This window comes from Astyanax mexicanus, chromosome 2 (genome assembly GCF_023375975.1).
Source record: "Astyanax mexicanus isolate ESR-SI-001 chromosome 2, AstMex3_surface, whole genome shotgun sequence".
Taxonomy (NCBI): Eukaryota; Metazoa; Chordata; class Actinopteri; order Characiformes; family Acestrorhamphidae; genus Astyanax; species Astyanax mexicanus.
The window spans coordinates 23,227,769-23,294,388 of NC_064409.1; the positions used below are offsets into that span (position 1 = coordinate 23,227,769).

Here is a 66,620-nt window from a genome sequence, read left to right on the forward strand (position 1 = left end):
AACATTACAAGTAACGTTCTTAAAATGTTCAATCTGTCAAGTTTTCTGAATGTTTTTAGAACATTTTTAAGTGTTCTGGTAACGTGGGTGCAATTTCACTTGTGTACATTTTTTAATTGTTAGATTTTGAAATGCTAGTTTTAACATTGTCGTAATGTTAGTAATCGTCTAGCTGGGAACGTTATAGCAGACTAACCTTCCAGGAACCTTTTTAAAGCAAATCTAAAAGTTCTTAAAATGAAAAATGTTTGTGTAATATGTTTATCCAGATCTCAATCACTTGCCAGTACAAAAAAAAGCAGAATCATACAGCTTAGCTTAGCATGCTGCTAAGTGCTAATTAACGAAACGGAAGGTGAAGAAAAGATGCCGAAGCAGCTGTGAAGAGGAGCTGTGTCGGTACGAAGTGTCAGACAGAGCTGGAAGGAAAACAGGAGGTATAGGCTTTGGAAATCCATTAGCCCCGTGCATGTGCTAATTGGAAACAGTAGCATCACGCTACGACACAGTGTGTTAGCATTAGCACATGGCACTAACGACTCCAGCTAGAAACAGCCTTCAACCCAGAGTGTCACAGCCAAGGCAGCATGAAAACAGCAGCTGTGGCCTCCCTGTGGAGGGGTTTAGCGGTGTTAGGCCTGGGCCTGGTTAGTTAGCGCTGATTGCAGGCGGCTTTTTTGGATGCTGGCTGAGCGCCTAGCGGAGCTTCTGGAGGCAGCTTGGGAAACTTCTTTGTGTCGTGTGCAGGTAGTGTCTGATGATTCATACTGAATCTTCTGAAGGATGGAAGTTTGAATGATTTAATTCCTGGCAGTGCTAGACCTGCAGCAATTTAGCACTAGCACATTAGCAACACATGAGTTATAAATTATACAACTTTACTTTAAGTTGCACCCATTGCTGACACAGATGTGCAAATACACTCATAAACACATAGCGTATCTAGTCCCTGTAGTAGAGAAGTATTGCCAATAGGATAGGACTATCTGGAACTGAAGTAAAAAAAATAATAATAATTAACCTACTAACACCTTGCTTAATTACTGGCATTATAAAGCCCTATAAATAACTGGCTGTTATAAAGCCCTCTGGAATAATGGTGGTTTTGTATCTGAATGCAATTAAATCCTCAAGGCAGTCGTTAAAGACTGTAGAGAGAGTTTTGTCACCTTGCATTTATTAAAATAGCTATTTGTCCACTGCCACACACTGTAATTACACTTTGGGCGCGTTTCCATGGCGATCCATGTAAACACAACAGCGAGTGGAAATGGAGGAGCTACTGAACCAATACCTCAGTGTAGGAAATACAAATTCGCCCCAAATCGAAATAAATAAGTCAGAGTCAGTGTCTCTCCTCTGCTTCAGTGTTTTTGTTTATAGCACTTAGACACCGCCATCGTGCTCCGTGTGCAAAACCTGATATCATGTGACAGCGTGATGTCATGTGATCAAGAAAGCCACAAAACTCACTGGTCCTCCTGTTTTTTTCAATTGCAGTTTGGATGCAGGAGTTTTATCACTGAGTAAAAGTATGAAATATTTACTTTTCCTGTCATTATGATGGTAAAGACACATTGACATAAGCGGAAATATATACATTACACATATTCATACACTATACATATCACAAATAACAGTTCTTCAACACTGATAGGTCAGGTTCAAGACACTAGTTAAGACATTGTTAAACATTATTACGTTTTAATACTTAAGAATGATGTCAATTGAGACATTAGTTTAACATTTTTTTGAATTATTATTAATAATAATTGTAACTAGTGTTAATTATTAATCAGTTGAGACATTCTGTCTTTCTCCTTTCCAACATGAATTATGTTCCAGTGATGGAAAAATACAATACCAGTCAAAAGTTTGGACAAAGATCATTCAGTGTGTTTTCCTTTTTTTAATCATTTTTTACATTGTAAATTTAAACACATTTTTTACTGTTAAGTATGTAATTCCATATGTGTCCCTTAATTGTTTTCTTAATGTCTTTAATGTCATTCTACAATGTAGAAAATGAATTAAATAAAGAAATAAAGAAAAAATACTAAATGAGAAGTTGGGTATCGACTGGTACTGTATAAGAATTTCAATCTGTAATGCACACAAAATAAGACTTTAATATTCTAATATAAAATGTAATATAAAATATATTAAAGGCCCATTGCATTTTTATTTTATATTTGACTGTTACAAAAACTCTCCCTAAACAATTAACGTCTCAATCTCATCTTTTAACATAACCTCTCAATTAGTGTTAAGTGCAACAGAACATGTTAAATAAGTTTATGTAAAATACATTATGTCCATTGTCTATTTTAAATGCAGGGTCTGAAGGGGTTAAGTACTATTAATTCCTGCACCCTTGTTGTAAAGAGTTATGCATTAGTCTTTGCATATGTATTAATTCCTGAGCACTTTTTAATGAAATGCGTTTTTTTAATAAAGGCTGTAGGGTATAGCAGTGCGTGAACTGTAAGACGGGCTGTGTGGACTGTGTGAATGGAGGATATCTGAAACGCTTCCTGGCTGTTCTTTTTTCCGGACCCCCCCTGCTCTCAGGCTCGGCCTCCAGCAGGACTTCATTGATTTAAGCTACACTTGAATTTCACACAGCATGCACAACCATGGGCTGGGTATAAGAGCTGTGTGCCTGATGTAGGGGAGAGGTATGATATCGGGCCGGTGCTGTGCATCAGTCTATGTATCATAAAATATCTCTCTGAACTCCAGATTGAAGAGCTAGTTTGATGTTAGCATCAAAAGCGTTTCTTATATACCTAGCTTTGGTGTTTTTTTCCATATACAGTACCAGTTAAAGAGCTTGGAAACACTCTAAATTATTCATTGTATTGTAGACTAATATTAAAGTCATTCAAACTGTGGAGAAAAACTTATGGAATTATTTAGGAAAAAAAGAAGTTTTAAACAAACCGGATTATGAACAATAGTGGGTGCAGGTGAATTATGGGAGTTGAAATGAGGTCTGATAATGGGAGCAGGTGAATTATGGGAGTTGGAGTGAGGTCTGATAGTGGGTGCAGGTGAATTATGGGAGTTGTAGTGAGGTCTGATAGTGGGTGCAGGTGAATTATGGGAGTTGGAGTGAGGTCTGATAGTAGTGGGAGCAGGTGAATTATGGGAGTTGGAGTGAGGTCTGATAATACTGGGTGCAGGTGAATTATGGGAGTTGGAGTGAGGTCTGATAGTAGGGGTGCAGGTGAATTATGGGAGTTGGAGTGAGGTATGACAGTGGGTGCAGGTGAATTATGGGAGTTGGAGTGAGGTCTGATAGTAGGGGTGCAGGTGAATTATGGGAGTTGGAGTGAGGTCTGATAGTAGTGGGTGCAGGTGAATTATGGGAGTTGGAGTGAGGTCTGATAGTAGTGGGAGCAGGTGAATTATGGGGGTTGGAGTGAGGTCTGATAGTAGTGGGAGCAGGTGAATTTTGGGAGTTGGAGTGAGGTCTGATAATAGTGGGTGCAGGTGAATTATGGGAGTTGGAGCAAGGTCTGATAGTGGGTGCAGGTGAATTATGGGAGTTGGAGTGAGGTCTGATAGTAGTGGGTGCAGGTGAATTATGGGAGTTGGAGTGAGGTATGACAGTGGGTGCAGGTGAATTATGGGAGTTGGAGTGAGGTCTGATAGTAGGGGTGCAGGTGAATTATGGGAGTTGGAGTGAGGTCTGATAGTAGTGGGTGCAGGTGAATTATGGGAGTTGGAGTGAGGTCTGATAGTAGTGGGAGCAGGTGAATTATGGGGGTTGGAGTGAGGTCTGATAGTAGTGGGAGCAGGTGAATTATGGGAGTTGGAGTGAGGTCTGATAGTGGGTGCAGGTGAATTATGGGAGTTGGAGCGAGGTCTGATAGTGGGTGCAGGTGAATTATGGGAGTTGGAGTGAGGTCTGATAGTAGTGGGTGCAGGTGAATTATGGGAGCTGGAGTGAGGTTTGATAGTGGGTGCAGGTGAATTATGGGAGTTGGAGTGAGGTCTGATAGTGGGTGCAGGTGAATTATGGGAGTTGGAGTGATGTCTGATAATGGGAGCAGGTGAATTATGGGAGTTGGAGTGAGGTCTGATAGTGGGTGCAGGTGAATTATGGGAGTTGTAGTGAGGTCTGATAGTGGGTGCAGGTGAATTATGGGAGTTGGAGTGAGGTCTGATAGTAGTGGGAGCAGGTGAATTATGGGAGTTGGAGTGAGGTCTGATAATACTGGGTGCAGGTGAATTATGGGAGTTGGAGTGAGGTCTGATAGTAGGGGTGCAGGTGAATTATGGGAGTTGGAGTGAGGTCTGATAGTAGTGGGTGCAGGTGAATTATGGGAGTTGGAGTGAGGTCTGATAGTAGTGGGAGCAGGTGAATTATGGGGGTTGGAGTGAGGTCTGATAGTAGTGGGAGCAGGTGAATTTTGGGAGTTGGAGTGAGGTCTGATAGTGGGTGCAGGTGAATTATGGGAGTTGTAGTGAGGTCTGATAGTGGGTGCAGGTGAATTATGGGAGTTGGAGCGAGGTCTGATAGTGGGTGCAGGTGAATTATGGGAGTTGGAGTGAGGTCTGATAGTAGTGGGTGCAGGTGAATTATGGGAGCTGGAGTGAGGTTTGATAGTGGGTGCAGGTGAATTATGGGAGTTGGAGTGAGGTCTGATAGTGGGTGCAGGTGAATTATGGGAGTTGGAGTGATGTCTGATAATAGTGCGTGCAGGTGAATTATGGGAGTTGGAGTGATGTCTGATAATAGTGGGTGCAGGTGAATTATGGGAGTTGGAGTGAGGTCTGATAATAGTGGGTGCAGGTGAATTATGGGAGTTGGAGTGAGGTCTGATAGTGAGAGCAGGTGAATTATGGGAGTTGGAGTGAGGTCTGATAGTAGTGGGAGCAGGTGAATTATGGGAGTTGGAGTGAGGTCTGATAGTGGGTGCACGTGAATTATGGGAGTTGGAGTGAGGTCTGATAGTGAGAGCAGGTGAATTATGGGAGTTGGAGTGAGGTCTGATAGTAGTGGGAGCAGGTGAATTATGGGAGTTGGAGTGAGGTCTGATAATACTGGGTGCAGGTGAATTATGGGAGTTGGAGTGAGGTCTGATAGTAGGGGTGCAGGTGAATTATGGGAGTTGGAGTGAGGTCTGATAGTAGTGGGTGCCGGTGAATTATGGGAGTTGGAGTGAGGTCTGATAGTAGTGGGAGCAGGTGAATTATGGGGGTTGGAGTGAGGTCTGATAGTAGTGGGAGCAGGTGAATTTTGGGAGTTGGAGTGAGGTCTGATAGTAGTGGGTGCAGGTGAATTATGGGAGCTGGAGTGAGGTTTGATAGTGGGTGCAGGTGAATTATGGGAGTTGGAGTGAGGTCTGATAGTGGGAGCAGGTGAATTATGGGAGTTGGAGTGATGTCTGATAATAGTGCGTGCAGGTGAATTATGGGAGTTGGAGTGATGTCTGATAATAGTGGGTGCAGGTGAATTATGGGAGTTGGAGTGAGGTCTGATAATAGTGGGTGCAGGTGAATTATGGGAGTTGGAGTGAGGTCTGATAGTGAGAGCAGGTGAATTATGGGAGTTGGAGTGAGGTCTGATAGTAGTGGGAGCAGGTGAATTATGGGAGTTGGAGTGAGGTCTGATAGTGGGTGCACGTGAATTATGGGAGTTGGAGTGAGGTCTGATAGTGAGAGCAGGTGAATTATGGGAGTTGGAGTGAGGTCTGATAGTAGTGGGAGCAGGTGAATTATGGGAATTGGAGTGAGGTCTGATAGTAGTGGGTGCAGGTGAATTATGGGAATTGGAGTGAGGTCTGATAGTGAGAGCAGGTGAATAATGGGAGTTGGAGTGAGGTCTGATAGTAGTGGGAGCAGGTGAATTATGGGAGTTGGAGTGAGGTCTGATAGTGGGTGCAGGTGAATTATGGGAGTTGGAGTGAGGTCAGATAGTGGGAGCAGGTGAATTATGGGAGTTGGAGTGAGGTCTGATAGTAGTGGGAGCAGGTGAATTTTGGGAGTTGGAGTGAGGTCTGATAATAGTGGGTGCAGGTGAATTATGGGAGCTGGAGTGAGGTCTGATAGTGGGTGCAGGTGAATTATGGGAGTTGGAGTGATGTCTGATAATAGTGGGTGCAGGTGAATTATGGGAGTTGGAGTGATGTCTGATAATAGTGGGTGCAGGTGAATTATGGGAGTTGGAGTGAGGTCTGATAATAGTGGGTGCAGGTGAATTATGGGAGTTGGAGTGAGGTCTGATAGTAGGGGTGCAGGTGAATTATGGGAGTTGGAGTGAGGTATGACAGTGGGTGCAGGTGAATTATGGGAGTTGGAGTGAGGTCTGATGGTGGGTGCAGGTGAATTATGGGAGTTGGAGTGAGGTCCGTGATGTGAGGTAAATCATGTCTAACAGTCTTACAGTGAATGAATGGCAATGTCATGGCCCAAGCGCTGGTAATTCTGAGCTAGGTAATTCAACCTAGAAAAGGCATTTCCATTTTGCCTGTTTTATTTACCCAAGAAAATGGACCCAAATTGGTATCAAAGGAACAAAGGAAGCAAACAGGATTGCCATGTTGCATCATAGCTAATGTTAAGACGCTAATGATGCAATGTTTGTTCTACTGGAGAGCAGTAATTAACTGCTACTATCTCCACTGCCCCACCGGCTCTTCCTGAGCACAGCGTTTAATTCAGACTGGAGCCGAAAGTAGAGAATGCTACCTTGCATCCAAAAAGGCCAACTTTGTCACCTTGCCTTGTTTTCTCGCAAACTTCAAGCATCTGCTGGTCCAGCATGTTAAGCGCTGTCCCAGTAGACAAAGGGACGAGCGGGGGAAAGTCAGAACAAGAAATTAGCAAAGGAGCTGAGGAGAAACTTCTGGGTGGTTCCCACAGAGATTTATCACCTTCCGGACGTTGTCGAGCAGCTTCAGCATTCTTTGGAAGCTAATGAGGATGGCAGGCTTGGGCTGGGCTGGGATCTGCTGTTTTATATATGGTGCTCATGTGTGCTTTTGTGCTTTTTAGCTAAAGTCAGGTATACTTGAGTCAGTATCAGAATGCTGTGCCTTGTGACCTTTTTGTGTGGCGTTGTGTAGTTACAGTGCATTTCAAGCGAGGTGTGTGTCCGGTGTAGGTATAATGCAGAAGTATAAGTTGGCCTTTAGTGGCTTAGTGGTTAACACCTTCACCTACAGTGCTTGGGTCAAGTCCCTACCGAGGTGGAGTGCTCTGTTAACATGTTCATATTTTTATATAATAACTGCTAGAGGGAGCACACAGTTTATTTAAAAAAGAATGGAAGTGAATGAAGCTAAATTACTGAAAATTGTTTAAAACTAATTAAAAACAAAAAAAAAAATAGCTTACTATAAAGTAACTATCCACTTGGTCAGGATGTATTTTGCTAAAAAAAAAAAAAAAGCAAAGAAAACAAAACTATATATTTCAGTTTTTCGGAGTTGCAATGGTTTTGGGCTGGTGATGAGTTGAAAGGGTTTCTAGCAAAAAGAAAAACAAATGAACGTGAACTAGTTCATTTTTGGAATTATGTTTTTGGTGTTTTTTAATGAACTATGAACATAAACTACTTTTTTAAATCAGTATGAATTAAACTATGAACTTTATATCCAAGTTTCATTTCTACGGTGTTGTCACATGAAAATATAAATGATAAAATTAGGGTGTATTTATGAGAGATACTGTATTTAAATATTGATGCCTATGGCAAGTCAGATATAGTTGTGTGAATTAAACACCTATGGAATCCTGAGACACAGATACTAAAAATTAAACAATGCAGTCACACCTGAAATGTTGCATCTTCTCACTTCCTCTTTCCTTTTCTTCCCGACAGTACTCTGTAACATATATAGGTGTCACTCCAGATTCTTGCTGTAAATTGAAGTGTAATTGAGGTGAAATGGGAAAGGCACTGCTCACTAATAGGACTGAATAAAAGTTGGTCTTTCAGCTATACGTTTAGTATGCATTGCTTAATCACCTCTATACTCTACACTCTACCAGAGTATGCATAGTATGCTACACTCTCCCAGAGCCTATATTGTAACAAGAATCCACAAACTGTATGAACTGAATTAGAGGATACACGCAAGAGTGGTCTTTAGCATATATTGGGTAGTTGGCCTTTTAAATTAGACAGAAAATGGTTTTAAATTTATATAAAAGTCTCTGAGACTACTTTTGGATAGTGCACCACTTGGTGAGAGATTGTTGACTGCTAGACCTACATCTATAATGCAAACCAAAGACATCAAACTTTTGCAACAAATCCTGGATATGTTTTGGAGCCATTGATGGTCAGGTTTGAGTTTGAAGACTTGAGTGACTCAACTACTGGTGTGTTGATCCAGTGTGCATCGCATACGACACTCAGTCATCCTTAGTAGTGATTTAAGGGACACCAACATCTTAGTAATAACATGCAGGGCTTTCTGCAGCCAACTGGCGTTTTTCCAGGGATTTCGTTCATAGCCCACCAGATTTATCACCAATTCAGCATTAATGGCACCGGCTGGGACACCAGCTTTGGCAATCTTTCAGTGACTGTACAGATATATGATGGTTGTTCCCAATTCTGGACCTGTAAAGGGTCCTAACCACCTGCTCTGCACATTCCTGTGGATTCCTTGCTTGAGAATGCCATTTCCAGCTTGGAAAGGGCTCATTAGCAAGGGCTCATTAACTTTGATTAGCTTTAGATCAGGTGTCCTGGGGGTAGGGTAAACACTAAAAAGTGCAGGGCATGAGGCCAGAAAAGCTATGAGACAAAGGTCATTCATGGAACGCTTTGAGAGATCTAAAAGGGTTAAAGCCACCTTGGTTAGCAGTCAACGGTCTCTCACCAAGAGGTACACTACCCAAATGTGTGCAGGTGGGGGAAGCATTTTATCTATACACTCTTTGACAGAGAAGTTCTGACTGTATAAACGATGGTAGTGCCAAGCCCTGGTCATGGAAGGGTTCTTTACCCCCTTATTCATTCGAGAAGAGCCCATTTATTGTCTGATTAGCTGGATCATGTGTTCTGGGAGCAGGGTAAACAGTAAAATGTGCAGAACAGAGGGTCAAGAAACCACCCTTTTGAAGCATTGTTCAAGCAATCCTTTGAAGCACCTTCATTTTTAAGAGTACATGAAATATCTAGCAGGGTTAGCCATGGTTAGCAGTCAGGGATTTCTCACCAAGAGGTACACTAACCAAAGTGACCACTGAGAGCCTTTTTATAAGGCAGCGTAAAGAGCATTTTGCACATTCTTGTGTCAAGATCCAGTGTCTAATTAGAGTTTGCAGAAATCTAGGGTGCAGTATTCAATGAGTCAATGAGTGGATATGATTCCCAACCCCATGTCCCTGCACATTTCAGTGGCATCCCTGCTCTATACTACCATCTCCAACCCAGGGAGGGCTCATTAATGATCTAATTAGCTGGATCATGTTCGTTAGGAGCAGGGTAAACAGTAAGACGTGCAGTGCAAGAGGTCAGGAGGTCAGGAAGCCTCCATTCCAAGGCTTCGTTTGAGGAACCCTTAGAAGAACCTCTGTTTTTAAGAGTGCACAAGAGGCTTTTAAGCATCTATCAGGGTTAACACCACACTGCTACCTCTGCTGCACAGTAAAGTAAAGGTTTAGAAAGGCGAGTGTGAACCGTGTGTACAGATCTGAGGCTCGGCGGCATTAGCATTAATCTCCTGGGTGTTCTCCGGAGGACGAGCTCAGAGTTCAGATGGAGAACAGAGGAGGAAAGAAAGGGAAATACACTGAGAAGCTGATGAGAACGAGAGGCTTTGGTTTTTCCTGACCACAGCAAAGCAATTACCCCCAGTGTAATTGCAAATTGAAAACTTGTACACCGTGGCGGCGTCTCTTTCTTTGAACGCCTCGTGTCCTATTTTCTTCCTTAATCCCCACTTGACATTTTGCGCCAATTTGACGCAAGCTGACGTGTCCGCATTTGATTCCGCGTCTCCAGGTTAATTCTTTTTTAAAGATCTGGTATTATGGCACTAATGCACAAAACATATTTCTGAATAATTGAGTTTTGGGGGGGCTCTTCAATATCTGTCTTATTCAGTTTAGAAGTGAAGGAGTGTTATTTTATACACTCTGTATTCACTTCTGAATAACAAAACAGTCCTATCTGACCTTCTGCTGCTCCACTGTTCCACTGTTTTATAATTATGAATCACATTTAAATCTTCAAATGCCTTATTTGTGTTTTTGGTAAACAACAGAATCTAAAATCCTCTCGTTTTGAACCCCAGAAGGAGAACATTTGTTGAATTTTGGTAAACAGGCAATTCTTATCAAGAATTTATATATTTAATTGTTTAACACCTTTAAATATGTAATATTTCTCATTTTAAGACTGCTGAACTTTTAGCTTATTTCAAGCATTTGTTTACTGCTAAAGTTTCTGTTAATTCTTAAAATAAGAAAAACCATTAAAAAATGAAATGCACTTTTTGGCCAAAGGTATTGGGACTCCTGGTCGTTCATTGTTTCTACTGAAACTATGCCAATAGTTGGATAAATGTACACTTCAACATCTAATCTATACTTAATATATAAAAGTAATGCCAAAATAACTAGCTTTTATTTTACACTTAAATCTAATATATAAATCTACTTTTGTTCATTTTCATAGTGTCCAAAAAAATAAATAAATTAAGACTATTTAAAATGTATAACATGTTTGAATTTGTTTTTTTATTTTAAAGTGATTTTATCCAGTGAAAGTGTATTATCATATGGTTAGATTACTATTTCGCAACACAAACTAAACAAAGGCCTATTCTCTACAAGTATGGAAATAGATTTCACCAGAAAAATACTTTTTTGGCACAGAATTCGACCCATTTTTTGTCTTCTTTCCTTCCACTGTTCCGAGAGCAGGTACAGGACTGGTAAACTGGCCTATTAAGCTTCACAGTCAAAATCACAGCTAAAAAAATTAATTTACAAATCAATACTGAATCACATTTAAATTTTTAAGTGCCTGGTTTGCATTTCTGGTAAACAACAGAATCAAAAGGCTTCTTCTTTTGATTTCCAGCATGAACAAATCTGATTAAGAGTTACCATATTTAATTAATTAATAATATAAAAAATAGATATTTTGCATGCATTAGTAATGCTCCTCACATCATAATAAATAAGTCCAAGGACAAGAACAAAGATAAATAACAAGTGAAATCCATTTAAATCCAATATATTCATTTTAGACTGCTGAAAAACTGAAAATGTCTTATTATACTGTCTGAAAGAAATTGCTTATTTCAAACATTATGGGCTCTATTTTAGTGATCTATAGGCAGGTGTAACATGGAGGAGGCAGGATGTAAAGTCAGGCGCAAGTCAGGTTTATTCTCCATATTTACAAAATAAACTAACAAAACACTAAGGAAGAACTATAAAGAAAAAGGTTACTGAAACAAACACTATACACCAGAAGATAAACTAAAAGACTGAAACAAACAGGCCAAAATAACAAAGAAACTAACTACATAAAGCAAACCTGGAAAACTGAAGACAAAAAACACAACAGGTCTGAGGCTAAACAAAACATTAAAACACGATCTGGAAAGATTAACAGGACACGGTCAAACAAAAAGCGCGACAGAGAACAATGGATCACATGAGGTATTTATACACAGGCACACACTAGGGACACCTGTGGAAGTAATGAGGGGGCAGAGTTACAAATGAGACACAAGGTGACAACACTAATGGCTTGGGCAGGGCTAGGGCAGGAGCACAGAAAACCAAAAGAGGGAAAAACACAGGACAGACACAGGCTAATATGTGACAGCAGGCCTCAACCGTGCACTATACAGCTGGGTTGGTTGCTATTATGAGAATGCCAGAAATATTCCCTGCACAGCTGGAAACTCGCAAAAGGCATGATATAATTCTCTTAATGTATGGTGTATGTATGATTGGCTTGAGTGTGGAATATGGAGCTAAACTAGTGTTTCTTTCTCACAGTAAAAGTCTCAGTTAAACTCAGTAATTCATTACATTACAATATTGTAATTTAAAGAACATCAGAAACTATCCTGAGTTACAGCATTTATAAATAATATCATCATTTTTTTCATGATTAAATCACAGAATTTTGTTTTGATTTAAACAATTCCTTTTTTAAGTGAATGACACTACTAAAAGAAATATAATTTAATTTTGCCAATATTAAACAAATTATTTTATTTACACTTAAATGCCCGGTATTAAAAGCTTTAGCTTTAGAAAATTTAGCTATTGTAATTTTTTATAATTGTTATTGATTGAGCCCACTAATGTTAACCTCATAACCCATATGTCTATTATTTACTGTATATTATATACAGCTCTGGGAAAAAAACAAAAAGAGACCACTTTAAAATGATGAGTTTCTTTGATTTTATCAAATTGAAAACCTCTGAAATATAATCAAGAGGAAAATGGATGATCACAAGCTGAACTGCTTGAATATTTGCACCAGGAGTAAAGGCATTAAGATATCCAAAAGCATTGTGTAAGACTGGTGGAGGAGAACATGCCAAGATGTATGAAAACTGTGATTAAAAACCAGGGTTATTCCACCAAATATTAATTTCTGAACTCTTAAAACTTTATGAATATGATCTTGTTTTCTTTGCATTATTTGAGGTCTGGAAGCATTTTTTTGTTATTTCAGTAATTTCTCATTTCTTTATTTGGAATTTGGGAGAAATGTTGTCTGTAGTTTATAGAATAAAACAACAATGTTCATTTTACTCAAACATATACTTATAAATAGCAAAATCAGAGAAACTGATTCAGAAACGGAAGTGCAGAAACGGAAGTGCTCTCTTATTTTTTTCCAGAGCAGTGGATATGTTTTTACTTATTATAGTTATTAATTCTAATGCAAAAGCTAAATGAACTTTCGCTTAGCCTACAAAGTCCCAAAGGGTTCAATCTTAGGGCCTATAAGGTTCATACTGATCATAATGTAGTAGTTATGGAAAATAAAGAGGCATGGGTGTAAGTACTAGGTCTAAATGGGTTACAGTGCATTCGATCAGTTTTATATTTGTGAAATATTAATATTTGTTTGTTTGTTTGTTTGTTTCCTTGTTTTCCAGGCTGCTCAATCTCTCTCTAAGCTCAGACCTGGTCCCAGATCAGGACGTCATCGACGTGATCATCCACGTGGGCCGCAATCCGCACGGACGCCACTTAGCGTGGAGGTACTTCAGGGAAAAGTGGGACATGCTGAACTCCAGGTACGCTGTTCTGAGCATCACAGGCAGTTCCTCTGTTGGTTACCGTGTGTTATTATATAAATCTTTAACTCTCTCTCTGTCTCTCCCGGGGTGTTATGAAATATATATGCGGATTCTCGCGCTCGTGAGCCGACGCTGCTGAATCCTGATGCTCTTGTTTGTGTGTGTAGAGCTATAGAGCACATAATGAATAATATTTATTGGCTTTGCCGTGCAAGCGTCCCCCGGAGTGGGGCGCCGTGGCTTGTAAACAGCCGGGCTTTATTGGGAGTGACTCCCCTGTTTTTTTCTCCTGGCAGGTACGGCGAGGCCTTATTTATGAACTCTAAATTAATCAGCGGGGTGACGGAGTTCCTCAACACCGAGAGCGAGCTCACTGAGGTGAGTCTGACGCTAGCAGCTGCTTTCAGCTACAGAGCACTCCAGAGTGACGGGAGCTGCTGGGAAAATCAAACAGCCACCAGAAGATCAATCACTGCAGCCTTACCTTCAAAGTCTGAGTAGAACTCACATAACCAGCTTCCTTTAGGGGAACTAGAGGATAGATAGAGCTGCATTGTACAGGATAGCATCCATCATCATGTTATATTACTTATACACACCTACAGAACAAACTAAAGCAGCTGATAACCAGTGAAGGGTGTTTCTAATAAACTGACCACAAACAAGAGCGGCCAAAATGGACAAATGTGTGGAAGCATGATGTGGCCAGTGTTTCTAATAAAGTGGTGAAAAAGAAGTGGAAGTACAAGGCAGTAGGTGTTTCTAATAAAGTGGCCAAAAATGAGTGTAGAAGTAGAAGGTGTGGAAGGTGCTTCTGAAAAATCTGCCAAAAAATGCATAGAAGTAGAAGGTGGTAGGTGTTTCTAATAAAGTGTCCACAAATTAGTGAATATACAAGTATGATAGGTGTTTCTAATAAAGTGTCCACAAATTAGTGAATATACGAGTATGATAGGTGTTTCTAATTAGGTGGCCAAAAATTAGTGTAGAAGTAGAAGGTGGTAGGTGTTTCTAATAAAGTGGCCAAAAATTAGTGTAGAAGTAGAAGGTGGTAGGTGTTTCTAATAAAGTGGCCAAAAAATAGTGTAGAAGTAGAAGGTGGTAGGTGTTTCTATTAAAGTGGCCAAAATTAGAGTAGAAGTAGAAGGTATAGAAGGTGTTTCTAATAAAGTGGCCAAAATTAGTGTAGAAGGTGGTAGGTGTTTCTAATAAAGTGGCCAAACATTAGTGTAGAAGTAGAAGGTGGTAGGTGTTTCTAATAAAGTGGCCAAAATTAGTGTAGAAGGTGGTAGGTGTTTCTAATAAAGTGGCCAAACATTAGTGTAGAAGTAGAAGGTGGTAGGTATTTCTAATAAAGTGGCCAAAATTAGTGTAGAAGGTGGTAGGTGTTTCTAATAAAGTGGCCAAACATTAGTGTAGAAGTAGAAGGTGGTAGGTATTTCTAATAAAGTGGCTAAAATTAGTGTAGAAGGTGGTAGGTGTTTCTATTAAAGTGTCCAAAATGAGTGGAAGCACAAAGCGGTCAGTGTTTCTAATAAAGTAACCACAAATAATGAAAGTACAAGTATGGTAGGTGTTTCTAATAAAGTGGACAAAAAATGATTGTAAAAGTACAAGCTGGTCAGTGTTTCAAATAAAGTGGTCAACAATTAAGGGAAGTACATGGCAGGTGTTTCTAATAAAGTGGCCAAACATTGTGTAGAAGTAGATGGTATGGAAGGTGTTTCTGATAAAATGGCAAAAAAGGAGTGGAAATACAATGCAGTGGGTGTTTTAATAAAGTGGCCAAAGAATTGCATAGTGTCCAAAATGAGTGGAAGCACAAAGCGGTCAGTGTTTCTAATAAAGTAGCCACAAATAATGAAAGTACAAGTATGGTAGGTGTTTCTAATAAAGTGGTCAAAAATTAAGGGAGGTACATGGCAGGTGTTTCTAATAAAGTGGCCAAAATGAGTGAAAGTAGAAGGTATAGGAGGTGTTCCTGATAAAGAGGCAAAAAAACAGTGGAAATACAATGCAGTGGGTGTTTCTAATAAAGTGGCCAAAAAATTGCATAGAAGTAAAAGAGTAGAAGGTGGTAAGTGTTTCTAATAAAGTGTCCAAAATGTGTGGAAGCACAAAGCAGTCAGTGTTTCTAATAAAGTTTCCACAAATTAGTGAAAGTACAAGTATGATAGGTGTTTCTAATAAAGTGGCCGAAAATAATTAAAGTACAAGGTAGGTGTTTCTAATAAAATTGTCAAAATTAGTGAAAGTATAAGCTGGTATGTGTTTCTGATAAAGTGGCCAAAATATGAAAGTCAGTTAGTGTTTCTAATTAAGTAGCCAAAAATTAGAGCAAATCCAAGTGATAGGTGTTTCTAATAAAGTGGACAAAATGAATAGAAGTACATAATAGTAGATGTTTCCAATAAAGTGTCAAAAATGAGTGGAGGTGCAAGGTAGGTAGGCATTTCTAATAAAGTGGTCAGTGAGCAATAAGTGGAAGTATCTTTATGTAGTAAGTTATCCTTGTGTTTCTAATAAAGTGGCCAAGATTAGTGGAAGTAGAAGTTTGTGGTTTAGTTTTAGGGCTTTTTTAGTTGTTTTAAATGAAAAACGAATGCAGAAATGCTTTTTTCCGTTTTCTCGCCTTCAACACGCTCACCTCGCACGCCCTGCAGTGAAACTGCGCTACCAATTAAGTGGAACAGAATCAGTCACGCTCAGCTTTAGTCCGGTTTGTGAAGTATTTATGTTTTAGTGTCTGTGCTGGTTTAATTGCGAGGCCAGGCTGTTTGGGTTTTCCCTGCAGTCTGCTGAGTTTGTAGGGAATTACGGAGAAAAAAACGGACTTGAGTGTTTCTTGCGTGAAAAAAAAAAGGAAAAAAATCAATCCCCAGGTGACCGTGAATTAGAGGCAACTCCAAAATTCTGTTTACTTATTATAATTCTGTCATTTACTTACCCACAAACGATTAACCCTGCTGCCGAAATGGCCCGTATATTCATTTATTCTAATGCATGCAGTCTTCGGCCCCCAGGGGCCCGGAATGCTGATGCCTGTCTCCGACTTCACCGAGCTGCAGCTTTTACTTTTCCACACTCGGGCTTTTCTTAAACAGTACATTAGCATTTTGTCGTAGACAATGAAGTGCAGGAGGAGCACTTTAAGGGCTCTTTATGTGTTTGGCACTAAAAGAAGGCGGGAAAATAGCTTTGAGATTATGGAGGAACCAGAGGCGGTTGAGGATGAGGTTTGTATTAATGGGGCACTAGTTTTGAATGGGTCCACGGGGTGCTACCAATGTCAGAAAAACAAACAACATAATGTATTCAGCAGCACTGTTTGAAGGCCGTCTACATGGGCAACTTTATAATGCCTTCATTAGCATTTATTAACATATGCAAATAGCATTATTTGAGAATGTGTAAAGAGCTAATGTCAGTATTTTGTAAACTACACTATATATTTTAATTTAATACATATATAATATAATAATGATGTTAATTTATAACACCATTATAAACCATCATTCCCAAGTAAAGGCACTTAAATCTAGTATGGAGCACCATTCACAATTTATTGCAAAGTACAAGCTGGTGGTGTTTCTGATAAACTGTCCAATTATTGGAGGTACAAGGTGATAGGTGTTAAAAGAAAGTGGACAGAGTTTGGAAGTAGAGGGATGACGTTTCTAATAAAGTGGCCAGTAATGAATGAAAGTACAAAGTGGTTGGTGTTTCCAATAAAGTGACAAATAATACATTAATAAGTTAACAAAGGCAGTGTAATGTAGGTGTTTCTAATAAAGTGGCCAGGGAGTAGAATCATAATGTTCTAACGCCACTACTGTCTTAAATTGTGGACAACCACGCCTCAGAGAGTTTTATTCTATTGGCAGTACTTCTCTTCAGGGGCTAGACATGCTGTGTGTGTGCATGTGCACATCTGTGTCAGCAAAAAAGTGCAACTTAAGTAGCTAAATGCTTTATTCATTGGTGTGGTTTTCTCACGCAGTTGGAAATACGGCTCTTAAAGCGATGAGTTTCTTTGATTTGACCAAAATGAAAATCTCTGGAATATATCAAGAGGAAGATGGATGATCACAAGCCATCAAACCAAACTGAACTGCTTATTTTTTTGCACCAGGAGTGGAATAAATGTATCCAAAAGCAGTGTGTAAGACTGGTGGTGGAGAACATGCCAGGATACATACAAACTGTGATTAAAAACAGGATTATTCCACCAAATATTGATTTCTGAACATGCATTATTTGAGGTCTGAAAGCTCTGCATCTTTTTTGTTAGTTTAGCCATTTCTCATTTTCTGCAAATAAATGCTCTAAATGACAACATTTTTATTTGGAATTTGGCAGAAATGTTGTCCGTAGTTTATAGAATAAAACAACAATGTTCATTTTACTCAAACATATATCTCTAAATAGCAAAATCAGATAAACTGATTCAGAAACTGAAGTGGTCTCTTCATATTTTCAGCGCTGTATAATGCACTGTGTTAACATCAGTACATTTGAACAGTAACATTTCATAAAACTCAGTTTATAATAAAATGTCTCTTGCATTATTGTTGTGTGGGTTGAAAGTTTAGCATGCATGTTTTGTACAGTCCATAGCTGGAGGTGATGCTGTGTTGTTATTCAGCGTGCATCCACTTTAGACGTCTTTGTCACTAATTGGCAGGAGAGGTTAGCAGTGCTGTTTAAAGACTGGAAAAGCAAAGAAACGGAGGTTTCCCATCTTTCCCGGCAAAAAAAAACAACAGTTGTATAATTCTGTTTACTTCAAACATGCTCCTCTGCCTCAGTCCCATAAGCAGCATTGTTATCTCCTCCATTACATGTCAGTCATTTGCATGTAAATGCGTGGTTTTGTATTCCGCTCCTGTTTGGCTTTAGTTAGGAGAGGAAGCTGCAGCAGAAGATAGGCTAAAAGTACACAACACTCATTAGTTAAGAAGACACCGTACACTGTCTATAAAACCACATGGTGATGCTGGAGTTAGGAAAGCAGCAGGTCAGTTCTGGAGGACATTTCTAGAACAGATATTTAGTTTAAACTCCCACGCAGGTTTATTTTTTCCCTTGTGTTACGTATAATTATTTATCTGAGCAGTTCTGGTCCAAAAAGATGTATTTATTGTCATTTTTATTGTCATTATACTGATACAGTACAAGACTACTGTCTTTGCATATCCCAGCTTAGATATACAGGTCAAAGCAAAGCTCAGGGACGGCCATCCCATAATATTCCTGTAGCAAAAAGGTTTAGGCTTTGGACAGAGGTAGGACAGATTATTGAACCCACAATAACCCTGAGGTTACTCTCACTGACCACTGACATTAGTATCATTGTGATTTATTCTAATGTTATATATAGTTAATTACAGGTAGACACTCTCCCTGAACACTGACTGTATTATGTTTATTTGTGTTTATTCTAATGTTATAAAGAGTTAATTACAGGTAGACACTCTTACTGAACTCTGACTGCATGTTCATCTGAGTTTATTCCAATGTTATATAGAGATAATTACAGGTAGATGCTCTCACTGACCACTGACTTTATTATGTTTATTTGGGTTTATTTTATTGTTATATAGAGTTAATTACAGGTAGACACTCTCCCTGAACACTGACTGTATTATGTTTATTTGGGTTTATTCTAATGTTATATAGAGTTAATTACAGGTAGACACTCTCACTGACCACTGACTTTATTATGTTTATTTGGGTTTATTCTAATGTTATATAGAGTTAATTACAGGTAGACACTCTCATTGAACACTGACTTTATTATGTTTATTTGGGTTTACTCTATTGTTATATAAAGTTAATAACATGTAGACACTCACTGAACAGTGACTTTATTATGTTTATTTGGGTTTATTTTTTATGTTATATAGACTTAATTATAGGTAGATGCTCTCACTGACCACTGACTTTATTATGTTTTTTTTGGGTTTATTTCTATGTTATATAGTTTTAATTACAGGCAGAAGCTCTCATTGAACACTGACTTTGTTTATTTGGGTTTAGTGTTCTAATGTTATATACAGTTAATTACAGGTAGACACTCTCACTGAACACTGACTTTATTATGTTTATTTGGGTTTTATTTTGATATCTTACAGGCTGGAACTTTCACTGTCTATGATTTTTTTTTAGAACCCACACAGTTATTAAGAATTAATGAACTGTACCAGTGTTTAAATAGCAGGTGAAGTTCTTGTATTTCAAGAAAGCAAAGACATTTAGTTTATCTAACCTAAATTTCTCGATTTCTGTTGTCTTCTCTTCATCAGCTGAAGGAATTCATAGAGACGAGTGGCGGAGGGGCGGCGTCTGCTTTCGCCCGAGCCATGGAGATCGTCCAAGCCAACGTGAAATGGCACAACCTCTACAAGCAGCAGTTTTTCCAGTGGCTGAGGAAATCGCCCAACGGCTAACGCAGAACCTTGCGCCTTTTCTGCTAGCATGGAATCTCTATCAAACATTTATAGGCCAATAACAACAGGAGGAGATAAGAGGAATTTAAAAAATAACTTTTTTTGGACCCCGATAGTCTGTAAAATCAAGCCTTTTGTTTCCCCCTGGAAAAAAGAAGAAATGAGCAGGCCTTGACAGAAGCAGGCGAGGAAAGACTTGGGACTTGAGACGGGTTAAAAATCGTAATTGAGTGTTGCATGGTGGTGTACATCTCTCGTGACATTTCTTCTTTCTTTTTAAAGTAGCCCTCACTACCTTACCTCTTACCACTTACCCCACCCGACCACCAACCCACCTCCCCATCTTTTTTAATGCATGAAAGTCATTCCTGAAATGTCCGCTCTTCTCTGAGAGTCCTTGAAGATGGGAAGCTCAGGTTCAAATCCGTTCCAAACCTCAACTCAACCCAGTACTCAACAGTATGTTATTCACAAACTTAGATAAAGCACAATGTCATTCAACATGACAATCAGTGTTGTGATTGGACCAGAACGTGTGGACAGATGATGGAAAGCTTTTGACGGACGATTTTTGTTCCCTTTCTTCAAGCCATAGAAGAAGCAGGTGACCGGAGAGGATTGGGAGTGTACTTTGGGTATTACGAGTTTTTTAGAATGCCATTTGGTATTTGCAATGCACCGGTGACTGGAGTTATATGGAGTAATCTGAAGATATATGGAGTTTTTGTGAGCTGCATACCAATTGGTTATACGTGTCTTGGTCTATGGGTCAGTTCAGTGCTCCCTGTACTATATTAGCAGGGCCTCTGCTGACTTGAGGCCTGTCCTTGGATATCCAGTGTAAATGTTGAGTGGAAATGTTGAAAAGAATAACCAGTGTGTCTGTCGATATGTTCAATAGTTGGTCAATGAGGTGCAAGAGACAAAAGATGAAAGACAGATGCTGATGCTGATGATGTTGCCATGCCATGCCTGTCATGGTTATCATACCATGAACGTGGCTCAAATTTTTGCTTTTTTTTTTTCTTTTCTCTTTTTGTTACATTGTTATTTCATTTTCCCTGACAATAAAGAAAGAACATGGACGGGTAGAAATAAAGAAATCTATTTAACAACAAAGACAAATGTGCAACATTCCTGGCTATAACAATGAACAAATAAACAAACAAACCAGTAAATAAATAAATAAATAATCTCTTCTTCGTTCTAGAAAACCAACCTTCATTCCTGCAGCAGCCCAACCCAAGAAAACCTTCAGCAGCCTGCCTCGCGTGTCGCAAGCAATCTCGCAAAAGATAGAAACCTTGTCTTTTTACTTTCTGTGAATCAAATCCCTGAACAAGTAATCTAGTCTGCAGGATGCGCTATCAAAAAAAAAAAAACCTTCCTTTCCGTCCCTGTTCGTATGTGTGTGTTATCATGCTGTTCCATCATGTGGTTCCAGCCTTTGCTTCTATATTGTGTTTTGACGTAAGCGCTTTCTTTTCTAAACGACAGAAAAAAAAAATATCCTCTGTGTTTTGAGCAGAGCAGTGTAGAGATTTTACTGCTGACAATAAATTCTTTTGTATGCTAATGCACCCATGTCTAATTACGCCTGTCATTGTGGCCTACCTACGTCTGCATCTACAGTGCTGGAACAATCTCCTCTTTTTTTCCAGTGTGTCTTCATGTTGGTGAATGTCGTCGCTGTCCAATGAAAAACAAATGTCCTCAAAACTGCAATGTTACGGGAGAGAGAAAAAAACTTTCTAAACTTTAAAGAGAGTTTATTCCAGGCCATTTTAAAGTATTTCTATTGGTCCATTCATCCAGACATTTTGGCACAGTGTAAGGGACAGAAATTATGTTCAAACTATGTAGTAAACTAAAAATCAACAAAAATGGAGATACTTGTTTTTCATTGGACAGCAACGATATACATACCAGATACCAGATAACACAATCAGAACTGCATATATACATGAGTACAATTATTATTTGAAGCATTGCTGTAAGGATTTGAATGCATTAGGCAACAAGGTTGATGTTATTAGTGAGGTGGGGATGTTGGACAATGACTACCACCCCACCTCATCCCCAACTCTCAAACTTATCCTCCCTAAAAGTATTAAATGGAGCTCCATTATTCCAGAGAACACACTTAAACTTCTCAACAGCTCAATGCTGTGGTTTATAACCCTCTAGCCCACACCTGGCATGGTGTATGGTGCCAATATGTTAATGATAATCTGCTTCAGAGAGTCCTATTCTATTGGCAGAAGCACTAGACAAGCACTAACTTCATTTCGAGAAATATTTCACTGTTCATTCTTTCTACAGTAATTGGTATGTTCTTTGCACTGTAGACACCTGTTCCTTTATGGCTTCCTCTGAAATCAAGTGTAAGAATAAGACAATTTCTAGCCTTTGCTACAGTAACAGCTTCAACTCTATAAAAAAGCTTTACCTTAAATTTAAGGACATTTCTGTAGGGGTTGGATTGCATTTTGTGCAACTATAGCTATGATATAACCAAGCAACTCATCGTAAAAGTACTGAAAGGAGTACTATCACTCTTAATAACCTTCTTATCATGTGCCAACATAATAAGAGCTACACTGCTTTATGGCATCACATTCTTCGGTTCAGTGATCTTTTGTAGAGATTATACACACATAAAAATAAAGGTTCCTGAGGGGGTTCTTTATATTAGGCCATAGAAGAACCCATTTTTGTTTCTATAAAGAACCATATGTAAAATGTAAAATCTCCTTCCTAAATATGTTTCTTGGTGAAATCTTAACTTCAGATGCTGTTATGGACTTACCGTATTTTTCGGACTATAAGGCGCACCGTATTATAAGACGCACTATCAAAGAACGCCTATTTTCTGCTATTTTTCCATACATAGGGCGCATCGCATTATAAGGCGCGTTAAGTGACACTAGAAAGGGTGCCTATATCAAAGTGAACAGGGGTGGCGCCATGTTTCCCTTCCCCCACCGGGGGTGGTCGCTTGCCGGTGGAGCGTCTCCGTATACAAATCTAGCTCTTTCAAAGTCAAACAAGTGCTGGATATTAATCTACACAGATTCCTCTCCTGAAAACTGTTTATTTGGGTGAGTAACGTGCTTCAGTTTATTTACAGTAAGCTTAGATTTCCAGATGTCCACTAAGGCTTGCTGCACCAGCGTTAGCATAGCTATCCGCCAGCACGCTAGCTAGTCACCTAAACTAGTAAAGTTAACCCAAACTTAAACGACAGCGTTACACTGAGTAATCCTGCGTGTTCTGGTAAGACAGTGAGATATTAGCTAGCGATTCGTCCCCCGTAGCTTGTTTTAACACGGTAAACAAGCAGATTACAGGCTGATAAAACTCACCTCTGAGAGAGTTAGCACTTAGCATCTAGCTAATGCTAGCCAGGCAAAGCAGCACAGACTTACAGGCCGATAACTCACCTCTGAACGGTGAACGCTTAGCGATTAGCATCTAACTCTAATAATACTGCTCCAGCAGTATTAAAAGTGCTAAATTTAGAAAATACTGACCTCTGAACAGTGAAAAAGCTAGCTAGCTAAGCGGTTAGCATCTAGCTAATGCTATTGCCTGCTCCAGCCTCGGAGCGGCACGGCTCTGCACGGAGTGTGTGTTTACTGCTCCTTACACCTGACGGGTAAAATTTAGATAATACTGATCTCTGAACAGTGAATAAGCTAGCTAATGCTATTTGCTGCTCCAGCCTCGGAGCTGCACGGCTCTGGACTCTGTATAGCACTGAAACTCTGTATAACGCTGCACGGAGTGTGTGTTTACTGCTCCTTACAACCTGACGAGTAAAATTTAGATAATACTGATCTCAGTGAATAAGCTAGCTAGCTTAGCGGTTAGCATCTAGCTAATGCTATTGCTGCTCAGCCTCGGAGCTGCACGGCTCTGGACTCTGTATAGCACTGAAACTCTCTATAACGCTGCACGGAGTGTGTGTTTACTGCTCCTTACAACCTGACGAGTAAAATCCATACAAAAGGCGCACCGTATTATAAGACGCACTGTCAATTTTTGTGAAAATTAAAAGTTTTTAAGTGCGCCTTATAGTCCGAAAAATACGGTAAGTGTTTCAGTTTTCTTCCTGTGCCAGACCTCTTCAGCTTTTTTTCCAGTTTCCAAGAGTCTTTTAAAGACACAAGAACAACCACATTAACCATACTTACAGTTCTATTTTAAAATATACACACTTAAATTCATGACTTTCAGTTAACAGCTGCGCTGACCTTGTCAAGTGTTAATTACTTGAATTTTTTGCCTTTTTAATGTGTTTGAGAGCAACAGTTGTGAAGTTGTGACGAGGTAGAGTTGGTATACAGTAAATGGCTCTATTTGAGTTATATTCTAATCCATATTATCCATTTACGGCAAGAACTAGTCAACTAAGTAAAGAAATGAATAACTTTAATAAAGAACTTTAAAAGTATCCTTAAGTGCAGTTGTAAAGACCATCAAAAATGTTATGATGAAACTGGCTCTAATCAGGACCCTCCCAAAAAGGAAGAGCAAGAGTTACCTCTGTTGTAGAGGGTAAGTTCATCAGAGTTACCAGCCTCAGAAACCACAAGTTAACAGCACCCCAGATAAGAGTCATCTAAATGCTTCACTACAGTACACTACTTTTAAGTAACTACATGATGCGTTGTGTTTCTTTTTATTCATTTACAATTAGGAAATAAAAACCCAGTGCTTTAACCACCGACCCACCACTGGGTCTTTTTCTCCTTGTCATTATATAAGCAGCCTGATTGTGCACTGTTAAAAATACTGTAGTACAGAGTGTAGTAACACAGTGTTGAAATATAGATAAGATTTTGTGAATTGTTTGCATTAGTTTTTAAAGCTTAATTTACTTCCATTGCTATAATCCAGTTGTAATCTTTAAATCAATGACTTGTACTCTAACATGGCACATTCACGTTAATACATCGTACATTTAATTTCAGTTTTTAGATCATTTTTCCCAAAAAGCTTTCGCAGTTAACTGTTTTCCTTTTCCATTTATTCACTGTTATTCACTGGACTTTAAATGCTTAAATGAGCTTGTCCATTGAAAAACTATGTTTAGCCATTTCTCACTTTTGAGAAATGTTAGTTACTGTTACAACTTTTTTAACATAGCACAAACAAAAGAGTATGCTTTATTTATATGTTCTTATTCTTCAAGGCACTTAAAATAAAATGTATTGCATTACAAACAAAAATAACTGATTTCTGCCAAATGGGAGACATGTGGGCCCTGCACAATCTTACATCTTACACCTTACACAAGGCTTTGTGATGCTTATTGCTATCTTACACTGCACAAACAGTCTGTTTTCACACCTTGTGCTTGCATTTTTATGATAGCAACAGAGATTAGAAATATATCTACACTGACGGACATAGTGGTCTGAAAGTGAGGTGTGTTTGGTTACATTTCTGGCCTAGTGCTATCTTGGCGTCAGAAAACACAGGTGCGCAACTGCCTGAATAAAACCCTGACAGCAGTCAACAGTCAGACATCCTCACCTATCTTAGCTACTTACATGCACGCCTTGTTACACAAATACACACAGCAGTGCACGAAGACAACTTTTACATCAACAAAAAACAGAATACAAAATAAAATAGCTTTGCTTTTCCTGTAAATTACTTGCTTGCACACCTTCACAGTGCGCCATTAAAATACCAATCTGCCAAAGTCAGAGCTCACTTGGCTCTTAAAGGGAACGGGAGGTGACACACTGATTGGTTAATTATGAGAATTGGTTCATACCTTTTGCCAAACACATACTGATGGCCTATAGATCACTAACATAGGGCCCAAGGTTATTCTTTCCAAGAGATCAAATGAAAACATTTTTTTTTTAATTCATGTGTTCATCATGATCTATAAGTGTATATAGATTACAATCTCCATAATACAGAAATACAGTATTGTGCAAAAGTTTTAGGCACCTGTGGGTGCTTCTTTTTTGGGCGGTAAGTGTATATTAGCTCAGTAAAACACTAACATTACAATAAATACCAACAGCAATTTTACAAAAAGCAGAGCTTTTACAGACTTTTTCCTTAAAACATCTCCTTATTACTGATCATCTGAGATTAATAGAATTATTTCTAGTTCTCATCATATCAAAATCAACAACTAGTTTGGTAAATTGGTAAATTTGGTAAATCAGGTGAGCCGCTGATGGAACTGAACATATTAACTGGGGAGCATCCAGGAGAAATGTGGAATCTCTACACTTTGCTCTACAGCTAGGCTCAGGATACAACCTACTTACCAAAAAGGAGAAACTCTTGATACTATTTACTGTATTTATTAGTTTATTTGTATCTGTTTAAATCATATGTGGTGCTTCTTTCAGACAAAAACACTCGTATTGCTGAGATAAATGAATTAGTGTCATTTGCTTAGGTGCATAAAACCTTTGCACTGTACTGTATGTGCCCAATTACCAGAATGTATTCATGTTTCTGGGTATGTAAGTGTATATGCGTTTGGGAAAGTGCTGCTGGCTGTTGGAGTGGAAAAATGAATATGCTGTAGGTATGTACAGTCCCTGACAAAAGTTCTGTCGCTTACCCATGTTGTGGAAACAAAAGCTTATAACCTGACTTTAAATTCATTCATTAGTTTTAGAAATGACTTATATGAAAGCTGAAACCCTCCCAAATGAGGTTTAATTAACGAAAATAAGTTTGCTTCACTGCAGAAATATTGATTATTTTATAAAGACAGAAAGGTCAGATTTTGGCAAGACAAAAGTTGTCACCTTGTCATATAATGCACCCAATCCTTGTTTACAGCCTCACCTGTGCTCACTAATTGATTGATTAATTAGTGGGTGTGTATAAAAAGAACCCCAGCTCCCCAGACCTTCACTTAAACTGCAACTTGACCTCTGACAACATGCCAAAAATCCACCCTGCGACCAAAGCCTTGATTATCAAGAGGCTGAAGACCAGATCCAATGCAGAGGTGGCTGGCACCTTTAATGTGTCTCAGCATCAAGTACAGAGAATTAAAAAATACTTAAAGGGACTGGAGATGTTTTTAACAAGCCCAGGTCCAGCAGACCCCGCAAGACAACTGCTCAGGAGGAACGTTTGTTGGTTAGAAAATCCAAAGCCAGCCCCTCTTCCACTGCAGCAGAGCTGAACTCAAGTTCCTGTGTCAACTAGAACAGTCTGTAGGATTCTGTCTCGAAATGGCCTCCATGGTCGAATCAGTGCCCAGAAGCCAGCACTAAACAAAAGGCAATTAAAAAAACGTATGCCATTTGCCAAGGCTGCTAAACGGCTGGACACTGGAAAAGTGGCAGAAGGTGGATTTCTCAGATGAATCCTCAGTTGGATTACACCACTGCCGCCACAAATACTGCAGGAGACCTACTGGAGCCCATATGAATCCAAGATTCACCCAGAAAACAGTTAAGTTTGGTGGTGGAAAGATCATGGTCTGGGGTTACATTTAGTATGGGGGTGTGCGAAACATTTGCAGTTGAAAGGCAATATCAATTGCCTAAAATATCAAGAAGTATTAGCTACCTCTTACATTCCCGATTATAAATGGGGTAAAATTTTGCAGCAGGATGATGCTCCAGCTCATACATCCATCTCTACATCAAAGTTCCTCAAGGCGAAGAAGATCAAGGTGCTCCAGGACTGGCCAGCCCAGTCACCAGACATGAACATCATTGAGCATGTTTGGGGTAAGATGAAAGAGGAAGCTTGGAAGACAAAACCAAAGAATCTTGATGAACTCTGGGAGGCATATAAGACTGCATTCTTTGCTATTCCTGATGACTTCATCAATAAATTGTATGAATCATTGTTGAACCACATGGATGCAGTCCTTCAAGCCATGAAAGTCACACAAAATAATAAAAAATGGCTCTAATAGCACCATGACTTCATTCACCAATGTTATGAAACATATTTTTGTATTTGAAGTAAATTATTTGTTTGATTTTCACATTACTTTCTGTGGGCGACAAAACTTTTGTCTTGCCAAAATCTGACCTTTCTGTCTTTATTAAATAATCAATATTTCTGCAGTGAAGCAAAATTATTTTCGTAAATTAAACCTCATTTGGGAGGGTTTTAGCTTTCATTTAAGTCATTTCTAAAAACAATGGACGAATTTAAAGTCCGGTTATAAGCTATTGTTTCCACAACATGGATAAGCGACAGAACTTCTGTCAGGGACTGTAAGTGTTGAGTGGATGACGCAATGAATGCTGGCTGAGAGCGTCAGACTGAAACAACCTGTGATCTCCGAGAGTCTGCAACAAAAAGAATAAGCCTGACCGGGTGAATGTATAATCATAACAAGCCAAACAACAGCAAACTTTCCAACTGCGCTGACATTTCCCAACAAAGCACCGCGCCGAGCCATTAATCCTCTTTCAGCTGCAAATGCAAATTCACATTCTGTCATTTCTGCAGCACCTACAATCACAGCACATTCACATTCAAATCAATGGAGCGGATTGAAATGGATTCGCTCCGTTATCACAAAGCTTTGTTCCCGCCGGTGTGTGCGTGTCGGTAAGTGTACGTCTGTGTGCTTGTGTGTGTGTGTGTGTGTGTGTGAGGGAGGGAGGGAGGAAGAAAGAAGGGAAGGAAGAAAAAGAAAAATAAGCATGAGAGAAAAAATAAAAGAGCTTAGTGGCAGCCGCTCTTGGTCAGACCTATCAAAGCGAGTGATGTTTCCATGAAAGGACCTGCATGAAAAGTGCAAACAAACAAAGAAGAGAGTGTGTGTGTGTCTGTGTGTGTGTGTGTGTGTATGTGTTGTATAAAAGGTCACACTCTCAGTGGCAGCAGAATCAATAGGCATCTCCAGGTAATGTAGCTCTACAACAGCAGCGGCAGCTGAAACACACTGAAGCTCATAAACCTGAAGACTCACAAAATAAAACTCCAAACAGTATAAAAAAAGATTAGTTAGGTATAAAAGCCATGGTATTGATGGTGCCATAGTGATACAATAAGAAAAAATAAATAAAAAGGGTGCCCTATTCACTATAAAGTGCACTATGTGGAACTACGTTTAGGCTCTGTTCAGATTGTCATTCCAAATCCAATATTTGCCATATACCGATTGTATCCAGAACAGTTTGTATAGTCTGACCAGCCAGAAATCAGATCAGATAATAGCAACCTATTGCAGATACCACAGTAACCCCCTGCAGATATAATAGCAACCTATTGCAGATACCACAGTAACCCCCTGCAGATATCATAGCAACCTATTGCAGATCCCACAGTAACCCCCTACAGATATAATAGCAACCTATTCCAGATACCACAGTAACCCCCTGCAGATATAATAGCAAACTATTCCAGATACCACAGTAACCCCCTGCAGATATAATAGCAACCTATTCCAGATACCACAGTAACCCCCTGCAGATATAATAGCAACCTATTGCAGATCCCACAGTAACCCCCTGCAGATATAATAGCAACCTATTGCAGATACCACAGTAACCCCCTGCAGATATAATAGCAACCTATTGCAGATACCACAGTAACCCCCTGCAGATATAATAGCAACCTATTCCAGATACCACAGTAACCCCCTGCAGATATAATAGCAACCTATTGCAGATACCACAGTAACCCCCTGCAAATATAATAGCAACCTATTGCAGATACCACAGTAACCCCCTGCAGATATAATAGCAACCTATTGCAGATACCACAGTAACCCCCTGCAAATATAATAGCAACCTATTGCAGATACCACAGTAACCCCCTGCAGATATAATAGCAAACTATTGCAGATACCACAGTAACCCCCTGCAGATATAATAGCAACCTATTGCAGATACCACAGTAAGCCGAGGCAGATACAACAGCAGCTCATGCAGATACCACATGCAGATACCACAGCAGCCCATGCAGACACCACATCAATCCTGCAGATACTACAGCAACACCCATACAGATACTACAGCAACCCAATGCAGATACCACAGCAGCCCATGCAGATACTACAGCAACACCCATACAGATACTACAGCAACCCAATGCAGATACCACAGCAGCCCATGCAGATACTACAGCAACACCCATACAGATACTACAGCAACCCAATGCAGATACCACAGCAGCCCATGCAGATACCACAGAAGCACATGTAGACACCACAGCAGCACCCCAGATACCACAGCAGCCCATGTAGACACCACAGCAGCCCCCTAGATACCACAGCAGCCCATGTAGACACCACAGCAGCCCCCTAGATACCACAGCAGCCCATGTAAACACCAAAGAAACCCATGCAGATACCAAAGAAACTCTACACAGATACCACAGCAAATCATTTAGATACCACATCAACCAATACAGTGACTTAGTGCAGATACCGAAGCAACATCATGCCGATACCACAGCAACACCATGCACATACTGCTGTAACCCCCTGCAGATACCAGATCATTCAGACATTCAGACACCACAGCAATCCTTGCAGACATCACAGCGACTTACTGCAGATACCAAAGCAACATCATGCAGATACTACAGTAACCCCCTGCTAATACCACAGCAACTCATATGGATGCCATATCACCCAACATGCAGATACCTCAGCAACCCACTAAAAATACCACAGCCCATGCAGTTACCACACAGTACACTCTAAAAAACAGAGGTACGATATGAGTACTTTTTTGTACTCGAAGGTACACTCTTTATAATTGTACCCTCAAAGGTACAATATTGGTCTTTACGGGGTCAGATTTGTTCCCTCTGAAGTACAAAGTCATTTCTAACAGCAATAAGTACAAATTTGTACCATTTAACCAGCCAAAGGGTACATTCAGTATTCTGCATCACTGTACTAATGAACAATATATATTTAAATTGCACATTTTTTTATTTGAAAGCCAGACAATTTTGTATCATCAAGTTTTTGAGCCATATTTAGTTGATGATAATGTTTATAATCTTTATGATCTTTACTGCCACAAAAACCATGGGTACAAAAAAGGACTTTCACTGAAAGGTACTTTTTTGTGCCTCAATATAAGGTACAGCCCCAGCGACAAGCTTTGTACTCTTTTAAGTACAAATCTGTACTTATATTTCTTAGAGTGTAAGTGTGAGTACCTGATTCTCAATGCAGTGCACAATAATGAGCTGATTAAAACAATAGGTAAGACAATATTATGTATATCTGTCAGTTTTACCACAGTCACTAAATATAGATATATATTTACAATATAGACCTCAGAGTTTGATCAAATAATGAAATTATATATATATATATTAATTATTTTAACTGTGACCTTTTCACTACACACTGCATTATTGTTGTATATTTGTTTATTAAAATTGCACCTGTAATAATGATCAGCCTGTTCCTTTTATGTTGTTTTCCACATAGTGCTGTAATACAGGGAATAGAGATTAAAACCTGTTTCATACACACAGGAGGATTATAGGAACACTGATATAAATACAGCTGTAGACTGTGAAACCTGCTGTTTACTTACGAAATATGTGACATTTAAGCAAGAAGTGCTTCAAGAAATTAAATGCATCCCCTGATGGGCTAAGATCATACCAGTCCAGGCACTGAGGTGATCTGAAAAAGCTCCAGCTGAGTGGTGTGCCGCGGGAAACGCTGGAGAAGTATGATTATAACAGATAGTATTAGCTTTTATTCTATTTTTCATTACATTTCTGTGTTCCGCGTGTGACATTTCAAACCAGGCCTCACTCATATCAGAATAAAAACAGCTGTATGAAATGAAAATATGAGAAAACATGACGTTTAACTGCTGTTATTCATGTGAAAGTGGCTCACAATTCCAATGCTCACACTATATAAAGGTAGAAAACCAAACTTGTGTACTGGATTTTTTTTTTCATTCTGCTTCAGTGTTTATTGCTTCTTGCAAAGGTTTACATCATATTACTGAAAAATATATGACGGCAGGTGTATTTCTGGTGTTCTGACAGACAGAAAAACACACTAAATATACCAGAATGCATCCAATTCTAGTCTAATTCTAGTCTAATACTGAGCAGCCAAACAGAAGAGAAACCAACTAACTATACATTTACCATAAATAAAGGCAACAGTATTAAAAACTATTTATTTGTGCGAATAATGATGGTGACTTACGCTTATATTTCAATGACATGCCACTCTTCTGTCCCATGCCTTTTATTATGTTCCACGTGTGTTAAAGAATGCTGCACTGACTTGTGCGATATGTGGGCGGGGTCTCCTGCATTGAATGTGGATGTAACTAATTTCTGCTAGAGTCTCTTTAAGTCTAATCACACAGACCATTCTAGCCAGATGCTACTGGTCACCATCATTACCCCCAAATACACTGAACCTTCCACTGTTCCATTCATCTGCACCCACTATCAGACCTCACTCCAACTCCCATAATTCACCTGCACCCACTACTATCAGACCTCACTCCAACTCCCATAATTCACCTGCACCCACTATCAGACCTCACTCCAACTCCCATAATTCACCTGCACCCACTACTATCAGACCTCACTCCAACTCCCATAATTCACCTGCTCCCACTATCAGACCTCACTCCAACTCCCATAATTCACCTGCACCCACTACTATCAGACCTCACTCCAACTCCCATAATTCACCTACACCCACTATCAGACCTCACTCCAACTCCCATAATTCACCTGCTCCCACTACTATCAGACCTCACTCCAACTCCCATAATTCACCTGCACCCACTATCAGACCTCACTCCAACTCCCATAATTCACCTGCTCCCACTACTATCAGACCTCACTCCAACTCCCATAATTCACCTGCACCCACTATCAGACCTCACTCCTACTCCCATAATTCACCTGCACCCACTATCAGACCTCACTCCAACTCCCATAATTCACCTGCACCCACTATTATCAGACCTCACTCCATCTCCCATAATTTACCTGTACCCACTATCAGACCTCACTCCAACTCCCATAATTCACCTGCACCCACTATCAGACCTCACTCCAACTCCCATAATTCACCTGCACCCACTATCAGACCTCACTCCTACTCCCATAATTCACCTGTACCCACTATCAGACCTCACTCCAACTCCCATAATTCACCTGCACCCACTATTATCAGACCTCACTCCATCTCCCATAATTTACCTGTACCCACTATCAGACCTCACTCCAACTCCCATAATCCACCTGCACCCACTATCAGACCTCACTCCAACTCCCATAATTCACCTGCACCCACTATCAGACCTCACTCCTACTCCCATAATTCACCTGCACCCACTATCAGACCTCACTCCAACTCCCATAATTCACCTGCACCCACTATTATCAGACCTCACTCCATCTCCCATAATTTACCTGTACCCACTATCAGACCTCACTCCAACTCCCATAATTCACCTGCTCCCACTATCAGACCTCACTCCAACTCCCATAATTCACCTGCACCCACTATCAGACCTCACTCCAACTCCCATAATTCACCTGCTCCCACTATCAGACCTCACTCTTAAAAATGATGAGTTTCTTTGATTTTACTAAATTGAAAACCTCAAGAATATAAACAAGAGTAAGATGGGTGATCACAAGCCATCAAACCAAGCTGAACTGCTTGAATTTTTGCACCTGGAGTGGCATATGTCTATCAAAAAGCAGTGTGTAAGACTGGTGGAGGATATAATGCCAAGATGCATGAAAACTGTGATTAAAAACCAGGGTTATTCCACCACATATTGATTTCTGAACTCTTAAAACTTTATGAGTATGAACTTGTTTTCTTTTCATTATTTGAGGTCTGAAATCTCTGCTTCTTTTTTGTTATTTCAGATTTTTAATGACAATATATTTATATTTGGAATTTGGGAGAAATGTTGTCAGTAGTTTATAGAATAAAGCAAAATGTTAATTTTACTCAAATATATACCTATAAATAGCAAAATCAGAGAAACTGATTCAGAAACTGAAGTGCTCTCTTTTTTCTTATATGTGAATAAAATGAACCTGTATATTACTGAGTCAGTGTAATGGTATAGGCTGCCTTTCCTTTAATGCTGTTTAGCCATAAAGAAGCTCTAATCTCCTGCTTTAAGCTACTCTGTCCGGTCAGATGAAGCCGCCATTCTGTCTCAATGGGTTCCAGCTTACTGTCCAGCAGTAACTACCTCCAGTTCCTGAAGTAAGTACCTGCAGGTCATCCCTCTCCAGTCCCAGTGCAGTAATTGTTCTGAGGGATGAGTCTAAACTGGACAGGTTCTGAGTGGACTCCTCTGATGGGGTTTTTGTGAGCACTCTGTCTGTGTCTGCTATAGATCTTCAGTCTGTTGTCTGCAGGACTATTATTATGAGCACTCCTGAGCTTGGCGACCCGGCGAGGCCCGTATTGATCTGAGGTCATTAAGGCCACGGCTGGAGGCATACATCACCTGTCCACCTTACAGAGTTTAACTTTAACTCTTCAGTAGCAAACCCTTTTAAAGTTTATTAATTATCACACAATATATGGGTCCAGTTTAGAAACCACAACATTCCGATGGGCTATGCAACATCATATGGGCAAACCTACTGGGACACCTGCTAAATACATTGCTTATTTGGAAATGAAGGGTATTAAAACACTGTCTTTCCATTCTGTAGTCCTCGTATGGCTTCTGTGTCTAAGCGTTTTTTCCCTATGAGAAACATGAATAGGGTTTTCAAAAACCCTGGGAAATAAATCTGTTCAGACCTCTGTACGTTTTATTCTGTGTACATTTTACTCCTGAACATCACTGGACCCTCTCAATTACCAGATTGTTTAAAAGTCATAATAAGAAAAATGCTAACTTTAAGTTAATGCTACAGCGAAGTGAACTGACCTCCCAGCCCAGCTGCAGAGATCAGCAGGGGACTCTTTTCGGCACAACACCAGCAATCTCAGGTCGTAATTATACAGCGTATTAAACACAGCTGAGCCAACTAATGAACTAACTGCCCTTACCGAGGAGAGCTGAGAGTGTTACAGCATAAAATCACTAAAACAGGACAGTGATAGTCCAGAACTATAGCTGTTTTACCCTCTTTATTATGCAGTGAAATAAATTGGTGTTTCTGGTTGGTTGTCGCCTCTGTAAGGGCAGGTAGTTAGTTGATTTAGTTGATTAGTTAGTTGTTAGTTGATTATTTGGGTCAGGTGTTGTAATTAGTATAAACTAATGACCGTAATTAAATACTAAACCTGCAGGGAAGCGCTGAGAGCCGCTTTCTTTCTTTTATTATCTGCTTTTTAAAGCTCTAACACAGACTACACTGCTCAACATCACACTGCTCAACATTACACTGCTCAACATTACACTGCTCAACATCACACTGCTCAACATCACACTGCTCAACATAACTGAAAGAGTTTTCACCTGTTTAAATGCTTTAATGATCCTCTGTGAAGAAGCATAATAATCCAAAACGTGATCTGACCGGAGTTTGCTGTTGATATGCAGAATCCAGTCTGGGTTCATTTCCAGCCGCTGTGCTGTGACGTCAGTTATGCATTAGCTTAAAGTTAACATTTTTCTAATTACTCCCCTTAAACGATATCGAAATTCAGAGGATGCAGTGATATTTAGGAGGTAAATGTACACAATAAAACGTACAGGGTTCTGAACATATTTATTTACCACAGAATGTGACAGAGGCGGGTTTTTGAAAAGCCCATTCAAATTCCCTATTCACTTGAACCGCTTAGACATGGAACCCAGGAAGTATATTATGGTAAGGCAAACAGGAAATATATAATAGAAGCTGATATATATATATATATATATATATATATATATATATATATATATTTTGTCATGTCTGGTGCTGAAAGCATGTCTGAGTCTCCCACATCCAGCTCTATCTGCGATTCCCACAGTAACAACTACAATACCCAGAACGCATCACTCCATGACACAACACACACTCCCGATCACATGACACATCACATGACACCACCAGGAAGTCCCGAGTACTGATTATCCTCAGTATTTAAGGACCACACCTCGCCGAGTATCTGTTTGGTAATTCCTACAATACAAAGCGTTTCTCTTGCCCTTGCCTTTATCCGTGTATGATCTTGTTTTTGTTTTCTACCGACGTTGATTTTTGCCTACTCCCTTGTGTTGGATATCCGTGTATGACCTCTGGACTGTCTTCCGTTTATGGTATGGTTTCTCTACACTGTGAATTATTGGTACTGACCCTGTTTCCGTTGACTACCCCTGTCTGCTCTATAACTTTTAATAAAGTTATTTTATTGTATCTGCACCAGTCTCATTCCTGTCTGGCCCTGACATATATATATATATATATATATATATATATATATATATATAAATAATGAAAACGATATATATATATACAATGAAATCTGTTTTATTTATATATATATATATATATATATATATATATATATATATATATATATATATATATATATATATATATATATATATATATTTTATGGCAAGCCAAACAGGAAATATATAATAAAAGCTGATCTATATATATATATATAATGAAAGCCGATATATATTTATTCTTCAGATAAACTGTGTTAAGACTCCTGAAATTAGATGCTGAATCAAACTTGGTTTTCAGACTGACCTCTGGACTATGGATGGACAGTACAGAGGGATGAGTTTTTGAGAGATGGGAGTAAAAGTCTTCCTTGTCAGCTGGTGCTCCAACACACAAACAAAGAGGACATTCTGAAGAAAGTGAAAAGAAATGTATGTGAGAAGAGAACAGTGGTTAGCAGAAACATTATATGTATTGGATAATATCAAGTCTGTCACATTTAAGTATAATAGCAACTGATAAAAGAGAACATCTGTGAAGCAATAATTTAACATTATTTTGTATGTAATCATGTGTTAAACTCTGAACCGATAAATTGTACTAATCATTTTACGTAAAACCATTAGAATCACTTATCATAATTAATCTGTGCATAGCTAGTTTGATGAACACTGAACTGATACAGGTTTTGGCACAGTATAGGAGTCTCAAATTCAGTAGAACAGTATATCCCGCAGCAACATAACACGGCTGAACTTGTGGCCACTTAAGGTAGCACTTTAATTTTAGCCTTTAATCACAGCTGAAGAGTTTCTCAGCCCTATGTCACTGATATTTCAGAACTACAGTAATATTAATACTATTTACTCCTCATAATCCCAGTAAAACCAACACGAACACACCCACTGCGACTTTATCAGTCTAAAATAAGTTTATACTGATTATCAATTCCACCTTAAATGCTACAGCAGTTCCCGTTACTGCTGTGTTGTTTAAGGTGGACTTGTTAGATTCTTGTCATATTTTAGGCACATAAAATATAATATATAATAATATATAATATACAATCTGTATAAATGATATAGTTAGGTAAGCTAAACCAGCTGCCTAACTGTGAATTATACTTACATGAGCAGTAAAATCCCAATAACAGTGATTTCTCCCGCTGGACATGTTTCCTGTGGGTTTCCGAACTCAAGGTCCCACAATCCTGTGCGTGTTAGCTTTAGCATTTAGCTTGCACTCTTTTTTATTTTCAAGCCACCTTCTTTATTTTTCTGTTGCTAGTTTCAGGATTTAGATGGTGCTTTTTCTGGGAAAAAACAGCACCACCGTCTGTGCAAAAAGATGAAGTGTTCTCTGGGAGAAACTTCACCCCCCTCTGTGCAGTTCTTTCTTCTAATTTATTTTAAAACTTAAAAAAAAAAAAATTAAAACTGTGTCAGTTTTTCTATATTATTGCTCATCTTTTTATAAAAGTGTGTCAGTTTTTTTTATTTCTGCTTTTTTTTTTTGTTTGTGTGGTTCTTTTTATTTTTAATTGATTGCTCCTTTTATTTAAGTGCATCTCTTTTTTATTTTCTAGCCATTTTTTTAGGTCGTTTGTCCTTCAGGGCCACCGTAATTTTTGTGCCACTCTTAAAAAATAAAAACAGGTGACTTTCAGAATAAAGTTGTAAAAATACAAGATTTGTTATTTTTAAGAGTGGCCCTAAAACACTGCAAACAATGCATTAAAAACTAAAAAATATAAATGAATTAATTAATTAATAATAAAAACTGAACTTACTATTTCTAATTTGTGTTTTTAGCCCCACCACCGTTTAATTTTGAACTTACTCTCGGGCTCCCTCTAGCGGTAGGAAGTGGGTAGGCTCTCCATAAATCGGCTCTGGTTATACTGAACTTTCAACTGAAAAAGGAACGATTGCACAACGTTAACCCCTAAAGTTGTATAAATTGTTGATAGGAGATACTCTAGCAACATTAATAAAATATGTTCTAAATATATAATATATATAATATATATATTATACGCCCCGCTGCGTCATTCAGCGCAGCGCAGCCGATTTGTTTTTATTCGAACTCTTCGGAGATCGTGAGCAGTAGCAGCAGCGTTTCTTTCGACGGACCGTCTACAACTTTTCAACACCAGTTTACTGTTTTATATTTACTATTTTATCATCTGTATTATCTTCTAATTACTGTATATAATTGTATATAATTGTATTATCTGTACTGTTTTGTCATTAATTAATTGTATTTTGTTTTTTTTTGTTTTTCAGGTTACTGTACCCCTGAGGGAGCTCACCCCCATACCGGTCAGGTATGGATCCCCGGTGGAGGAGCAGACCTCTTCCAATAGTGGTGAGTAAACTGGAAACTTCTCACATTTTACACAAAATTCACCCTCAGTAACACTCAGAAAAAAACCCAGAGCTGGATTAGGACAGGAGTTTAAATCAGGGCTTTGTTTTTCAGGCGCAGTCTGGAGACTTCTGCTTCAGGACTCGTCCTGGGTCTCGGGTGAGTCTCTATCACTGTTAACTGTTACACCTGCAGCTAATGACTAGCTAACTAACTAATTAACTAACTAACTAATTAACTATCTCCCCAGTATACCTTACTGTAACCCTTTCAGTTCGGTTTTTAGAGTCAACGCTAATTTCTGAAGAGATTTCTCTTGAGTATCCACTGTGCCCTAACCTAGGTTAGCTAAGCTAGGGTTAGATAGCCAGCATACATTGTACAGAAGCTAGTGAAATGATTTAACACGTATTTCTGTTGTGTATTTTCTTGGTTCTTTTTGGTTTTAGACTTAAAGGGAAGGTTAGATAAGGAAATTAGTCTCAAAAATACATACATATGTTTTTGATGACCCTTTGTTTGATCACAATGAGAGATTCATAAAAAATGTGGTTAAAATTTTAGGTAAATATTATATAGACTATATGAAATTTGCTAATAAAAAGAGGATTGAGGCAGTGATGAGCTGACATAAGATTGTCTGCAGTGGCAGGGTGAAGATCCAGCCACCTGTGAGGAGCCCCAGATGAAGCAGAGAGCCCACATTAAGAAGGTAAGAAAAGCAAAATGAACAGTTAAAGTGTAGTCAAGTATCACTGTCACACATCTCTATTTTAGCAGCATCAATAATACGTACAGCTCTGCTTTCACTGAATCTTTATTAAATTAGACTTAAATTGGATTTTTAACAGTGCACAGAAGGTCAGCTGGAGGGACTCCTGCCCACCTCCCACCCAGAGTCTCCATTGCCTTCAACCACACCTGCAAGGTATCACAGCCTCCTTACCTGCCCCTCTACCACCCTGACACCTCCCATTCCTTTTGTCTGATTCTGATTTACCACCCCGGCACCTCCCATTTATTCTTTCAGGGATGGCTGCAAGGCTCCGGTGGCGATTGCGGAGGCAGAACCCTGGCAGAACACTGCTGGTCCAGTTGCACAGGTAAGAGTTTGCGGTTTATTCTGTATCCTCTCTACCTCTTTACCGTCTTCCAATGATTGAAGATTTAAAGTTTTTAGGACACACATACAGTATTCCCTTGCAAACACATACACACTATATATACACTTAAAGTATCCAGCTTTCTGCTTCTGTGTGTCTCGCTATCCCTTTGCTACTGTAATACTGTCAGTTTCCCCACCTTTGGACTCATAAGCAATTATCTTTATCTGTTTTTGGACAGTGTGAGGAAGCCCAGATTGCGTCCCTCACCACCACCTACCCCCCGGAGACATTCAGCCAGTAAGTCACTGCACTATCACCCACCATCAACACTCAAATAATCTCTTAAACACCTCACCACCAACAGTAGGACCTCTGTTTTTTCTCATTTCAGGTCAGGTGTCGATGTCCTGGTGCTGGTTGCAGAGGCTGATCCCTCTCACAGGCTGGACACCAACAGCACCGAGCCTGAGTCTGAGCCAGTGCCAGTTGCACAGGTAAGAGTTGGGAATTAATTCTGCTGTCAGCTATAGAAGAAGTACTTGCAGTATCAGCTTGTTTAGATATTTTCCATGTATGACCCATTACTGTATCTCATTTAGTAAAAATACTTTTTATTTAGTGGTATAACTAAACAGCAATTCTTAGGAAATATTTTAAACACCATTTTAAACTGTTTCACTTATATTTTCTTAAAAGTATTTGTTAAATATATATAACTCATTTCTGCAGTGAAATTATTAGTAAGGTGTTTTTTTTTTCCATTCTGTCTTCATATAGTTGAAGGTCTACAGTTCTTTGGTAAACCCCTCTATTTTTTTTATCTGTCTCTTATAGGCTGAGGGGGATCTGGAAAGCAGCGTGGAGGTCGTGGTGGAGAGCAAAGAAACAGCTCCAAAAACAAGGTCAGAGTTTAGTTTTACCTAAAGCATCAAACAAAACCAGTTCACTCTTTTCTGTTCTATTGCATGTGTATGGGATGTATATCAGAGGGTTTTACACCATGTCTTATGTTGTTCTGTATTGATGTTTCCCTGCAGAGACGATGGCTACAGCGCTGCCTGACACTCTGGAGGAGCACAGCCTCTACCCTACTCTCCTGCTTTCCTCGTAGGGTAAAGAGAAATAACAAAAATGGAGAGGATAGATAGAATGAGGGTGGATATATACATAGAAAGGGGGATGATATATAGCTACATAGATAGAAAAGGGGATGATATATAGGTAGATAGGTAGAAAGGGGGATGATATATAGGTAGATAGGTAGAAAGGGGGATGATATATAGGTAGATAGGTAGAAAGGGGGATGATATAGGTAGATAGATAGAAAAGGAGATGATAGATAGATAGATAGATAGATAGATAGATAGATAGAAAGGGGGATGATATATAGGTAGATAGATAGAAAAGGGGATGATAGATAGATAGATAGATAGATAGATAGATAGATAGATAGATAGATAGATAGATAGATAGAAAAGGGGATGATATATAGGTAGATAGATAGAAAGGGGGATGATAGATACATAGATAGATAGAAAAGGGGATGATAGATAGAAAAGGGGATTATATATAAGTAGATAGATAGAAAAGGGGATGATATATATAGGTAGCTAGATAGAAAAGGGGATGATGTATAGGTAGAAATATAGAAAAGGGGATGATGTATAGGTAGATAGATAGAAAAGGGGATGATGTATAGGTAAATAACATTTATAACAAAAATAATTATTATGATTATTATAATAATTATACTATTTATCAATAATTATATAAAAATAATCTATTTGTCTGTCTTCTCCTTTTTCTATCTATCTCTATCTATCTGTATCTATCTATCTTCTCCTTTTTCTATCTATCCATCTATCTGTCTATATTCAATTCAATTCAATATAGCTTTATTAGCATGACTGTAAATTACAGTGTTGCCAAAGCATTATAACAATTAACAACAACAGTGATATATGAATATACATAACAGACAGACATAACATTTATAACAAAAATAATTATTATGATTATAGTATTTATCAATAATTATATAATAATAATCTATATATATGTCTGTCTATCTATCTTCTCATATTTCTATCAAACTGTCTGTCTCTCTCTGTCTTCTCCTTTTTCTATCTATCTTTTCCTTTTTTCAATGATATATGAACATACATAACAGACATCATAACATTTATAACAAAAATAATTATTATGATTATTATAATAATAATTATACTATATATCAATAATTATAATTATATAGAAATAATCGGTCTGTCTGTCTACCTTCTCCCTTTTTTATCTTTCTATATTCTCATTTTTTATCTATATCTGTCTGTCTATCTTCTCCTTTTTCTATTTATCTATCTTCTCCTTCTTATCTATCTATTTATTTATCTTATCCTTTTTCTATCTATCTTCTCATTTATCTGTCTATCTATCTCTATCTGTCTGTCAATCTATCTTCTCATTTTCTATCTATCTATCTATCTATCTTCTCATTTTCTATCTATCTCTATCTGTCTTTCTGTCTGTCTATCTTCTCATTTTTCTGTCTATCTATCTATCTATCTTCTCCTTTCTATCTATCTATCTTCTTCTTTTTCTATCTATCTTCTCATTTTCTATCTATCTCTATCTGTCTGTCTGTCTATTTATCTTCTCCTTTTTCTATCTATCTATCTACTTCTTTTTCTATCTATTTTCTCCTTTTTATCTATCTATCTTCTCATTTTCTATATAGCTCTATCTGTCTATCTTCTCCTTTTTCTATCTATCTATCTTCTCCTTTCTATCCATCTATCTATCTTCTTATTCTGTCTATCTTCTCTTTTTCTAACTATCTATCTTTCTATCTATCTTCTCCTTTTTCTATCTATCTTCTCCTTTTTATCTATCTATCTATCTTCTTTTTCTATCTATCTTCTCCTTTTTATCTATCTATCTATCTTCTTATTATTCTGTCTATCTTCTCTTTTTCTATCTATCTTTGTTTTTATCTGTCTTCTCCTTTTTCTATATATCTATCTTCTCCTTTTTATCTATATATCTATCTTCTCCTTTCTATCTATCTATCTATCTATCTATCTATCTATCTATCTTCTACTTTTTCTAACTATCTTCTTTCTATCTATCTATCTTCTCTTTTTCTATCTCTTTCTTTCTATCTGTCTTCTCCTTTTTCTATCTATCTATCTTCTCATTTTCTATCTATCTCTTTCTGTCTATCTATCTTCTCATTTTTCTATCTATCTATCTATCTATCTATCTATCTATCTTCTTCATTTTCTATCTATCTTCTCCTTTTTCTGTCTATCTATCTTCTCTTTTTCTATCTATCTATATATATATTTCTATATATATATCTTCTTCTGTCTATCTTCTTTTTCTATCTATCTATCTTCTCCTTTTTATCTATCTATCTATCTATCTATCTATCTTCTTCATTTTCTATCTATCTTCTCCTTTTTATCTATATATATATATCTTCTTCTTCTTCTGTCTATCTTCTTTTTCTATCTATCTATCTTCTTCATTTTCTATCTGTCTTCTCCTTTTTATCTATCTATCTTCTTTTTCTATCTATCTTCTCCTTTTTATCTATCTATCTTCTTCTTCTGTCTATCTTCTCCTTTTTCTATGTATCTATCTTCTCCTTTCTATCTATCTCTATCTATCTATCTTCTTATTATTCTGTCTATCTTCTCTTTTTCTATCTATCTTTGTTTTTCTGTCTTTTCCTTTTTATCTATCTATCTATCTTCTTCATTTTCTATCTATCTTCTCCTTTTTATCTATATATCTATCTTCTCCTTTCTATCTGTCTATCTATTTATCTATCTATCTATCTATCTTCTACTTTTTCTAACTATCTTCTTCTTTCTATCTATCTTCTTCTGTCTATCTTCTCTTTTTCTATCTCTTTCTTTCTATCTGTCTTCTCCTTTTTCTATATATCTATCTTCTCCTTTTTATCTATATATCTATCTTCTCATTTTCTATCTATCTCTATCTGTCTTTCTGTCTATCTATCTTCTCCTTTTTCTATCTATCTATCTATCTATCTATCTTCTTATTCTGTCTGTCTTCTCTTTTTCTATCTATCTATCTATCTATCTATATATATATTTCTATATATATATCTTCTTCATTTTCTATCTATCTTCTCCTTTTTATCTATCTCTCTATCTATCTATCTTCTTATTCTGTCTGTCTTCTCTTTTTCTATCTATCTATCTATCTATCTCTATCTATCTATCTATATATTTCTATATATATATCTTCTTCTTCTGTCTATCTTCTCCTTTTTCTATCTATCTATCTTCTCCTTTCTATCTATCTATCTCTATCTATCTATCTTCTTATTATTCTGTCTATCTTCTCTTTTTCTATCTATCTTTGTTTTTATCTGTCTTCTCCTTTTTCTGTCTATCTATCTTCTCTTTTTCTATCTATCTATCTATATATATATATATTTCTATATATATATATATATATCTTCTTCTGTCTATCTTCTTTTTCGATCTATCTATCTTCTCCTTTTTATCTATCTATCTCTCTATCTATCTATCTTCTTATTCTGTCTGTCTTCTCTTTTTCTATCTATCTATCTATCTATATATATATTTCTATATATATATCTTCTTCTTCTTCTGTCTATCTTCTCCTTTCTATCTATCTATCTCTATCTATCTATCTTCTTATTATTCTGTCTAGCTTCTCTTTTTCTATCTATCTTTCTTTTTATCTGTCTTCTCCTTTTTCTATATATCTATCTTCTCCTTTTTATCTATCTATCTATCTTCTTCATTTTCTATCTATCTTCTCCTTTTTATCTATATATCTATTTATCTATCTATCTATCTATCTATCTTCTACTTTTTCTAACTATCTTCTTCTTTCTATCTATCTATCTTCTTCTTTCTATCTATCTATCTTCTTCTGTCTATCTTCTCTTTTTCTATCTATCTTCTCCTTTTTCTGTCTATCTATCTTCTCCTTTCTATCTATCTATCTATTTATCTATCTATCTATCTATCTTCTACTTTTTCTAACTATCTTCTTCTTTCTATCTATCTATCTTCTTCTGTCTATCTTCTCTTTTTCTATCTATCTTCTCCTTTTTCTGTCTATCTATCTTCTCCTTTCTATCTATCTCTCTATCTATCTATCTTCTTCTTATTCTGTCTGTCTTCTCTTTTTCTATCTATCTATCTCTCTATCTATCTATCTTCTTCTTATTCTGTCTGTCTTCTCTTTTTCTATCTATCTATATATATATATTTCTATATATATATCTTCTTCTTCTTCTGTCTATCTTCTTTTTCTATCTATCTATCTTCTCCTTTTTATCTATCTATCTATCTTCTTCATTTTCTATCTATCTTCTCCTTTTTATCTATCTATCTATCTATCTTCTTCTTCTGTCTATCTTCTCCTTTTTCTATGTATCTATCTTCTCCTTTCTATCTATCTCTATCTATCTATCTTCTTATTATTCTGTCTATCTTCTCTTTTTCTATCTATCTTTGTTTTTCTGTCTTTTCCTTTTTATCTATCTATCTATCTTCTTCATTTTCTATCTATCTTCTCCTTTTTATCTGTATATCTATCTTCTCCTTTCTATCTGTCTATCTATTTATCTATCTATCTATCTATCTTCTACTTTTTCTAACTATCTTCTTCTTTCTATCTATCTTCTTCTGTCTATCTTCTCTTTTTCTATCTCTTTCTTTCTATCTGTCTTCTCCTTTTTCTATATATCTATCTTCTCCTTTTTATCTATATATCTATCTTCTCATTTTCTATCTATCTCTATCTGTCTTTCTGTCTATCTATCTTCTCCTTTTTCTATCTATCTATCTATCTATCTATCTTCTTCATTTTCTATCTATCTTCTCCTTTTTCTGTCTATCTATCTTCTTTCTATCTATCTATCTATCTCTCTATCTATCTATCTTCTTCTTATTCTGTCTGTCTTCTCTTTTTCTATCTATCTATCTATCTATCTATCTTCTTCATTTTCTATCTATCTTCTCCTTTTTCTGTCTATCTATCTTCTCCTTTCTATCTATCTATCTATCTCTCTATCTATCTATCTTCTTCTTATTCTGTCTGTCTTCTCTTTTTCTATCTATCTATCTATCTCTCTATCTATCTATCTTCTTCTTATTCTGTCTGTCTTCTCTTTTTCTATCTATCTATATATATATATATTTCTATATATATATATCTTCTTCTTCTGTCTATCTTCTTTTTCTATCTATCTATCTTCTTCATTTTCTATCTGTCTTCTCCTTTTTATCTATCTATCTATCTTCTTTTTCTATCTATCTTCTCCTTTTTATCTATCTATCTTCTTCTTCTGTCTATCTTCTCCTTTTTCTATGTATCTATCTTCTCCTTTCTATCTATCTCTATCTATCTATCTTCTTATTATTCTGTCTATCTTCTCTTTTTCTATCTATCTTTGTTTTTCTGTCTATCTATCTTCTCCTTTCTATCTATCTATCTCTCTATCTATCTATCTTCTTATTCTGTCTGTCTTCTCTTTTTCTATCTATCTATCTATCTATCTATCTATCTATCTATCTATATATATATTTCTATATATATATATATCTTCTTCTTCTGTCTATCTTCTTTTTCTATCTATCTATCTTCTCCTTTTTATCTATATATCTATCTTCTCATTTTCTATCTATCTCTATCTGTCTTTCTGTCTATCTATCTTCTCCTTTTTCTATGTTCTTCATTTTCTATACATCTTCTCCTTTTTCTATCTATCTATCTTCTTCATTTTCTATATATCTTCTCCTTTTTCTATCTATCTATCTTCTCCTTTCTATCTATCTATCTTCTTCATTTTCTATCTATCTTCTCCTTTTTCTATATATCTATCTTCTCCTTTCTATCTATCTATCTTCTTATTCTGTCTATCTTCTCTTTTTCTATATATCTATCTATCTGTCTTTCTATCTACTTTTTCTATCTATCTTCTCCTTTTTATCTATCTATCTATCTTCTTCTTTTTCTATCTATCTTCTCCTTTTTATCTATATATCTATCTTCTCATTTTCTATCTATCTCTATCTGTCTTTCTGTCTATCTATCTTCTCCTTTTTCTATCTATCTATCTTCTCCTTTCTGTCTGTCTATCTATCTATCCATCTTCTCCTTTCTGTCTGTCTCTATCTATCTATCTATCTCTCTTCTTCTTATTCTGTCTGTCTTCTCTTTTTCTATCTATCTATCTGTCTTCTTTTTCTATCTATCTATCTTCTCCTTTTTATTTATCTATCTATCTCCATCTATATATATCTATATATCTATCTTCTCCTTTCTGTCTGTCTGTCTATCTATCTCTATCTATCTATCTTCTTATTCTGTCTATCTTCTCCTTTTTCTATCTATCTATCTTCTCCTTTTATGTATCTATTTATGTATCTATATATCTATCTCTATCTGTCTTTCTGTTTATCTATCTTCTCCTTTTTATCTATATGTTTATCTGTATCTATTCTCTGCTATTTCTAACTCTCTATCTATCTGTCTCTATCTATCTATCTATCTATCGTTTTCTTCTTCTGTCTATCTTCTCCTTTTTCTATCTATCTATCTTCTCCTTTTTATCTATATATTTATCTGTTCTCTGCTTGTTCTAACTCTATCTATCTATCTACCTATTTTCTCATGGTCTGTCTGTCTGTCGATCTTCTTTCATGTCTGTCACTGTCTGTCTATCTTCTCATTTTTCTATCTATCTATCTATCTATCTTCTTCTTTTTCTATCTATTTTCTCCTTTTTATCTATCTATCTATCTATTATTTTCTCATTGTCTGTCTGTCTATCTTCTTTCATGTCTGTCTGTCTATCTTCTCATTTTTCTATCTAGCTAGCTAGCTATCTATTTATCTTTCTATCTATTCTTAGTTTTCTATCTATCTATTTTCTCATTTCTCATCTATTTCTAGCTGTCTATCTATCTTCTCTTCTATCTACCTATCTATCTATATCTATCTATCTATCTGTCTATCTTCTCCTTTTTCTACCTACCTCTCTCTGTCTGTCTATCTTCTCCTTTTTCTATTATCTATGTTTTTTTTATCTATCAATCTCTATCTATCTATCTATCTTCTCCTTTTTCTATCTATCCGTCTTCTCAGTTTTCTTTCTATCTATCCCTATCTGCTTTATCTAGCTATCTATTTAACTATCTATCCACCTGTCTATCGTCTCCTTTTTCTATCTATCTATCTATCATCTCCTTTTTATCTATCTATCTTCTCATTTTTTATATCCATCTATTTCCCCCTATCTATCTATCTATCTATCTATCTATCAATTTTCTCATTGTCTGTCTGTCTATGTTCTTTCATATCTGTCTGTCTGTCTCTGTCTGTCCATCTTCTTATCTATCTAGCTATCTATTTATCTTTCTATCTATTCTTAGTTTTCTATCTATCTTTTCATTGTCTATCTATCTCTCTCCTTTTTCTATTTATCTATGTTTTCCTTTTTTATCTATCTATCTATCTATCTATCTATCTTCTCCTTTTTCTATCTATCTGTCTTCTCAGTTTTCTTTCTATCTATCATCTCCTTTTTATCTATCTTCTCATTTTTCTATCCATCTATTTCCCCCTATCTATCTATCTATCTATCTATCTATCTATCTAGCTAGCTATCTAGCTAGCTATCTAGCTAGCTATTTATCTTTCTATCTATTCTTAGTTTTCTATCTATCTATTTTCTCATTTCTCATCTATTTCTAGCTGTCTATCTATCTTCTCTTATATCTATCTATCTATCTAGCTAGCTAGCTAGCTATTTATCTTTCTATCTATTCTTAGCTTTCTATCTATCTATTTTCTCATTTCTCATCTATTTCTAGCTGTCTATCTTCTCTTATATCTATCTCTCTATTTATCTTCTTCTTTTTCTGTCTCTTCTCATTTTCTATCTATCTCTATCTGTCTTTCGGTCTGTCTATGTTCTCCTTTTTCTATTTATCTGTTTTCCTTTTTTATCTATCTATCTATCTATCTTCTTTTTCTATCTATCTGTCTTCTCAGTTTTCTTTCTATCTATCTCTATCTGCTTTATCTAGCTATCTATTTAACTATCTATCTGCCTGTCTATCGTCTCCTTTTTCTATCTATCTATCTATCTATCTATCTTCTCATTTTTCTATCCATCTATTTCCCCCTTTCTATCTATCTATCTGTCTGTCTATCTATCCATTTTCTCATTGTCTGTCTGTCTATCTTCTTTCATATCTGTCTGTCTGTCTCTGTCTGTCCATCTTCTCATCTATCTATCTATCTATCTATCTCCATCTAGCTATCTATTTATCTTTCTATCTATCTTTTCATTGTCTATCTATCTCTATCTGTCTTTCTGTCTGTCTATGTTCTCCTTTTTCTATTTATCTGTTTTCCTTTTTTATCTATCTATCTTCTCCTTTTTCTATCTATCTGTCTTCTCAGTTTTCTTTCTATCTATCTCTATCTGCTTTATCTAGCTATCTATTTAACTATCTATCTGCCTGTCTATCGTCTCCTTTTTCTATCTATCTATCATCTCCTTTTTATCTATCTATCTTCTCATTTTTCTATCCATCTATTTCCCCCATCTATCTATCTATCTATCTATCTATCTATCTATCTATCTATGCATTTTCTCATTGTCTGTCTATCTTGTTTCATATCTGTCTGTCTGTCTCTGTCTGTCCATCTTCTCATCTATCTATCTTTATTATTTTCACATTGTCTGTCTGTCTATCTTCTTTCATATCTGTCTGTCTGTCTCTGTCTGTCTATCTTCTCATTTTTCTATCTATCTATCTGTCTATCTATCTAGCTATCTATTTATCTTTCTATCTATTCTTAGTTTTCTATCTATCTATTTTTAGCTGTCTATCTATCTTCTCATTTTTCTACCTACCTCTGTCTGTCTGTCTGTCTATCGTCTCCTTTTTCTATCTATCTACCATCTCCTTTTTATCTATCTTTTCATTTTTCTATCCATCAATTTCCCCCTATCTATCTATCTATCTATCTATCTATCTATCTATCTATCTATCTATCCATTTTCTCATTGTCTGTCTGTCTTCTTTCATATTTGTCTGTCTGTCTGTCTCTGTCTGTCCATCTTCTCATCTATCTATCTATCTATTTATCTATCTTTATTATTTTCTCATTGTCTGTCTGTCTATCTTCTTTCATATCTGTCTATCTTCTCATTTTTCTATCTAGCTATCTATTTATCTTTCTATCTATTCTTAGTTTTCTATCTATCTATTTTCTAATTTCTCATCTATTTCTAGCTGTCTATCTATCTATCTATCTATCTTCTCATTTTCTATCTATCTATTTATCTTCTTTTTCTGTCTCTTCTCATTTTCTATCTATCTCTATCTGTCCTTTCTGTCTGTCTATCTTCTCCTTTTTCTATTTATCTATGTTTTCCTTTTTTATCTATCTATCAATCTATCTATCTACTCCTTTTTCTATCTATCTGTCTTCTCAGTTTTCTTTCTATCTATCTCTATCTGCTTTATCTAGCTATCTATTTAACTATCTATCTGCCTGTCTATCGTCTCCTTTTTCTATCTATCTATCTATCATCTCCTTTTATCTATCTATCTTCTCATTTTTCTATCCATCTATTTCTATCTATCTATCTATCCATTTTCTCATTGTCTGTCTGTCTATCTTCTTTCATATCTGTTTGTCTGTCTCTATCTATCTATCTATCTCCATCTAGCTATCTATTTATCTTTCTATCTATTCTTAGTTATCTATCTATCTATCTTTTCATTTTCTATCTATCTCTATCTCTGTCTATCTATCTATTCTCTGCTTTATCTATCTATCTATTTTCTCATTTCTCATCTATCTCTGTCTGTCTCTGTTCTCATCTATCTATCTATCTATCTATCTATTTTCTCCTTTTTCTACCTATCAATTCAATTCAATTCAATGTAGCTTTATTAGCATGACTGTGTAAAGTACAGTGTTGCCAAAGCATTACAACAATTCATATCAATGACATGAACATATATAACAAATAACAAAAATAACAACAACATCAATGATAATAACAGTTAGACTGTTAACTGTTACTCACTGTCTCTCAGGCTGTCAAGTGTTGCTACATATTTTGCAGCGAGGGGGGCGGTGTTCCCCTCTCCCAGAATTATTCCTAATTTTTCAGTTTCTGTAAATTTTTCAAAATTTGGAATCAGATCTTTAAATCTGTCCATGAATAATTCTCTTGTTTCTTTAAATTTTTCACATTTAAGAAGAAAGTGGAGCTCTGTCTCGACCTCACCTGTCTCACAGTGACCACACCTCCTCTCCTCTCTGGGCAGCCAGGAGCGTTTATACCTGCCCCTCTCTATAGCCAGGCTGTGGTCACTGAGTCTGTACCTGGTCAGGATCTGTCTCTGCTTCGTATCTCGGACAGTCAGGAGATACTCTTCTAAATATATATTATTTAGTATTATTTATTAATATTTATTTATTATTTATTATATTATTTAATATATATTATTAAATATATATATTTATTTAAATATATATATATATATATATATATATATATATATATATATATATATATATATATAATATTCTACCTATCTCTGTCTCTGTCTATCATCTCCTTTTTCTATTTATCTGTTTTCCTTTTTTATCTATCTATCTATCTTCTCATTTTTCTATCCATCTATTTCCCCCTATCTATCTATCTATCTATCTATCTATCCATTTTCTCATTGTCTGTCTGTCTGTCTATCTTCTTTCATATCTGTCTGTCTGTCTCTGTCTGTCTATCTTCTCATTTTTCTATCTATCTATCTAGCTACCTATTTATCTTTCTATCTATTCTTAGTTTTCTATCTATCTATTTTCTCATTTCTCATCTATTTCTAGCTGTCTATCTTCTCTTATATCTATCTATCTATCTTCTCATTTTCTATCTATCTATTTATCTTCTTCTTTTTCTGTCTCTTCTCATTTTCTATCTATCTCTATCTGTCTTTCTGTCTGTCTATCTTCTCCTTTTTCTATTTATCTATGTTTTCCTTTTTTATCTATCTATCTATCTTCTCCTTTTTCTATCTACCTGTCTTCTCAGTTTTCTTTCTATCTATCTCTATCTGCTTCATCTAGCTATCTATTTAACTATCTATCTGCCTGTCTATCGTCTCCTTTTTCTTTCTATCTATCTATCTATCTATCTATCTATCTTTTCTATCTTTTCTATCTTTTCTATTGTCGTAGGCCCCTGGGATTAGGGGCGTGACCACTGTGACCCGGAAGGAGGAAGCTCACAGAGATACACAGACACGGGGAGTAAATGACCTCAAATCATACATTTTATTTGTTTCCAACGCCCTCCACCACACCCAAAAACAAACTTAAACCATAATTACAGCCCAGTGGGGCTCTAGAGTTCAGTAGTTTTCTTTTTTTTCTATTAAAGGTCCGTGCGGCCTCAGCCCTCAGCTCCCCAGTAAAAGTCTCCCAAAATGAGGGCTGGCGGGCCAGCTGGCGGCTCAATCAGCCCTCATGTGGGCCAGCTGAGACAGGCATGGCTTTGCGCTCTGGCATGGGGCGGACCCACAACTCCCCCGCCTCCTCACGCCACAGTCCCTCCCCCTAAGCTTCCAGCCACCAGGGTCGAAGGTGAGGCGTGACCTGGTGACTGGAGCGAACGAAGAGAGGCGGGGTGAGGAGAGCGGGGGATGCAGTTCGTTCGTTGAATCAAATGTAAGTGGCTCTGGATCGGGGCATGAGCCCCATAACCTTTACAATTATGTACAATCCTTAAAATGGTCTGAATATGATTTGAGAAATTAATAGTACTGTTTTTGTTTCATTAATTTAATTATTTAAATTAAAAACAACTTAATTTTGTAGACATACCCATTTTTTACTATCAGGGGTGCAGTGTTGGGGAACTTCTGTGTTCAGGAATTCTAGGTAATGTATTTTTTACATTTGCATTAACTAAACATCAAAATGTGATTTTGATTCCGATTTGAATGGCTTATGTATTGTTTTATTAATGTAATTACATTCTAAATAATTAACTAATTAATTAATTTAAGTGATTAATTTATTGAATTAATACTTTTAATAGTGTATTCAAATTCACGAATTAAGTTTATGTTTGGTTTGAAAACATTTTTTATATTTTTAAGAATTTATTTTTTATTTAAAATGGTCCAAAAGTGACTTATTTGACCACAACTACAAAATATCTATAAATCTAAAGCTTATAAAATGTTGTGTTTTTGTTACATGAGCATTGTAGAGATTTTTTGTATTCTACTTTTTAAAATAAAGAGTCTTCCACCTCAGCTCAGCAGTGCCCCTGAATAAAGAAATCATGAACTCTGTATTCAGCTTTATTAGTGGCCTTATCTCAGCTCGCATTGTTTTTCTCCTCTCACCTCTGTTGGCTGCAACAGTGGGGTTCAGGCTTGGGAAGTATAGAATACTGAGTTCTAAAGGTGGAAACCACGTCTTTTCTACACACATTACATGTCAAAAGTTAATAGATGCAATTATCTTAATACATCAATGCAAACGTAATGTTCCGAAAAGAAATATATTAAAATAAATTCTGCCAGGCATGTCACAAATGTTGTGCTTTCTCATCTGTACAAACATTTAATTTGCCTTAAAACCAGGAAACACTATAGAAAAGTGTTGCTTTAACATTATCTGGTTGACCACATATACACAGACTCAATTTTTTTATACACAGCTTCAAAATTTAACCATCCAAAAGGCAGAAAGTAAAACCTGCAGAAAAAGAAAACAAATGCAACTTCAATTTCAGTTGAACAGGCATGTTTAGGTTTCTGTAACCTTAATTTGAACCAAAAAAGTTTTAGAAGTGTTGAATCAAGCGTGCATAGCTATCACACTACACTGTGATGTGTCTTTGTGATGAAAACCCTGCCTACCTTTTCGATAATGGTAACATGAATTCTGATTATTAATTTGATTATAAAGACAAAATTTGGCGTTTTGAATGCAAAATTAAACTCATTAATTAAAAAATGTATTAATATCTTTATACAGCATATGTATTATATTTATAAACAGAAATGTCATAAGAAAATACCTAAAGTCTATTTTTTGTAGAGAAGTACAGTGTCTTAAAATGGTTATAAACCAAAAAATACAAAATTCCTCGAAAGTTAACATGAAATGTTTGCTAAGCACATGCTATCTTTCTTTTATGTTATTGATTATATTTTATTCAATTGTAGTGTATTATTTGATTTGTTTTCAATTTGTTCATAATTCATTTACAGTGTTGGGCACGTTACTTTGAAAAAGTAATTAGTTATAGTTACTAGTTACTTCTTCTAGTTCTAGTTACCAGTAAAAGTAACTATTGCGTAGATGAACAAAAGAAAATAAATGATGTAATTACTATTATTATTAGAAAAATAACAAACGAAAATAAACCCAAAATGTTAACAAAAATATAATCTAATGAATTAAAAAAAATTAAGAAACGAAAAATTCCAGAGGACCAAAGAAAATTACTAAGGGCCCTATTTAACAATCTATAGGGCACAAGGTAATTGCGCTTTGCGCAGTTGAATTTAGGGGCGTGTCCTCTGTCTTTGGTATGGTAAGGGCGCGAAAAACTACGCCTTGTCAGCTTCAACAGCGCAAAGGGTGTGTTTTAATTCCCTTAATTATTCATTGGTGTGTTTTGGGCATAATGTGAAATAAGCCAATCAGTGTGTCTGTATCCATCCCCTTTAAGACACAGCTGCGCGTTGACTTCTGGGGTGGGTTTCCCGAAAACGATCAACCTTAGCGAATAACGAACAAACTAACGAATGACGTGAGTAAAGAACGAGCCACTTCTGCGAGTGTTTCCCAAAGAGCTTCGCAATGCGAAAATTAACAAACTAGGTTAAAGAATGTCTTTGTTGACTCCTCCCCCGAAACAGCGCACTCAATCGATCCACAAATATCGATTCAACATTGCCAATATGCAGTATTTATTCACTATTACACCCTAAAAACGTAGAAATGTGTTGTAATCATCAATATTATACATATTCTGAAATTTAAATTACAAAAGGATGTACTTTGGCATTAATAAAATACTCCTCAAGACACATATGACTAAATAAATACTTAAAAATCTAATGTATTTAAAAAAAATTTTTTTTACTTTTCTAAAACTATTATTGTTCATATATATTATATTTATAGATATTATACTAATATTATTAATAGTAATATTGATAGTAATATAAATGTATTATTATTATAATTATTAATAATATTTTTATAATATTAATAATGAGCTGGAGCTTCACAGAGTGTATAAAGTATAACACACATTCCTGTTGATTTATAATGTGTATGTATATGTATATATATATATATATATATATATATATATATATATATATATATATATATATATATATATATATATACATATACATACACATTATAAATCAACAGGAATGTGTGTTATACTTTATACACTCTGTGAAGCTCCAGCTCATCCTAAATCACCATCTCAGTTGGGTTTAGGTCAGGGGATTGTGAAGGCCACGCACCTTTTTGTTTACTAGATAATAATATGCGTCAAATAATAGTTTTCATGGTTTTAATATTAATCGACAATGTAAAAAAAAAAAAAAAACATTGAATGAGACGTGTCCAACAGGCGTCTCCTGCACCGGACCTACAGTACCTGGGATTTTCCCAATAGCATGGAAATATATTGTCTGGTACTGTAATCCCGGCCTGGTGGGAATCCACGGACTTGGTGACTTTGCAGTTTTGTTTAAACCGTGAGCATCATCTGCAGGAATTGACTGATTGCATTTCTTGCAGCATTAATGTCAAGAACTCTACCATCGCTAATCTGGATTTTAATAATTTATTCGTGGGTTTGATTGGTCAATTCCAATATGCCCAGTTAGACTACAAGCCACAGACAAAGTTGGCATTATAATATAATATAATATAATATAATATAACTCATTCACTCACTCATCGTCAACCGCTTTATCCGTTAAGGGTCGCGGGGTGGCTGGAGTCTATACCAGCTGGCATCGGGCGGAAGGCAGTATACACCCTGGACAGGCCGCCAATCCATCGCAGGGCAGACAGACACACAGACACATCCATTCACACTCACAGCTAAGGGGCAATTTTTATCCGACATCCAATTAGCCTGAACGTGCCGTGGGAGGAAACCGGAGCACACGTAGACACGGGGAATAATATAATGTAATGTAATGTAATGTAATGTAATGTAATATAATATAAATCCCTGGTGTTTAAGGTGCTGAACTCGAGATCCCCTAAAGAAGCTCTTTTAAAATAACGACTGGGTGAGGGCACTCGTTAGTCTGCGAGCGAGTTTACGTGGTACTTTAGTTACGCACAGGTTTGGGAAACACTCTTCAATTAACAATCAATCTTAAGTACGAGTTAACGAAGTTCTTAGCGTTACGAAGCTTTCGGGAAACCCACCACTGTTCATTACTATTTTAGGAGAGCACAGGAAACTGACTGTGCGTCAGGCTGTGAAGATAGCAGCTTGGAGAAGAGTCAATTTATTTTATTCTTTATTCTGTTTACTGTTTATGTAAAAACTGGGTTTGCAACAGAGATCATAAAAATTGACATAAAGAGTAAAATATTTATATCTTATGAATAAAATAATAACAGCAGTGAAATTAAAGTATAATGATAAGAGATTATCAAATTTATACCAATAAACTAAGAACATGGGAATTATGGGAAAAAAATATATATATATATATATATATATATATATATATAAAATTTTCTTTATAAAATAATTAAAGTAAATAAAAAAATAATAATATAAAATGTAAACTCATTAAAAAAACTAATTTAAAACAATCACAGGCTTTCTGAGAGTGTGCAGAATAATAAAAGTTTCAGTTTCAGTTAGTTTCATTTTTAAATCATTGAAACAGCTCATCAAAACCTCAACCTATCCTTTATATTTGACAATATTTGATTAACTTACAGGTCCTTATGTGGCTTTAATAGTGAGTTTATTGCATTTTCCTTATTTATTACAACGTTTTTTTTAGAAGACAGAGGTTATTCTGCCCGCAATGCCGCGTGCGCTGCAAGCTTTACGTTGCCTGCCTGACATGCGCTGGACGAGATTTTAACTAGCTAAATTAATATATTTAATAATTTAATAAATGTGCCCTGGTAAAAAGAAACGAATGCTAACATATAGCTTTATATTTCTGTGTATTTCAAATGTTTTAAGTTTATAATATATATATTATCCCGGTTCGTACAGAGCAGAGCCCCGCCCCCACTACGGCTACTCTGATCATATCACTGTCATGCTCATCCCAGCATACAGACAGCTCATCAGACGTGCCAAATCAGAGAAGAAGCAAGTTACAACCTGGCCTCCAGGAGCCATCTCTGCTCTTCAGGACTGTTTTGAGCACACTGACTGGGACATGTTCAGAGAAGCTGCTACTTCTGATGACTCCATCAACCTGGAGGAGTACACAGACTCAGTGACTGGCTACATCAGCAAGTGCATTGAGGATGTTACTGTCTCCAAAACCATCACATCCCGCCCCAACCAGAAGCCGTGGATGACTGCAGAGGTGCGTGTGCTGCTGAGATCCCAAAACAAGGCCTTTAAGTCAGGGGACAGGGCTCGCCTCCGAACAGCTAGAGCCAAGCTCTCCCAGGGGATCAGAGAGGCAAAGCGCACCTACGCAAAGAAAATCCACGCCCACTTCCAGGACACTACTGACACTCGGCGCATGTGGCAGGGCATCCAGACCATCACCAACTACAAGTCACCCTCCCCTGCTTGTAACAGTGATGCCTCCCTTCCAGATGCACTGAACTCCTTCTACGCAAGGTTCGAAGCACAGAACTACACGACAGCAAGGAAGACTACACCTCCTCCAAACGACCAGGTACTGTGCCAGTCCTCAGCTTATGTGCGGAAAACTCTACTCAGAGTCAACCCACGGAAAGCCCCAGGACCAGACAGCATTCCTGGCAGAGTACTCAGAGGATGTGCAGAACAACTCACGGATGTTCTCACGGACATTTTCAACATCTCTCCGAGTACTGCAATCGTGCCGACGTGCTTCAAGACGACCACCATCGTCCCTGTGCCGAAGAAGTCTCAAGTGTCCTGCCTTAATGACTACCGTCCCATTGCACTCCCATCATCATGAAGTGCTTTGAGAAGCTGGTCATGAGGCACATCAAAAACCAGCTCCCGTCCTCACTGGACCCTCTGCAGTTTGCGTATCGTCCAAACAGATCAACAGACGATGCCATCTCTACTGCGCTCCAACTGGCTCTCACCCACCTGGACAACAAAGACTGCTATGTTCGAATGCTGTTCATCGACTTCAGTTCAGCATTCAACACCATCATCCCTCAGCATCTGATCGGAAAACTGAGCTTGCTGGGCCTGAACTCCTCCCTCTGCAACTGGGTTTTAGACTTCCTAACTGAGAGACCACAATCAGTCAGGATTGGAAACAACACCTCCAGCACCACCATACTGAGCACCGGCGCCCCAGGGCTGTGTGCTCAGCCCACTGCTGTTCACTCTGCTGACTCATGACTGTACTGCAAAGTACAGCTCAAACCACATCAAGTTCGCTGATGACACAACTGTAGTTGGCCTCATCAGCAAGAACGACGAGTCAGCATACAGAGAGGAGGTGCAGTGGCTGACGGACTGGTGCAGAACCAACAACCTATCTCTTAACGTGGATAAAACCAAGGAGATGGTTGTTGACTTCAGGAGAGCTCCAGGTGTCCACCACCCGCTGAACATCAACGGCTCTGCTGTGGAAATTGTGGATAACACCAAGTTCCTCTGTGTTCACATTGCAGAGAACCTCACCTGGTCCCTCAACACCAGCTCCATAACCAAGAAAGCCCAGCAGCGCCTCTACTTCCTGCGGAGACTGAGGAAAGCACATCTCCCACCCCCCATCCTCACCATGTTCTACAGAGGGACTGTAGAAAGCATCCTGAGCACCTGCATTACCGTCTGGTTTGGGAATTGCAACACCTCAGACCGCAAGACCCTACAGCGGATAGTGCGGACAGCTGAGAAAATCATCGGAGTCTCTCTTCCCTCCATCACCGAGATCTACACCACACGCTGCATCCGCAAAGCCACCAGCATTGTGGACGACTCCACCCATCCCTCACACGGACTCTTCGCTCTGATGCCGTCCGGCAGAAGATACAGGAGCATCCGAGCCTCCACTACTAGACTCTGCAACAGCTTCATCCACCAGGCAGTCAGACTTCTCAACGCACAGAGACAGAACTGAACTCCCACCCCACCCACCACTCACCAAACACACTCGCACAAAACTAAACTGTACACCCCCCCCCCCTTTACACTCACAAAGAACTGAACTTCACCCACACACACACCCAGTCAGCACACAGAGGCTGACATGACTTTATTTGCTGCACTCTTAAAAACTATAAACTCTACCTCAGTAACTGCTGTGATTATATAAGTTACAGTATGTCACATCTCTGCACCTTATCCCCACTATACACTTTATTATACCGTATCGGTACTGCACTGTCCTGTCTTTAAATTGTCTCGTCTTTTGTATTTATTGTATTTATTGTTATTTAGTGTTATAATTTTATGTTGCACTGTCGTCACTCCTGAACTTTATGTTGTCTATTGCTTGTTGTTCTATGTTGCACCATGGTTCCGGAGGAACGTAATTTCATCACACTGTGTACCTGTACTCAGATGTAATGACAATAAAAGCCTCTTGACTTGACTCTTGACTTATCATTGGCGTAGGAACCGGGGGGGATTAGAAAAAGGTGCATTTGTCCCCCCCAAAAATGAAATAGTTTCGCTCAGATCAGCTGTACTATTAATGAGGAGACAGGTGACCGCTGAGTAAATGGGAAATCTTATAACGCCAATCACGAAGCCGGTTCAGGAATTAAGTTCCGTCTCTCAGTAGAAACAGCCACGTCGCGCGCAGGAGAGTGTGCTGGTGGGGGGGAAACCCCTCCTCCGCTGTGAAATTAAGCAGCGCGATCGGGATGCAGCAGCTGATTTTAAACCAGATATGGATATACAGCGATTTTTCTAAAAGAAAGGTAACGCTAGGCTAACCATGTAAACCATGTAAACTTCTATGTTTCTGATAGCTGGTTAAAATGTTCAAACCAACTCTGCAATACAGCCTGTGACAGTCAGTTAGCTTAACTTTGGAATTAGTTTAGTTTAAGAAAAACAAAACTATATAGCCTAATGTTCAGCTTACCCTGTACCTGATCAGCTAATAACTATTTAATTTTCATTCGTTTAGATTCGTTTAGATAATAGCTAGAGTTTAGTACAACACTGGGTAATGTTGGTAGTTTAAAGCAGTTTCTTAACCCTGATCACTGCCCTTAAATTTGTTTTCCGCCAGATCCAACTGATTAGCTAATAAACAGTCCTTTACTGAGTTTACCTGTTAAAATCTCTTAGCCCCCTATGGATCCTAAATCAATCATGTTTGTCCAGCAGTGTATTAGACACATCATACCACCAATTACTTTATTATGTGCATTTAAAGCAGAGGAAGCTCTAGAATATGTAACAGTGGATAAATAGAATGTGTTGCAGGCTGTAAATGCTGGAATGCGTGTATTAATAAATTCAATTAAGCTTAACACCTAACACATATACAAAATATATTGGGTTCTTAATGGCTGCAATCAAATAAAAGTAAAAGTAAAAGCATTTTTTTTTTCAATTACTGTATTAGTTGATTTGATTTGGTGTTATACAAGGTTTTCGCAATCCCTCAGTGCCCTTGGTGAGAAAAAACTAGCGTGATGATGAATAACCAAAAGTAAGATGTAAAAACTCAATAAGAAGGAGAAGAAGAACCCAGGTTCAAAAGTTAAAATCCCTCAGAGCTTGAAGAAGATCCACAAACATAAATCACACCTCAAAAGGAAGCCTCTCCTCCTCTGGGCCACACTGGATAGAACATAATAACGAGAGCGCTGAGAATAATGAATAAAACAACAAAGTGTGGTTAAGTGTTACAAACGTACACAAGGGTGTGAACAGTGTGTAAACCTCTGCCGAGACCAGGATGAAAATAATACAAAGTGTATATACTCTATTTAGTACAGTGCAGTGAAAATAAAGGTGTAAAAAGCTAAAAAGCACACACTGCACCACTAAAAGCACCTACACCAGAGGGTGCAAATAAAATAACCAGTTACCATTTCATTAACTTTAATCCATTTAAATAATTTAAACTGCTTTACATTACAATCCTTGCTGATACAGATCCATCCTGATGTCACTAGAATTCTTGTCGCTGAATGCAATCATATTCTCACTACAATGCTGCCAATATTTGGTAGATTTTATTCCAAGCCACTTTGCAGCTTTTATGATCAAAAGGTGAAAAACGTTTGTGTAAAATGTATATCAAGCTCTGAAAAAAAAAAAAAGACCACTTAAAAATGATGAGTTTCTTTGATTTTACCAAATTGAAAACCTCTGGATTATAATCAAGAGGAAGATGGATGATCACAAGCCATCAAACCAATCAAGCTGAACTGCTTGAATTTTTGCGCCAGGAGTGGCATAAAATTATCCAAAAGCAGTGTGTAAGACTGGTGGAGGAGAACATGCCAAGATACATAAAAACTATTATTAAAAACGAGGGTTATTCCACCAAATATCTATTTCTGAACTTATAAAACTTTATGAATATGAACTTGTTTTCTTTGCATGATTTGAAGTCTGAAAGCTCTGCATCTTTTTTTTTTATTTCAGCCATTTCTCATTTTCTGTGAATAAATGCTCTAAATTACAATAACTGTAGAAATACATGTGCAACATCTCTTAAAAGTAAGCCATTAAAGCCACTTAAAAGTCTAATGCCTCTGCTGGCTGGTTTCAGTACAATGTGTAGCTCCACCCATCCCCATATGTTTCAACGATAAAACGCCCATTTTCCATCATTTTTTTCTCATCTTAACTTTGAAGTTTTTCCATCTCTAGTGTCCCCCCCCCAGAAATCAGTTTATAAACCTTATTATTCTGCTATATTATCGTAACAAGGAGGGGATTGACAGACAGCCTTGGATGAAACATATCCTTTGTGAGTTTTAGTCAAGCTGTCAGTCAAGCAACTGGCTAGTTATTAATACTATTATTGATCATGTGGTGTGTTTATGCTATTGGTTTTATTAATAATTACTTTGTTCTTTGATGATTTTTTAAATTTGTAAGTCTTATGTTATCATAAAATGACCTAGATGCAGTGGTGTGAAAAATGATTTTCCCTTCAGGATTCCTTAATGTTTTGCATGTTTGTCACTGTTACAAATGTTTTAGATTAACTAATGAATTTACATATTAGTCAAAGGCAATGCAAGTAACTGGAACAAACTGGGTGTCCAGAGGGAAATCCACTTTGTTTCTGGTTCTGTAGGCTATTTTAATGGGTTACCAAATGAGTAGGTGAGTCTGACTCCACCTCTGCTGTCTACTAAGCAGCCTCTGGTTGCAAATTTGACCACAGTGTCCATGCTATTGTTCAGCAATTGATCAGAAAAACATCGGAATTCTAAGTGTTAATCCATATTAAATAAACAGCAATAGTGATGGAGACATTCAGTGTGGTGAAGCCAGGTGAATCTGAAAAACAGTGAAATGCTGGAGGGATGAGGAGCTGTTTTCTTTGGGGGTTTTCTAAATAGAGCAGGAACGCTGTTCCTTCCCGAGTTACTTCAGGTCAGGAACTCTTTCATGTCAGTTGTGAGGACTTTTTCAGAGAGGATCGGTGGCACAGACAGAAGCCAAGAGTTAACGAGAGGGAGACATTAACGCTGAAAGTTGTTAAAGAGCGTCTTTTGCCCTCGCCGGATCCCCAATTAAATCTCCTCTCCTGAGCTGTTTTGATAAAGGTAATTAGATATTGATTATGTTGCTGCTCCAATATCCGGCCACGTCTTCAAAGGGGAAGGCGTCTCTCACAGGAAATAATCACTGGGATGTTTACAAAGGAGAAAAAGAGGGCGTGAGATAAAGCGAGGGAGAAAAAAGGAGGAGTGTCGCGACACTTCACAGTGTGTCTAACCAGCCTAATCATCTTGTTGCTATTTCTGATTTAATTTAAACCCTTATTACAGAAGCTCTGCACAGCAGCGACAGACGGGGTGTCTTGGGCTTTGTAAAAAAAAAGAATTAAGTTTTGGTCTTGGATCTCTGAAGTTTATGTCCAAGTTGGGTCTCTAAGTTAAATTTTGAGTTTCTAATGTGCAAGTTTGGAGTCCATGAGATGCAAATTCTTGCTGAATCTGGAGTCCCTAAGGTCCAGGTCCAATTTGAGACTTGAATCTCCAAAGTGCAAGTCAGGAACAAAAGTTGACCATCTAGTTTTTAAGACTTTGTTAAATGTTAGGACCCTGAGATGCAAGTCTAAGTTGAGTTTTGAGCTTCTAAGGTATATAAGTCAAGAGTTAAGTCTGGAGTTTGTAAGGTCTTAGTCTGGTTAAAATAGTCTCTATTTTAAGTTTTATCTAATTGTTGATTTTCTAAGGTCCAAGTTGAACCTGAAGTCTCTTTAGTCTTGAGTCTAAGTCAAGTCTGGAGTCTGGAGAAGTCATAGGTCTCTGAGATGTAGTTTGTTTCTCTGGCTTTCTAACACAGTGATTAATGGAAGATATCTGGCGAGTGCTACATATACCATGTTCAATGTGAAACAGATTAGTATGGAACAGCACTGGAGATGCTTTATTTAGTAACTGTAATAATTATGTGGCTAATAAATGACTGAACATCCATTTGAGGAAAATGTTTGCCTGTTGAGTCGGATCGAGATTGAATTGCGTTGTCATCATTAAAGGTCTTATTCCATTGTTTTTTCATGATTTTTAAAATGTCTAGTTGTGGTCACTAATATATACAAATGCCATGTGAGTTGTTTCTTGTGAAAAAAGTGCTCAGGTGTTTCTATTTAGGCCTGCTTTAGATCACTGAATTAGATGTCTCTTAATAAAGAAAGGATTTGGTTCTTGCTCATGAGTATTCATACATGAAAATATATTCTCTGATTGGCTAACAGCACTGCAGCAGAGGATGCCTACCTGCCTTCCTGCCACAGCCAATTTTACTGCTCTAAAACTCAAAAGACAAAATATAATATAACTAAACTGCCTTAGTTATAAAGATGAAGCAATGAGTGCTAGATAAAGTTAACCCTTAAACTTTACATAACATTAGACTCGAGTGGGCTGCGGCCGATAAATGTTATCAATGCTGTGGTGCCAGTGCAAGTATATCTATATCATAAAATCCGATGTGACCGCCGCCTGCTTTGACCGGTGTTCTGTAGAGTTGTGCTGCCTTTTCACACCGTGCTTCCCTAGTGTTTATTTAAGGTCTCAATAAAACAAGGAATCAACTGAAGATACAATTTAAACCTACAATTACTTACACAAGATATCCAACTTTAAGTAGCTGCTGTAAACATAAACTGTAAAACAGAGTAAACAGAGCCTTTAGCGTGTCACGTCCTGGCCTTGTCTCATGTCTCTGAGTGTGTCCCACGTGACCTGTGCCCCTGTGTTCTGTCTCAGTACTCAGTACATTTGCGTCCGCTCTCCTCATCCTTCCTTGCTGCTCCGTGACATAGCGCCTCCTTAGCTATAGCTCCTTCTGCTGTAGCCTGGATTCAGCCCCACCTGTGGGCGATCCCAAGCCAAGGTGGGTGAGGCCATAAACTCACTAGTTGACGTTGGCACCCTAACGTCTCTCTGATCAACTCGTTTTTCTGAGGATTTTTTTTACTGGCTACTGCAGACAATGGAGGCTGAAGAACAGTTTCATATGCAGCATGCCTATAGTATTTCACAAACAACAAGAAAAAGTGGATTTTAGCGGAATGAGACCATAAACAAACCACGCCGGAGTGTGTTTGGGACAGTCCTGAAAGCACCTCTTTTTGTAGATCTCAGTGCCGTTATTTTGGTCCACACCTAAGAGCGATTACTGTTTTCACACCTATCCAACAGTCCAAACGAACCAGAGTCTGTTTTAACCAGACCAAATAGTGCCGGTGTGAAAAAGGCGTTAGTCAAGTCTCAGGTCTCTGAGAATCTTTGAAGTGCAAGTCTAAGTCAAGGGTTTAATATTCTGAGATGCAAGTTGAGTCTGGATGCTGTTCTAGAAAGTACCTTCAAAAGTGCATCATTTTAAATGTAAAATCAGACAGACTAGCTTACCCTTTTCAAGGTAAACAGCTCTTTATTATACGGTAAACAGGGGCAGTGTGATGCATCAGCCCCGCTCCAGCCCCTCGTTCTCCTCCACAGCAAAACATCATATTAAATGGGACTGTAATGGAATGGAAATGTGGAGTGCAGTGCTGATAAGGCTGATGGACGCAGTGCAGACCGGCCGGAGGTAAGGTCACCGCTCTGTATAAAATGGAAAGGCCGGTTCTGCCGAGGCTGGAGATGCGGCGGGGCTACTGCAGACACTGCAGATGGTTTATGCATATTTTACACTGCTGTGATTTCAATCAGGGCTATGATTGACAGATGAAGCCTATTAGATCTGAGATGATTATGGTCCCCCTCTTCCTCTCGCTGCTCTGTCATTGTATTCTTTCTCTCGTCCCTTTTTCTTGCTTCCTTTCCAATTCATTCTTTTCACTTGTTATCTCATCTATTCTTCTCCTTCTCACTTCTCCAAAGTGAAACCAGCAAAACCAGGATATTTAACCAGAATTACTTAGTTATCGAGCAAACAGGCAGATATGTAAGAACCTGTCTCAACATTTGGAAAAGTTTGGATCATAATAACAGTTTGAATCACAGTGTTAGAATGTATTCTATTAGAATATTAGAAACATATTAGAATGTTTCTCACATAATGTTCCCATCTTGATACATACAAACCTTATACAATGATAAAATGAGCAATTCTAAAACTAAAACTAAAGCTAAAACATTGACACTCGTGAGGTTACAGCAAAAGTCACATGAAGAACATCAAAAAAAATCTGAAACACTCTCTATTGGGGAAAGGTCAGATCTTTAGACAGCAAGTCCATTACCTGAACTCTCTTCTTCCACAGCCATGCCTTTGTAATAATGTGTGCAGCATGTGGTTTTACATTGTCTTGCTGAAAAATGCATGAACATGCCTTAAAACATTCATAAAACTTAGACAAACATTAGAATCTTAGCTGTTAAATTACAATTGTTAGCTGTTTAGTTGACCACCATCACTAGAATTACCACTTCGGTCCAGCAAAACTAAGCTAGTTAACCATCATGACCAGCATCACCAATCTAATGGGCCAGTATGACCAACTGGTTGACCACCATAAGCAACATGACTACTCTAATCAGTGTGACCAGCATAATCACTCCCATTGATCAATATGACTCTGGTTAATTAGCATGACCAGCTTTACCAAGCCTGGTTGACCAGAATGACCAGTGAGACCACTCTGAATGATCTGTTTGACCACCAATCCAGTCATCCAGTATGGCTAGCATGACCAGGAACATCAAATGTCCTAATACAGCAAAGCCCAGCCACATTAACCACATCACCTCCCCTGCCAGAACACACTAATGTACAGAACATGCTAGTGGTTAGCATGTTCTCCTCCAAGCACTGGGGTCTTGGGTTAAAGGCCCTTGTCTGGGTGGAGTTTCCATGTTCTCCCTGTGTCTGCATGGGTTTCCTCCCACAGTCTAAAAACATGGAGATCAGGAAAATTGCCCCAAAAAAGTAAAACTCTAGACTAGTCTGGTGTGTATGTATAAATGTGTGGTGTTTGTGTAAATGTATGGATTGCTGTGCCCAGGTAATAATTGGCTTTCTGTCCTGGGTAAATGCTGGAGTGCCTGATGCAGTGCTCCAGTTGGACAGTTGTTTCCGGTTGAGAGTACACTGTGAGCTATTGGCTGCCACTTCTCACCAGTTATGGATGAGTGCTGATTATGAACTGTTGTCTGTAAAAAAGTTTTCTTTATTTTCACGACTATTT

General features: G+C 37.5%; 2 protein-coding genes across 2 annotated transcripts in view; both read left to right on the plus strand.

Annotated features, from left to right (window-relative positions):
* Nucleotides 1-21,279, plus strand: part of LOC103029429 (thyrotropin-releasing hormone-degrading ectoenzyme) — a 473,221-nt gene extending 451,942 nt beyond the window's left edge. The window contains exons 18-20 of the mRNA XM_022671576.2: nucleotides 13,107-13,247; nucleotides 13,547-13,628; nucleotides 19,556-21,279. Of these exons, the coding sequence (XP_022527297.2) occupies nucleotides 13,107-13,247; nucleotides 13,547-13,628; nucleotides 19,556-19,699 (367 nt within the window). The 3' untranslated portion in view covers nucleotides 19,700-21,279. The remainder of the gene's footprint in view (nucleotides 1-13,106; nucleotides 13,248-13,546; nucleotides 13,629-19,555) is intronic.
* A 19,271-nt stretch (nucleotides 21,280-40,550) lies between these two features.
* On the plus strand, nucleotides 40,551-58,935 carry LOC125796523 (uncharacterized). The gene is made up of 2 exons (XM_049473841.1): nucleotides 40,551-40,628; nucleotides 56,861-58,935. The coding sequence occupies exon 2, from the start codon at nucleotides 56,907-56,909 to the stop codon at nucleotides 57,768-57,770; it is 864 nt and encodes a 287-aa protein (XP_049329798.1). The 5' UTR covers nucleotides 40,551-40,628; nucleotides 56,861-56,906; the 3' UTR covers nucleotides 57,771-58,935.
* Nucleotides 58,936-66,620: the final 7,685 nt, after the last annotated feature.

Bases quoted from the DNA above. Each gene is read 5' to 3' on its own strand.
- LOC125796523 (XM_049473841.1), top strand. From the start codon at position 56,907: ATGCTCATCCCAGCATACAGACAGCTCATCAGACGTGCCAAATCAGAG.